Here is a 72,089-nt window from a genome sequence, read left to right on the forward strand (position 1 = left end):
AACCTGAAGTGATTAGTATATACATGAAATTTTGACAAGCAACATTTAGAAAAGTTCTTCTCAGCTTTGCCTTCCCGGTGGGATACCCTGTGTAGTTCTTTGCACTACCATCTCCAGTGTCCCAACCCCAAAGATTTTGGCACTTAGTTCTTGATGGGGCCTAGCATCAATTAGGTATTAATGAAGTGGCCCAACGTATTCCATTGTGAGGCCAATGTGAACACTGAGGCTCCCAGGTACTTTTTTTTTTTTAATGTTTATTTAAGAGAGATAGAGCAAGCAAGTGAGCCAGGGAGGGGCAGAGAGAGAGAGGGAGACAGAATCTGAGGCAGGCTGCAGGCTCTGAGCTGTCAGCAGAGAATCCAAAGCAAGGCTCGAACCCACAAACCATGAGGTCATGACCTGAGCCAAAGATGGACGCTTAACTGACTGAGCCACCCAAGCACCATGCTCCCAGGTAGATTTCTGAGGATGGGGGACAGGGTCTGGTCAATAAGGAAACCTCTATGGGGAAAGCTGCTCTGTATACTATTTGACATGGGAGATTCAAACTACCCACACATTCCTGATGTACCAGTATTTGTGCATGTCTGCAACAGACAAGGGTACCCAAAAGTGGGAGAGGAATAAATCACATTGGGGCCTCCACTTAGAAACTGCCTGTGTGTAGAGATTTTCACTTGGCACCCAAAAGCAACGGAATAGCCTTCAGATCACACAGACCCTCACTGGCCATGGAGAGGCATTTGGGTTTCACTGTGAATGCCATGGAAGACATTGGCACAGAAGGGAATTCTTTAGAGGATGTAGGAACATGAGAAGAGGGAGACAGGATAGTCCCTCTGTGACCACCTCTGTTCACCAGAGAAATAAACACACCACGGAAATAAACCTAGGTTTCCAGAATCAGTCCACTGAAGCAGAGCTTTCAAAACCACAGTTTAAGGTCAAGTTTTCTCCTTTGATCTTTGGCCCTTACCTCTGTCATCTGGTGCATTCATTCCCACTTACCTGTGTGTGTGGGTACTGTCTCCTTTCTCTTCACATGCCAGGGCTTTTTCCTTTTCCAAAAATCTTGACCAGATCCAGAGAGAGCAAGACCTATTTACCAAAAACAAAAGAAAACAAAGCAAAAAACATGAGTCTTGCTGGAGAATCTAGGATTTCAACTCAAGCATTATGTTTACCAGAGAAGACAGCATATTACAAAAGATATACAAAATTATTTCTCAAATTCCTGATCGGAACCTGAGGGGAAGTCGGTGGTAACTGTTACATCCTTAAGAGGAACCTTACACCTGAGGGGGTTTGCTGTGGTCAGACACTCCCAGCATTGTTCTAAAAAGTGTTTTCCCCACCCAGGGATCTCAGGTCCTAATCCTTCCCTTTCTGCTTACTGAATCCTATCTTTCCCTATCAAAATTCTAAGTTAGGCCTGAGTAAGCAGGAAGGTTTCCCATTAATTTATGAGAGCTGAGTGCAGGCTTTTCCTCAAAGGGAGGTAACAGGGTCTCCTGTACAAGAGTTGGGGAGGGTCAGGTCCATGTAGCACACTCTTCCTATGCTGTAGCAGAATTTGTGGGTTCCTGTGGGAGGGGAGACACCCTGAAAACAGGGGAGGGAAACTCAGAGATTGCTGCCCAAGTGGGAGATGACAGTTTCTGAATAGCTCTTGACACAAAGGACTGGGAACTTGGGCCTTTTTTGCATTTCAAAGCCCTGCCTGCAGGAGATCAGGTTACAGGTGGAGAGGCTGTGTTGGTGTCTTTACAGACATTTTCTCCTACTTCAGCTGGAATTTCTCCACAAATTCTTCTGAGAAAGAAATCTTGAAGAGGAGGTGAAAGAAGAAATGGCCAGTTTTCAGGTAAGCCTTGCATCCCAGGCCGGAGGACCTGTCATCTTTTTCTCCTGAATTCCGTGCATATAGAAATTGCAGGGCACCTAGGTGTTTCAGCCATTTGAGCATCAGATTCTTGATTTGGGCTCAGGTCGTGATCTCAGCCTTGCATCAGGCTTCCTTCTGAGTTTGGAGCCTACTTAAGATTTCCTCTCTGTCCCTGTTTCCCTGTCCTCCATTTATATGCATCCTCTCTCTCTAAGAGAAATTAAAAAAAAAAAAAAAAAGGCAATGATTTTTTTTTTTTTTTTTTTAGTTCTGATGGTTCTGCTTTATGTTTTCACCTAAGTTTTAACCTTCTCAGAAATGATATTCTAGGTTATGTCTTTAGAACACTTCTCCCCTATATCCCAGACACTTTGCTCCATTCTCTCCAACCTGGCTTCCAGTAGGGCATCAACAGTTTTCACTTTGAATTAAATTCCTGCAAGTATTGAAAATATTCCCTTTGTGACAGATCCAGAGGCGAAAGTGTTGAATCCAGGTGTCCTTTTGCTTGTTCTGGGATAGCACTCAAGGAAAACAGTTCCCATTTAGGTCTGATCTGGATGGTTTCTCTGCTCTGGGTAGAGAAGGTTTATGAAAATGCACAGATACACCAGAGGGATATGAGGCACAGAATAACCTGGAATATTCCTGCTCATTAGGATGTGGAAAATATACTTTAAAATAGTCTAGACATTACAGGACATGGAAACTATATGTGACTGAAGGCTGTATAAATGCACTGTATCCTCAAAGTTGTTTATATTCTGATTTACTGTTTGGGGGTCACAAGAACACACTGGTGACCGTGTGTCCTGAGGTGTGCCTTAGGCACTGACATGAATGGTGTACTTGCAGCTGATGTTACCTTGTATTCCTTGGCCTTGGCTCTCTGCCAGATTTCCCCCCAGTAAAGTTCATATTTTCCTTCTTATCAGTTGTAATGATTTTAGGTAGAGTTCCCGAGCGATTTCCAGACACCGTCGCATTTAAACTGGTACCTTCTTTCTCCTGGTTTCTCTTTCTCTGTAGTTTATTTCTTTTTTTAAGTTTATGTATTTTGAGAGACACAGAGCAGGAGCAGTGGAGTTGCAGAGAAAGCATGAATCCCAAGCAGGCTCCACAGGGTCTGTGCAGAGCATGACTCAGGGCTCAAACTCACAAAACTATGAGTCCTTGACCTGAGCTGAAGAGTCAAATGTTTAACTGACTTAGGACCCAGGCACCCCTCCCTTGCAGTTTCTGTGAGGAAAACAAAGGGAAAAGAAATGTAGGTAAAATTAAATTGTCTTACAACTTACAACCCACTGAGAAATACTTAAGACTGGAAGAGGAAGATATTCCTCAAGGAATTTACAACTGCTTTAATGTTAATGCTTTTCTAGAGGGGAAAAGCAAGCTTCCCTTGACAATAGCCAGACTTCCAGGATCCTGTGAGTCCTCTTTAACCTATGAAATCCCTTCAGAATCTTTATTCCAACCCTCCCAACTTAAAGTATATAATGAATGTCTCCTCACAATCACACTGCAGCTCATTCTTCCCACATGTCCCGTCCCTGTGCTTTAATAAGATCAGCCTCGTTCACCAAAAAGGTCTCAAGAATAGTTTCTTGAGCATTTATTTACTCCTGGCCCACCTCACATCAGTTTCCACTGGGCAATGAAGGCCCTCACCTTGTGTAGTAGATGTAATTAATGACTTATGGGAGTAGAGGTTCTAAATCAGTCAGACCTTCATCCCGTAGGTTTTTATTTCACTGCATAGTCATGACACAGACATACTCTTCTATTTACTTGTTTGTGTTTTCAGAAAGAAAAGTGACATAATTAATATGTTTGAGTGTCTTAAAATCCTGAAATACCATAGAGCACAAGTGATGATTGAAACAAAAGCTTTCAATGAGGGGTGTCTGGGTGGCTCAGTCAATGAAATCTCCACTCTTGATTTTGGTGCAGATCATGATCTCAGTGTTCGTGAGGTAGAGCCCCATGTTAGGCTACGTGCTGACAGTGGGAGCCCTCCTGGGATTCTCTGTCTCTGTCCCTCCCTTGAATTCACTCTTTCTTTATCAAAATGAATAAACATTAAATTAAAAAATGGCTTTCGAGGTGCCTGGTGGCTCAGTTGGTTAAGTATCTGACTCAACTCAGGTCACCAATCTCACAGTGCATGAGTTCGCGTCCCACAACTAACTAACTCTCTCTCTCTCTCTCTCCCCTTCTCCCTCTCCCTCTCCCTCTCCATCTCCACGCCTCCTTGGATTCTCTGTCTCTCTCCCTCTCTCTTTCGACCCTTCCTTACTTATGCCTTCTGTCTCTCTTTCAGTAAAAAATAAATAAATTAAAAATCTAAAAAAAAAAAAGGTTTCCATGAAATACTATGTTACGGGATCACTGAGCACTATGGTCAAGATACTGTTGTTGAGGTACTGTATGGTACAAGACAGGGAATTTCCCAAAATAGTACAGGCACAGGACCCGTGGGCAGAAAGAAATGTACTTTGGCTGCATGAAGCTTATATGTTCATGGGGGAGGGTAGTTGCACAGAGTGTTCAATCGCAAATATTTCTTTAAATTGATACTTGCAAGACTACTGCAAGATTTCTCTGGTGGCTATCATTTGGTTCAATAATAACTATTGGTGAGACATACGAACATTCAGGAGACCGTTTTAAAAATGCGGCATCCAGAGGCACCTGTGTGGCTAAGTCACAGCCTGGAGTCTGCTTTGATTCTCTTCCTCTATCTGCCCCTCCCCCCTTTACACCATGCTCTCTCTCACTATATAAATAAACATGGAAAAAGAAAAATTGAATGTGTGACCCAGTCTTTATTTGATGCTTATCCAAACTATGCAGTTCCTAGGTCAGACTTCTGTGGTGAAGGTGAACGTGTTTCTGTTTGTATCCTTCATCATAGTAGAGTCAGAAAAAAAAAAAAAAAAACCTGTTATATTCATATCATTCTGTTCGTGTTCATAGTGTGAGTAAAAGACCTAAGCATTATCACCTACAACTAGATTGAGGAGTTTCATGCCATCAAAATGTTTTTTGGTTGGTTGTTTTTTTTTTTTTAATTTATTTTGGGAGAGACAAGGGGGGGCAGAGAAAGAGGGGAGAGAGACAATCCCAAGCAGGCTCCACACTGTCAGCATAGAGCGTGAGGTGGGGCATGAACTCACGAACCTTGAGATCATGACCGAGCTGAAATCAAGAGTTGGACACTTAACTGACTAAGCCACCCGGTCACTGCTCATTGAAATTGGTTTTTAGTCATCCTGATAATTTTCTATTCTATCACGTTTAATGTTATATAACTCCTTTTAAAACATATGTATGTGTGCATGGAATGTATAAACGTGGATCAATTTTGTGTGCATACCTTCTTCTTTCCATCAGTGTTCTCAGGTTTTAACACCTGCTGTGAACATTGATTTAGGGTCCTTTGTGTATATTGATCTGTGTGTCCTTTTAGATCAACTCTAGGTCAGTTAACCTGGGTTAAAATCTGATCCATACCAAGTACTGGATGCTTGACAGAATATTCACTAAAAAGGATAATGTGTTTCCTCTCTTAGATTAGTATTATTTATTTTCCATGAATTTATGAGAAACTGTTAGATGCTCTCTACTAACCAGGAAATGCTTGGAAAGCCTTTTTGCCTTTCTTGCTATTCTAGAAGAACTTGTAATTGGTATAAAACCCGTTCAGCTTCAAGTCCTCAAAGAGTTTTCGAATTTGAGTTCTACTTCTTCATTATTGAAGTATTTGTATCCCTTGTCCCATAGACTAATGTCTTGTTAGAAATGCAAAAACCTACCCCATCTCAGAACTCCTGAACAGAATCTGCATTTTAACAAGATCTCCAAGGCACTGTTGTGAGTTCTATTCAGATTAGGATATACTAAGTATATTTGTAACTCACTGATACTTCCCACTAAGAAATAGACACCACATGTACTGTATGATGGAAATACAGGATTCCAAAATGTGTATGCCTGTGTTGATGCCTTTATTTTACAAATTCTCTTGAATAAACACAATATTTATAACGGTTCATACCTCAAATTCAAGAATATATTAGAGCATAATACTGTGTTACAAATTGTCTTACTGCAGAAAGCAAGAAACTCATCTAAGTAGGAACCAGTTCTCCTAATATAACTGAACAAACAGGAATACAGTCCTTGGTGAATCACAAAAAAACTATACCAAGTGGGGATGTCAGACAAAGGAAAATTGATTTACAGGAAATAAGGAGATCACAGGGAATATGCCAAAAGCAGAGACTCACAGAGGAATGGAGAATCATTTCCTTTAAAAAAAAAAATTAAGTTTATTTATATTGAGAGAGAGAGAGAGCAGGGGAGGGCCAGAGAGAGTTGGAGAGAGAGAATCTCAGGCAGGCTTTGCACTGTCTGCTCTGTCAATGCAGAGCCTAATGTAGGACTCAAACTCACAAACCATGAGATCATGACCTGAGCTGAAACCAAGAGTCAGATGCTTAACCAACCAAGCCACCTAGGCGACCCGGAATGGTTTCCTTTTATTTAGGGTTAGGGTGGATATTTAGAAAATGAGCCTGGGGATAAGGTTGTACATGAGCCTTAAGAAAACAGTTGTATACATTCACTGTGTGTTACATAGTAAATGAGGTTTGTGCTCCTCCATGGGTAGAGATTTTAGCATTATAATGAGGTAAAAGGGAGCTCCTGGGTGTCCCAGTCCCTTGAGCTTCTGACTTTTGATTTAGGCTCAAGTCATGATCTCATAGTCTTAAGATCAAGCCCCAAGTCAAGCTCCATGCTGAGCATGGAGCCTGGTGGGATTTCTTCTCTCTGCCCCACCCATACTTGTGCTCTCTCTCTCAGGAAATAAACTTAAAATATATATATAATGAGATAAAGGTAACTGTTCTCACTTCATGCTTACTCTAATGTTCATCTGCATAGATGTGAGTCGGGGGTTAAGGTCAAATTGAGACAATGGAAGCTCTTCCTCAGGGCAGTCATTACCTTTGTTGGATACTTTCTGTTTCCACCACAGGACAGTATGCCCATGGGGTGTTTTGCCTGAAGTAAAAGGTAAGGTGGAAAGAAGAGGTTAAGTAAACTGAGGGACTAAGGTCAGTGAGCACCTGCAGGTAAACACTGAAGGTGGGTTCCAGCTGGTGCCATGAACTCCCCCTTGCATCTTAGGGATCCTGATGACCTCCTTCTGTGTCCGCTTGGTAACTGGTATTTATTGCAGGGACTGCTGACCTTCAGGGATGTGGCCGTAGAATTCTCTCAGGAGGAGTGGGGATGCCTGAACCACAGTCAGCAGGAACTATACTGGGATGTGATGTTAGAGACCTATGGACACCTCCTCTTCTTGGGTGAGGATAACTCCCTCTAGATTTCCCAAACCACACTCAGGTTTTGTTCCTTCCTTTGAAGACTGTCTCTTCGAAGCTTCCCCTTTGTATGACTGGGATTCAGATCCCTACATAAGGGAAAGAAGTAGGAGTTTTTAGATGTAAAAAAATACTTTCATGATGTTTTCTTTCAAGTTAGTTTTCCCTTCCTTAGACTAACCTCATCATTTCTTAGATTAATGGCAATTCTAAACATTGAGTGCCATAAAATGGTATTTCCATCTTCAATACCAATTTCTACTCGTTACGGTAGTGGTAATACTTGGAAGTGGAGATCAAGATGTAAACCTTGGAAACCATCCTGGGTGTTCTGAAGGGGCTATTGGGCAACAGCATTTGGGAAATCATTTTCCAGAATTGTACAATGTCCTCTCTTCTCCACTGAGTCCAGTTGAAAAGTAAAATCTCCAACAATACTCCTATTCCTTTTTTCTAACAAACAGGTCTTGTGTCAAAGCCAGATCTGGTCATCTTTTTGGAACAAAAGAGGGAGCTCTGGGATATCAAGAGAGAGGAGACAGTAGCTACACACCCAGGTAGGTGGGAATGAATCCGATGACAGAGGTGAGGTGCCATTGTCCAGGAGGAACATAGACATGAAAATGTGGTTTGAGCAGCCCTCCTTGAATGGAAATTAGTTTGAAAAAACCTAGTTTTATGTATCTTCGTCTCACAGTGGACTTCTGCTTTCCAACACATCATGCTCTTACATTCTCTAAGGATTCTCCTTCACTTCCACTGTAGGTCCTTCACGTCCACAGTGAGGTCCTCCATAATCTGACTCGTTCTCCATTGTTTTGAGTGTTTGGGGAAATCTCTGCATTTCTCAGGAAGTCTATGTTAATTCATTTCTGAGTATTTGCCTTGTGTGAGATGTGTGTCAGGGTGGTGGTGGGCATATTGGTGGTTGGCACAGAAATCCCAGGAACACTGGGGCAGATACCACATGTTATCTGGTTTATGCTTTCCAAATTTATGGAGGCATTAATCTTAATCGTACAAAATTGAGACGCACTAGTTTCATCAGATAATAAAACACCTCCCTAAAATGAGAACACGTAACCCTTTATTTCATTTCAAAAGTTCAGTTTTGAGGGCGCATGGTTGGATCAATTGGTTAAGCATATGATTTCAGCTGAAGTCATGATCTCACAGTTAGTGAGTTTGAGGCCCGCACAGGCCTCTGTGATGACAGCACAGAGCAAGCTTGGAATTCCATCTCCCTCTCTCTGCCTCTCCTCTACTTGGTGTTTATCTCTCTCAAAATAAATAAAAATAAACGTAAAAAAAGTAAGAGTAGTTCATTTTTTTTTTGTATTAACTAAACTAAGAGATTTCCGCTCTATATGTTTTGTTCCTCAATGGTGAAATAATTTAAAGCACCTATTATTTTCCTAGAATTCCTACACAAATTAATGCCATAGGGCAGATACAACATTTAGAATTTAAAACTCACAGCCTATAATAAAGTCTCAATTGTTAGATTATTTCTTAATAGTTTAGTCATTGTATAATTTTGCCTTGTATAATATGAAGTTCCTGTGACTTTGTCATATGTTTTCACTTTCTTACTAGTTAATATATGAGATTACTTTATGATTTATTAGATCAAAATTAAAAAAAATAAGTTTATATTTGAGAAAGAGAGAAAGTGATCATGAGCGGGAGAGGGCAGAAAGAGGGAGAATCTGAAGCATCCTCCAGGCTCTGAGCTGTCAGCACAGTGCCTGAAACGGGGCTTAAACCCACAGTTCACATCATGACCTGAGCTGAAGTCTTATGCCCAACAGACTGAGCCACTCAGGTATCCCTAGATCAAAAGTTCTGATATGACATGGGTATGTACTTTATAAGAAATGAGGTAGATTATCAGTAAAATTCCTATATTTAGAGAAAAATGTTTTAATTATAAATGTAATTTTACATCAGGAAAAATGAATCATTAGTGTTTCTACTTCCCTCAGAATGTATCTGAATTTGATCTCAAAGATTTTTTTTTTTTTTTGGTAAAGTGCTTGTTGGCCTGTTTACAACATTGATGGTGTTTGTTTATTTAGAAATGAAAGGTTTTGAGGCACCTAGGTGGCTCAGGGGGTTGAGAATTTGACCCTTCATTTCGCTTCAGGTCATGATCTCATGCTTTGTGAGTTCTATCCCTGTATCAAGCTCTGTCCTGACAGCATGGAGCCTGCTTGGGATCCTCTCCCTCTCTCTCTGCCCCTCCTACTTTCTCTCTTTGTCTCTGTCTCTGTCTCTGTCTCTCTCTCCCTTTCTCTCTTTCTCTCTTTCAATACACTTGAAAAAACTTAAAAGAAAGGAAAGATTTTTGTATGCTTGATTCTAAAGAATGTATTATACCCCTAAATTCTGTGTCATTGGAGGGATATAGTAACATAATACACTATTTAATGTCTTTAGCTGCTTAATTTGTACAAGTTTTCCTTAGAGGTTTCATGGTTGATTTTAATGAATATAGTTTACAATTTTACCATCCATGAAGACATGCCAATAATTGATAATGTTCCTTTTTTCATGGGTACACAGTCACAGTTTAATATTAGGGGTACATAGGATGTCAGGGTGCTCAGTTGGTCAAGAGTATGGCTATTGATTTCGTCTCTTGATTTCATGGTCTCACAGTTTGTGAGTTCAACCCCTCTGTTAAGTTCTGTGCTGAATATAATGTTTTGTTACACCTTTAAGATGTTTTAAGTAATCTCTAAAGAAACTGCAATGAAAATATGTACACAATACATCCACCAATAAATAGATAATGAAATTAATTCTATTATTATGACAACTCACGTAGACGTGAGACAACATTCACTGACGACTAACCCAGGAAAGAAAAACACAGGACGATTCACAAAGTATCATGGGTAATATTTCTACACATGAATACTTAGATCATTTTATTGGCAAAGGGCATACAGCTGATTCATTTTTGAGTTATACTGACATTGTCTGAAAATGTAATGAGTCGAAAATTGTCACCCTATAACAAAATACACAGGTAAAAACAAAACCACACTTCAAGCTGAAGTTGAAAAAGAATGCTGTGTAAAGTCCTATACAAAAGGAAACACATTGGGGCGCCTGGGTGGCACAGTCGGTTAAGCGTCCGACTTCAGCCAGGTCACGATCTCGCGGTCCGTGAGTTCGAGCCCCGCGTCGGGCTCTGGGCTGATGGCTCAGAGCCTGGAGCCTGTTTCCAATTCTGTGTCTCCCTCTCTCTCTGCCCCTCCCCCATTCATGCTCTGTCTCTCTCTGTCTCAAAAATAAATAAACGTTGAAAAAAAAATTAAAAAAAAAAACAAAAGGAAACACATTACTATGGAATTGCAAAAACAGAATAAGACAAAATATAACCCAAAAAATTCTACATAAGGTGAATTATTTAAAGGAAACCTAGTATAATTTTATTTTTTTGTTTTGAGAGAGGGAGCACAAGGAGGGGAGGAACAGAGAGAGACGGAGAGAGAGAGAGAGAGAGAGAGAGAGAGAGAGAGAGAGAATCCTAAGCATGCTGTGTGCTGTCACCGCAGAGCCCCATGCAGGACTCAAACTCCTGAAATGTGAGATCATGACCTGAGCCGAAATCAACTGTCAGACTCTTAACCAACTAAGCCACCACCCATGAGCCCTTTTGTGGCTATAATTATAAATTGTTTGCTTTTCATAAATTTTTAATCTTTTTTTAATTTAGTTTTGAGAGGGAGAGACAGAGTGTGAGTATGGGAGGGGCAGAGAGAGAGGGAGACACAGAATCTGAAGCAGGCTCCAGGCTCTGAGCTGTCAGCACAGAGCCCGACGCGGGGCTCCAACTCACGGATGATGAATTCATGGCCTGAGTTGAAGTCAGACGCTGAACCTACTGAGCCACGTAGATGCCTCTGTAGATATAATACTAAACTGTGACCGTGTACCCATGAAAAAAGGAACATTTTGAATTACTGGCATGTCTTCATGGACAGTAAAATTGTAAAGTATATTCATTAATATCAACCATGGAATGCTCTAAATGAAAACCGTTATGAATATAGCACTCAGAAGACATTATTACACACAATTTTTAAAAAATCAAACAAGCAGAGACTTTCATTTTATTTATGGTTTTTATTCTTCCGTGTATTTTGAGTGACAGGGAAAGAATGGAGGAGGGGCAACGAGAGATGAGAGAATTCCAAGCAGTCTCCACACTGTCAATGCAGAGCGGGATGTGGGGCTGGAAGTCCCAAAGGATGAAATGATGGCCTCAGCTGAAACCAAGAGTCAGATGCCCAACCCTCTGAGCCACCCAAGCACCCGAAAACCTTTCATTTCTAAATAAACAAACATCATCAAAGTTGTAAAATATGCCAACAATAAGTTTATAAAAAAAAAAATATTTGGATTTAAATTCAGATACAATTCGAGTGAAGTAGAAAAACTAAATGATTCTTTTTTCCTGAAGTGGAGTTCTCTGATTTCAGTTTTGTGTATAAGAAATATTAATTGTATTCATCTGACGGCAGAAAGTGGAATGATTTTACTTTTATTCATTACCTTTCAGCTGTATCTTCAAATGATACCCAGAGCCCCCTTCCAAAGATGTGCAGAGAAACTTCTTTCCAAAGAGTGTCAGTGGGTAGAGAAAAACATAGTGCCCTTGAGAATGGACGCTTAATGATAGACTGGAACAGTTTTGGAGAGAGACAATGGCATCAAAGATCTCATGGAGCACATATGCAAACAGAGACAACTGCCCACTATATGAATCTCACTGCCCCAAACAGTGAAGGATATAAAACATTTTGGAAACCCCCCCCCCCTTTCTAAGTCCACTACTTCTGCAAGGCAGTGTGTTTCTATAATCAAAGGCTCAATTCAAATGGTCAGACATATTTGCAGAACAAAAATTTGGAAAATCTGGAAAGTGACCTAGTCCATGCTGAAAATTCTTATTTGTACTGTTTTGACAATAGGATTGCATTAACCTTTCAGTCAAATATTTCCGAAACCAGAGATTGAAAAAGGAAGACAAAAATGGTAAGTGGTATCCATTTGAGGGGTCCTTCCCTGAGCAGTCGACCTTAGAACAAAACCACAGCATTTTCAATGAAAACAGAATTGCTCATTGTAGTGAATCTGGGAAAATATTTAACCAGGATTCAAACGTTAATAAATTTCTAAGGACTCATTTGCCAGAGAACCTTTGTGACTGTACTACATGTAGGGAAGTCTTTTATCAAAGCTCAAACCTTATTAGAAGAAAATACATTTGGGAGAGAATCCTTCTGAATATACTGAGTGTGGGAAAATTCTTAACCAGTCCTCCAATGTTGGTGATCATCCGAGGAGCCATGTGGGAAAAAACCCATACACATGCAATGAACATGGAAACATGTTTAGTCAGTCATCAACACTAAATATAAACACAACAATCCTTGATGGACAGAAAGGTTACATTTGTAAGGAATGTGGCAAAGCCTTCAACTGGCACTCAACACTAATTCAACATCAGCAAACGCATACTGGAGAGAAACCTTACAAATGTGAAGAATGTGGTGAAACTTTTAAGTATGGCTCATCACTCAGTGGACATGGGAAAATCCATACAGGAGAGAATCCTTACATACATAAAATATGTGGGATGGCCCTTACCCAACACTCACCTCTTACTGAACATCACAGAATCCATACTGGAGAGAAACCTTACCAATGTAAGGAATGTGGCAAGGCCTTTAGCCAACAATCACACCTGATTAAACATCACAGAATTCATACCGGATTGAAATGTTACAAATGTAAAGAAGGTGACCGGGTCTTTAATGGACCCTTGACACCTTACCTGACATCACAAAATTTCTACTTTACAGAAACCTTAACAATGTAAAGAATGTAGTAAGGTCTTTAATCACTCTGCAACCTTTACTCATTATCACAGAATTCATACTGAAGGGGTGCAGTTTGTCAGCCAAAAATATGTCTTGTTATTTAAATTTTTTTAAAAAAATATTTATTTATGAGAGAGAGACAGCACCAGTGGGTGAGGAGCAGAGAAAGAGAGAGGGAGACATGGAATATGAAGCAGTCTCCATGTTCTGGGCTATCAGCACAGAGCCTGATGTGGGGCTTGAACCCATAAACCCTGAGATCATGACTTAAGCCAAAGGCGGCAGATGCTTAACCGACTGAGCCACCCAGGTGCCCCCAACATTGCTATTTTGAGGAAAAACAGACCCAAAAAAAAGCTAGAAACCCAGTATAAGTTTCTTATGTAAGACACATTTTCAAGCATGAGGAAAAACTCCATTTAAGGGTGTTTCTTTCTGTGTAAAGGAAAGAGGGAGAATGTGCAAATCTCCAGAAACTGATCAGTGGAGAAGGCATGGATGTAAATCTGGACAACAACCATAGCCACGGTTACTGTGCTTTGCTTGGTCACTTCCCCAAGTGCTTCCCCAAAGGATCTATCACATGTGGAGTTCTAAGAAGGATCATTGCTGCTGCCATCCCCCTCAGATTCCCTCAACTTGTTGGGTGGAAACAACAGTGTTGTTTTAATTAAGTGCTCCGGGTGATTCTAAGTGAGGCCAGCCAGGGTTAAGCAGGAAGACTTCCCATTAATTTGTGAGAGTTGAGTGCAGGCGTTGGCTCAAGGAGTGGTAACAGGCAGCGTCTCCTCTACTTGAGTCTGGGAGCTTCAGGTCCATGCAGCACACTATTCCTATACTTTAGTTGAATTTGTGAACTTCTGTGGAAGGGAGCCCCCTGAAAGTAGAGAAGGAACACTCAGGCATTGTTCTCCAAGTAGGGACTTACAGTTTCTGAAAAGCTCAGGACACAAAGAACTGGGAAGTTGGGTGTTTTCTGCATTTCAATGTCCTGTCTGCAGGTGAGCACTTTACACGTGAGGAGAGTCAGCTGGTGGCTTTGAAGGCATTTTCTCCTGATGCAGCTGTGATTTCTCCACAAATACCTTCTGAGAAAGGAATCTAGGAGTTAAGGTGAAAGAAGAAATGGCCAGTTCTCAGGTAATGAAACAGGGTGCTGTCGAAAAAAACCCCAGACGCTGAATAGAAGTGAGGCAAGATTTTATTCACGGCCAGCCAAACCTGATCTCCTGATCTTAAGGAGAAAAATGCAGAGAATGGCCCCAAACAAAGGTAGCAGTGAGCTTATATGGATTTTAGCAAGTCAGAATACATTATTTGGTTAACCAATTACAATTTACAACATTTCATGGTAGCCAATTATATTGTGACACACAGACATTAGTTTTGGTGGGAACCTATCATTTTAAAGGTCTTTGTCCTAGGAGGGTTTAAAATGACCAATCATAGTTAGACACCTGAGATACCATGGGGCAGTGAGTAGGTGACTTTTTATATGTTGGTCTTGCCTAGGCCAGATCTTGGTGGAAGGTTTGGGGGAGCGTTTTGCATCCTAAGTTATCTATTTAGTAAGCAGGCGAGATCACAGAAGCGAGATAGGGTGGTTGGTAATTTCTGATAATCCTAATAGGGAACTACATAAGCCTCAATTATTCGTGAAAGGTGAGTTTAAGCCGAACTTGTATACAATAAGCTTTCTGATATCTTATAAGTTGACCTATTACAGTAAGGCTGGTGTCCCAGGTAAAAGTCCCTGTCATTTTTTTCTCCTGAAATTCCATGCATTTAGAAATTGCAAATGTTGATTCCTTCTGATGTTTCTGTCTCATATTTTCACCTAATTTTTAAAAGTCTTCTTATAAATGATACGCGATACTCAATGATACTTAAAGCACTTCTCTAAAGGCCCAGAGTTTTCTCTCTCTTGTCTCCCACCTGTTTGCCAATAGGCCATCAACATTTGTCACTTTGACTTAAAGTCTTGCACTTATTGGAAACATTGCCTTTGTCACAGATCCACATGGGAAGTTGTGGGATCAAGGATTCCTATTGCTGATGGGGTCTGTTCCTGGAATTTCAGTCAAGGAAATAAGTTTTTTTTTTTTTTTTTAATTTTAGCTTGTTTTATTTTTTACTTTTTTAAATTCACATCCAAATTAGTTAGCATACTAATGATTAGTAGTGCAATAATGATTTCAGGAGTAGATTCCTTAGTGTCCCTTTCCCATTTAGCCCATCCCCCCTCCCACACCCCCTCCAGGAATCCTCTGTTTGTTCTTCATATTTATGAGTCTTTTATGTTTTGTCTCCCTCCCTGTTTTTATACTATTTTTGCCTCCCTTCCCTTGGGTTCATCTGTGTCTTAAAGTCGTCATATGAGTGAAGTCTTTGATATTTGTCTTTCTCTGACTGACTAATCTCACTTTGCACAGTACCCTCCAGTTCCATCCACGTAGTTGCAAATGGCAAGATTTCATTCTTTTTGATTGCCTAGTAATACCCCATTGTGTATATATACCCCATCTTCTTTATCTGTTCATCCATCGAGGGACGTTTGGGCTCTTTCTATACTTGGCTATTGTTGATAGTGCTGCTATAAACATGGGGGTGCATGTGTCCCTTCGAAACACCACACCTGTATCGCTTGGATAAATGCCTAATAGTGCAATTGCTGGGTCATAGGGTAGTTCTATTTTCAATTTTTTGAGGAATTGCCATACTGTTTTCCAGAGTGGCTGCACCGTTTGCATTCCCACCAGCGATGCAAAAGAGATCTTCTTTCTCTGTATCCTTGTCAACATCTGTTGTTGTTAATGTTAGCCATTCTGACAGGTATAAGGTATTAAGTCATGGTCGTTTTGATTTGTATTTCCCTAATGATGAGTGATTTTGAGCATTTTTTTCATGTGTCAGTTGGCCATCTAGATGTCTTCTTTGGAGAAGTGTCTATTCATGTCTTTTGCCCATTTCATCACTGGATTATTTGTTTTTTGGGTGTTGAGTTTGTAAGTTCTTTATAGATTTTGGATACTAACCCTTCATCTGATATGTCGTTTGTAAATATCTTCTCCACTTTTTGTTTTGATGAGGTCCCAGTAGTTCATTTTTGCATTTGTTTCCCTTGTCTCTGGAGACGTGTTAAGAAGTTGCTGTGGCCAAGATCAAAGAGGTTTTTGCCTGCTTTCTCTTCAAGGATTTTGATGGCTACGGAAATAAGTTCTTAATTAGGTACGGTCTGTATGCTTTATTAGCTCTGTGTTGACAAGATTAAGAAAATACACAAATACAATGGGTATGAGAGCCAGATTAACTCAGAAAGTTGTCCAAAAAAAAGGTGGGAGTGGGGGATGCAGTATGCTGCTCTTTCAAATTTTAAAACGATTGTCTGTTTAAAATATATTCTCAATGGGCACTTGGGTGGCTCAGTTGGTTAAGCTTCCAACTGCAGCTCAGGTCATGGTCTCATGGTTTGTGAGTTCGAGCCTTGCATTGGGCTGTGTGCTGACAGCTCAGATCTTGGAGCCTGCTTCAGATTCTATGTCTCCCTCCTTCTCTGCCCCTCCCTCGTTTGTGCTCTGTCTCTGTCTCTGTCTCTCTCTCTCAAAAATAAACATTAAAGTAAAAAACTAAAATATATTAGATATTACAGGACATGGAAACTATATGTGTTTGAAGGGTGTATAAATCCACTGTATTCTCATAATTTGATGTATCTTCTGATTTGATGTTTGGCGGCCATAAGAACACACCAGTGATAATGTGTCCTTCATGGTGTCTTAGGCACTGATATCAATTCATTTTCTTGCAGCTCTTGTTACCTTCTTTTAAATTTTTTTTTTCAACATTTATTTATTTTTGGGACAGAGAGAGACAGAGCATGAACGGGCGAGGGGCAGAGAGAGAGGGAGACACAGAATCGGAAACAGGCTCCAGGCTCTGAGCCATCAGCCCAGAGCCCGACGCGGGGCTCGAACTCACGGACCGCGAGATCGTGACCTGGCCGAAGTCGGACGCTCAACCGACTGCGCCACCCAGGCGCCCCGTCTTGTTACCTTCTTTTACTTGGCTTGATGCTGTCTGCTAGATGCCTCCACTATAAAATTCATATTATCCCTCTTGTCATTCCTAAGGATCTTAGGTGGATTACTAATGTGACAAACTATCATGTTTACACAGAATTTCTTCTCAGTTTCTTTTGCTTGTAGTTTCCGTTGAGAACAAGGGCCAAAGATATTTAGAGAAAAGTAAATTTTCTTCAATTGCATCCCAGTGATAAATATTTGAGACAGCCAGAGTATGACATTCCTCAAGGAATTCACAACTGCCCTAATGTTAATATTTGCTACAAGTAAAAAGCAACTTTAGCTTGATAACAGCCAGACCTTCAGGATCCTGTATCTTGTTTAACATATGAAAATCCGTTCATTAACTTTATCTCTGCCAGCCCCCCTCCCCAATGTTAAAGTATATAATGGAAGGCTTCTCATGTGGACAATTCTGGTCTTCTGTTCACAAGTCCTGTCCCCATGCTTTGATAAATACATCTTTTTTGCACCATAAATGTCTCAAGAATGCTTTCTTGACACTTTGCTCCCAGCCTACATCACATCAGTTTCTATTGGACAATGAAGCCTCTCACCTTGGAGTAGTAGAGATATTGACTTCTGGGAGTGGAGGTTCTAAATTAGATCTCCATTCTGTAGGTTTGTATTTTCCTCCACACTCAGGTCAGAGAAAAACCTTTCTGTTTACTTTTTTGTATTTTCAGGAAAAGAAACATGTTTGAATGTCTTAAAACCCTGAAATATAATAGAGTCATAGATAGAAACTATACCACCTGGGGTCATCACAGAAAGGAAACTTGATTTTTAATCATTAAGGAGATCAGAGGGGATAACTTCCAAGCCAGAGTTGCACAGAGAAAGGGGGGGGGATGGTTTCCTTTTCTTGGGGTTAGGGTGGATATTTAGAAAGAGGTGTCCTGTCATTTATGAAGAGTTGGGTACAAGGTTGCAAAAGCACCTTAAGACAACAGTTACTTAAATACTTTGCATCTTATGTAAATGAGGTTTGTTCTCCTCCTTGGGTGGAGAGTTTAGTATTATAATGTGGTGTGTGTAACTGTCTGTCATTCCCTGGGTTATACCTTGGTCTATTCCCATAGGTTTGAGTCAAGGGTTAAGCTGAAATCAATGGGCCCAAGCTTTTCTTCAGGGCAGTCACTACATTTTTTAATGTAGTTTCCATTTCTACCACAGGAGGCTATGCCCATGGGGTCTTTTGCCTGAAGTAAAAGATAAGATGGGAAGAAGAGGATAACTAAAATGTGGGACAAATGTCATTGGGCATAATAGAGTAGTATGAAGATCACATCTTGAGGTCTAGCTGGTGACATTACCTCCCTCTTTCATCTTAGGTACCAATATGAACTCTACTGATGGCCACTTGGTAACTGGTTTTTATTGCAGGGACTGCTGACATTCAGGGATGTGGCCACAGAATTCTCTCAGGAGGAGTGGAGATTCCTAAACCACAGTCAGCGGGAACTGTACAGGGATGTGATGTTAGAGAACTAAGGACACCTCCTCTTCTTGGGTGAGTGTAACTCCTTCCAGACGTCCCAAACCACACTCAGGGTTTTGTTCTTTCCTTTGAAGACTGTCTCTTGGAAGCTTTCCTCATTGCATGACTGGGATTCAGATCCATGCAATGTGGGAAATAAGTAGGGGTTTGTTAGATGTAGACAAATACCTTCATGATGTTTCCTTTTCTGCTTTAGCTTTGCCTTCCTTAAGGTAACATCTTATTTCTGTAGATTAATGGCCATTCTAAAGATTGAATGGCATAAAATGTTATTCCCCCTGTCTTAAATTCCAATTTCTACTCATTATTGTGATGATACTTTGGAAGTAGAGATCAAGATCTAAACATCAGAAATCCCTCCTGCGTGTTCTAAAGGGTCTATTGGGCATCATCATTTGGGAAATAATTTTATAGAATTCTACAGTGTCATCTTTTCCCTACTAAGCACAATAGTATATCAGAAGTTGGAGTTTCCAACCACACTCATGTTCCTTTTTTCTTTTTAAAAAAATTTTTTTTTCAACGTTTTTTATTTATTTTTGGGACAGAGAGAGACAGAGCATGAACGGGGGAGGGGCAGAGAGAGAGGGAGACACAGAATCGGAAACAGGCCCCAGGCTCCGAGCCATCAGCCCAGAGCCCGACGCGGGGCTCGAACTCACAGACCGCGAGATCGTGACCTGGCTGAAGTCGGACGCTTAACCGACTGCGCCACCCAGGCGCCCCGAATGTTCCTTTTTTCTAATAAACAAGTCTTATTGTGTCAAAGCCAGCCCTGGTCATCTTTTTGCAGTAAAAGAAGGAGCCTCGGGATGTAAAGGGAAAGGAGACAGAGGCCACAGACCCAGGTAGGTGGGCATGAATGAAGTAGATGACAGAGGTGAGGTCCAACTATGAAGGGGGAAGATAGACCTTAAAATGTGGTTCAAGTAGTCTCTTTGAAATGGAAGTTAGTTTGAGAAGCCTCATTTTCTTTTTCTCCTTCTCACAGAGGGACATCTGTCCTTCAGCTTCTCCTTCAGCTCCAATGATGGTCCATCACATCTACAGTTAGGGCCAGGTGACTCCCCTTGGAGTGGGTCAGCCTCCATAATCTGAGAGCTTTTCCATGTTTTGAGGGCCTCAGAAGGAATCTCCATATTTCTGAGGAACTCTATGTTAAGCCCTTTCTAAGTTCTGTTTTGTGTCCTCGGAAACTATGTCAAAGTAGTGGTGGGCATATTGAGGTTTTGTGCAGAAATGCCAGGAACACTGGAGACAGATATCGTGTTTTCTGGTTTATGCTTTCCAATGTTATGGAGGCTTTAATCTTAATCGCACAAAATTACGACTCAGTAATTTCATCAGATAACAAAGCACCTCCCTGAAATGAGAAAATCTAACCTATTACCTCACTTCAAAAGTTCATTTATCTTGTATTAACTAAAAGTAGAAATTCCTCCTCTATGTATTCCATTCCTCCATGTTGAAATAATTTAATGTGTCTGTTTGTATCATAGAATTCCTATATAAATTAATGCCATGGGGAGGTAGAACATTTAAAACTTAGAACTTGCTGCCTATAATAAAGTTTACATTTTTTTCTTTATTATTTCCTTTAGTTTTTGTAAAGTTTTTTTTACCTTTACTTATTTTGAGAAGGAGAGAAAGAGAGAGGCAGACAGAACTAGAGAGAGAGAATCATAAGCAGACTCTGCAGTTTCAGTGAGGAGCCCATTGTGGGGCTCATACTCAAAAACCTGGAGATCCTAACTTGAGCCAAAGTCGGATGCTTAATAGACCTAGCCACTTAGGCACACTCCCTTAATTTTTAATTAAATTCTAATTTGTTAACATACACTGCAATGTTGTTTTCAGGCGTAGAATTCAGTGATTCAGCACTTAACTTACAACTCCACTGCTTATTACAACAATTGCCCTCCTTAATACCTATCACCCATCTAGCCCATGTCCCAACCACCTCCTTCAATCATCCCTCAGTTTTTTCTCTATCATTAAGAGTCTCTTACAGTTTGTTTCCCTCTTTCTTTTTCCCACATCTCATATGTTCATCTGTTATGTTTCTTAAATTCCATATATGACTGGAATCATATGGTATTTGTCTTTCTCTGACTGACTTATTTCACTTAGCATAGTAGACTCCAGCTCCATGCATGTCATTGCAAATGGCAATATTTCATCTTTTTGATGGCTAAGTAATACACACACACACACACACACACACACACATACACACACACCATACCACATCTTCTTTATCCATTCAGCAGCCAGTGGACATTTGGTTCTTTCCATAGTTTGGCTATTGTTGATAATGTACCATAATCACTGGGGGTGCATGTATCCATTCAAAACTGTACTTTTGTATCCTTTGGGTAAATACCTAGTAGTGCAATTGTTGGATCATTGGGTAATTACTTCTATCTTTAATTTTTTGAGGAACATCTATACTCTTTTCCAGAGTGGCTGCACCAGTTTACATTCTTACCAACAGTGTATGACAGCCCCCCTTTCTCCACATCATCACCAACACATGTTGTTTCTCTAATGTTTTTTATTTTGACAGGTGTAACATGATATCTCAACATAATTTTCATTTGCATTGCCTGATGATGAGTGATGTTGAGCATCTTTTTTCTTGTTGTTACTTCCTGTTACTATGGAGTTGGGCCTTAATTTTTAGTTAATCTCTTTTTCAAAGTATCTAGTTAGTTACTGTGCCCATTTTTTCTGCTGTGATACCCTTTCCGTCAGGCTTTGTAGTTCTATATATATGCTGAGAATGAGACCTTTGTCTCCTCTCACTCTACCTCTATCTCTTCAGCTTTTAATGTAGAGACCTACTTTATTTTAATGTAATCCAATTAGTCATTTTCCCCATTGTGGCTAGTGTGTCTTACATTTTGATTATGAATTATTATATATTTTTAAGATTATTTATTTGAAGAGAGAGAGAGAGCATAGTGGGGGGTGGGCACACAGAGAGAGAGAGAATCCCTTACAGGCTCCATGCTGTCAGAACAGATCCCCACACCGGCCTCATTCTCATGAACTGTGACATCATGACCTGAGCCAAAATCAAGAGTCAGTCGCTCAACCATTGGAGCCACCTAGATGACCCTCTTTTATCATTTTGAGAGATCTTCTCTTATACTTAGACAACAGTGTTTTTCTAAAAATATCATTAATTATCCTTATAATTTCGATCTGAAATCTATTAAAAATCAATGTGTTGTGTGGTTTGTATAGTGACTGAGATTTTCTATTCTTTTTCTTTTTTTTCCCCCAATAAGTTTACTAGAAAGTGAAACATATTCTGAAAATACTGTATTGTGATTTCTTTTCAGTTGCTTGCACAAGTCATTTCTTCACATGAATTAACAACATCATAATCATGGAGCAGTCTTCTGTGATTTCTCTCCATCTTTTCTTGCTTCTAGTGATGTTTTTTTTTTTTTTTTTAATTTTTTTTTTTCAACGTTTATTTATTTTTGGGATAGAGAGAGACAGAGCATGAACGGGGGAGGGGCAGAGAGAGAGGGAGACACAGAATCGGAAACAGGCTCCAGGCTCTGAGCCATCAGCCCAGAGCCCGACGCGGGGCTCGAACTCACGGACCGCGAGATCGTGACCTGGCTGAAGTCGGACGCTTAACCGACTGCGCCACCCAGGCGCCCCATCTTGCTTCTAGTGATGTTTAACACTCTCCCAGAACCACATACTCAGTGTCTGTTTTGATGTCAAAGAACTTCGATGGCCTTATTTGTTCAGATGAATGATGATTCCTTTATTCCCATAGCAGAATGGCCTCCAGGGGCTTGGCAATAGCAATAATCTTCATGTTACAGAATGTAGCCTGGAGTCTTGGCAAACTGATAGCTGTTTACCATTATCTTACTTCACTGGGTGTAGTTTCAATTCTACAGATTTCATTGCCAGACACATGAGTACAGTCAAGTCATAGGTCATGGGTCTCTAAAGGAGTCTTGCCAACAGTGACAGCTTTTGGTGAAAAGATTTTTGCCATGAGTTTTGATGTATACTTCTTTGGTATGTTTACAGAGTGGTAGGGTGTGTCTGTTGTGTTGCAGTGTATGTCTTGGGTATCTTCCAGTCCACTCACATTAGTCCTAATGGACAGTGGTTGGAAGAATTTTAAAATAAAACCTTCCGAGTACATTGAGATTTTAATTTTCTTCTGTATGTCCCTGCCCAATGAGAAGCCAAAACATCATGAAAAGAAAGGTATTTTGGGTACTGTTGTGGATATCACAGCAAAATCATACATTTGTTATATATGGCATTGGTGTTATCACTTGAAATCATGTCATGAGCTCATGATCAAGTTCCTTCAGTTCTCATCCAGTACAGGCACAAGCAGTAGACCAAGTTAATTCATAGGAGCAGTGTTTCCTTCATATTTTCCCCTTAGTTCAGAGCCACCCAAAATATTTTTCTCCTTGTTACCACCTCTGTTTCACTTGACATAATCACCTCCATCTTTTATGCCTATGTTGCTCTTTTTAATATTCCCCTTGATGGCTTGTGACCACCTCTTCCCTAATTCTCTGCCCAACTGTCATTTGTTTCCAAATTTTCAGCCTTTTTGTTGTAATGAGCCACAATTCCATCATATGGAGGACCTGCATTGTCTGGGAAAAGTGTACAAAATCCTCTCATCAGACACATGTAAATTGTCTGCCTTTGCAGAAATGTTTCTGTACCCATCTACCTTAGAAACCTCACTATAGAAATTTAAAGTATACCCTCATGGATATTGGGATTTCTTTACCTGGTTGAATGTAAGACCCATGGAGAAATTGCAGCAGTGGATATTACAGGTCACCTGATGCTACTCTACTATACCCTGATGATCATAGCCTTATAAAATGTTTCATGACCTAAATTGAACAGATTTTATCCCACATCCTGTGTCAGAATAATGACTATTTGAAGAGGTGGTTTACACATGGAAAAATTAGGCAGGCGTCAAGCTGGGGCCAAACTGAGTGATGGATATTGTTGTGAGAAGACTCTCTGTGTTTCAGTTTCTTCATGTGTTATGGATAGAGACATAGAAAGTTTTTATTCTAATCGTGTTTCCATTAATATTTGTGTATAAAAACCTTTGGAATATTGTGATAGTATCTTGCTCCTGGTTAAAGAACAGATGTGTTTATTGGATAAGAAAACAGAGATGTCTCCACCAATGGCAAAGGTTTGGGAAGATATCCTGCATGTTCCTTTAAGATACCAGGTTTCCTATGCTCGGAGTCTCATAGATGTGATGTAAACCCACTGTATGTGCAGCATCTCTCTGTATGAATTATGGGTATGGAACTGGCAAGTGAAATTAGTGTGATCAAGATGTTTATGGTGTTTTCTGTGTCATGAGCCATAAGATCCTTGGACTTTGATCAGGGAGTCTCCTGTCTTCTGTCAGGATTGGAAAATTGTTACAGGTTAACTTGTTACATTATAAAACGTGTAATCTTGGAATTTTTATAGTTCTTGAGATTGTATTCAAAACAAAATAGGTATTTCTAGGTGTGTTTCTGCTTTTGCTCATTCATTTGTTTTGTTGTTCAGATTTTACATGTAAATGAATTCATATGGTATTTGTCTTTCTTTGACTGATTTCACACAGCGTGATTTCCTTCTGCATCTATCCACGTTGCCCCAAATGGCAAGAAATAACATAAAAAACAAACAGACCCATAAATTCAGTGAACAACCTGCTGTTTACCAGAAATAAATGAGGTGGGAGGATAGGCAAAATAGGTAAAGGGGAATGGGAAGTATAGGCATCCAGAAATGGAATTAATAAGTCCGGGGATAAAAGATACAGCATAGGCAATACACTCAATGATATGATAGCACTGTATGGTGGCAGATAGTAGCCACACTTGTGGTGAGCATGGTAGAACCTACAGAGTTGTTGATCACTATATTGTACACCCGAACTAATATAGCATTGTATGTCAAGTATACTTTAATAGAAAAGAGAGACTACAAAATAGATACAATATGCATATACACGTATAGGTTCAACTACTGTCTTAAGAAGTTGCCTGTAAAGAAAGCTAACCTACTCTCCAAATCAAGGTCATCCTAGGTATTTATAGTAGGATATAGATTGAGGAAAATAAATTTCTCTGTAACACAGTGGAATAAACTTGCTGGAGAAAGGAGAGAGTATGGGAGGGAGGAGAGTGTGCCCAGCAGGGTAGAGAAGTGAATAGGAGAACAGAGTCTGGAGCCCTCACAGGTTGAGCAGCCCAGAGGATACATGGAACAGCAGTAATTTCTGTGAGAACTTCTTAAATTGTTTTTCCTGCAGTGTGCTCCCATCACCATTAAAGTGTATGTAATAATGGCCACATGTCTCATGAAAGCTTTCTGTTGATGTGGATTCTTCTGGGAAAACCTGGAGATCAGAGTTCCCCAGTTCTTGTACATGAGTTAACCTCCCATGGCAGGGACTCTGTACCAAGTCTTTGTGATTGGGCTGATGAAAATGCAAACAGGAGCCCATGAAGCTTCTGATCACATGCAAAAGACAAAGACGGAATGCACTAATACAGCTTACAGGGCAGGACACTTTATTTGAATAACACAGATATTTTCATGTTTACATGTAGATTATGATTTACTTACTCTGCTCTGGACATGTATTTCACAGCAGTTATTATGTGTCCTTTGGAGAACATTAGGCATCTGATCTCAATGTGCTTTATCTCCTCTGCTTTCTGTCACACCCTTCCACTAAATGGTAATATATTTTCTCATTCATCAAAAAGTACCTTGGGAGGATTTATTGAAAGATGTGCATCAATTACCTTATTTAATGTACTAAGTCCCTTCTTGGTTCATGTTGTTTGTAGTCTGCTTTGGAAAATAAAGGCTCTGTCCTGTGTTCGCTGGAGATACTGGTGTTTGAAGTGGAGATTGTAAGTCATTCAGGCCTTGGTCCTACAAGTTTCCATTTTATTCTGCACTCCTGTCACAGACATGCTCTTTCTTACTGTGTTTCTATATTGTAAAGTATAACTCAGTACAAAAGGTGAACGAATGGGTGCCTGGGTGGCTCAGTCAGTTAAGCAGCCAACGTCAGCTCAGGTAGTGATCTCACGGTTCGTGAGTTTGAGTCCCGTGTTGGGCCCTGTGCTGAAAGCTCAGAGCCTGGAACCTGCTTCAGATTCTGTGTCTCCCTCTCTCTCTGCCCCTCCCCAGCTGGCACTCTGTCTCTCTTTCTCTCAAAAATAAATAAACTTTAAAAAAAAAAGGTGAATGATAAAGAAACTTTCAGTGATAGAGGAGACTCCCAAACAAGAGCTATTTATTTATATCATTGTGTGTGTTTATGTGGTGTGCTGATAAGACAAAAACCTTCATCCACAAGTAGATACAGAAATTTTATGCCACTGAAAACATTTATTTTCAATGATAACAAAAAGATTACTTTATCATATTTATACTTTTAAACTTAATTTCTAATATTTGTGTTTTGTGTTTTATCCTCAATTACATCTTTTAGTTGATCAGCTCTGTGGTTTAATCATGTTCTAGTATGATTATCACTTTGAAACCTCCTCTGAAGCTTCTTTTAGGGTTGCCTGTGGATAGTCGTCTGTGTGTTCCTCTTAGACGAATTCAAAGTCAGACACTCTAGGGGGAAAATCACACTACACTATTACTGAAGTTTTTCCAACATATTGTTTGACTTTTTTTTAATATTTTTTAAAATTTAGTTTTGAGAGAGACAGAGCATGAAAGGGAGAAGGGCAGAGAGAGAGGGAGACACAGAATCTGAAACAGGCTCCAGGCTCTGAGTTGTCAGCACAGAGCCCGACACGGGCTCAAACTCACGGACCATGAGATCATTACCTGAGCCAAAGTCGGACGCTCAACCGACTGAGCCACCCAGGCGCCCCTGTATATTCACGCTTTTAAAGAATGACCTCAGGCCTCAAAATTATGGAAATCACCATTCCCACATCATTATATCAATAAATACTTTTTGACCTTTTTTTCTGTATTTTGAACAATGATAATAGAGTGGATTTCAAATGGATAACTTAGTCTACGTGTGAACTTAATACGTTTTAATTTAAAAAAATGTTTTTAAAAGTGTTAACACAGATGTATACAGAAGGATGTGTTATCCCACCACCAATGTGACCTATCTCATTTTATTAAAGGTTGTAGGAAAAGGATGGTACCCATCACCTGTTTTCTAAAGGAGTAGAACAATATACTTAGTGTATACCTTAAAGTTCAAATAATCTGTGATTATTTTTCCCCCAGTTTATTTATTGTATTATCCTTGGGAATAGTGGGATATTACAATGGATATATTACAGATTATATAGGGGTATTACTGACCCTTTAGCTCAAGGACTCCATGATGGTGATACGTGGCATCTATTTTTTGTAGCCAGTAGTTTTGAAAGGACCTTGAACTGACACCAGCCCTTCTCACTAGTGCATTCCCTAGACAGCACCATGCAGAGTCACAAGTTAATATAAATTATTATTTTTTAAATATCTTTTAATGTTTATTTTTGAGAGAGCAAGAGTGCATGAGCAAGGGAGCGGCAGAGAGAGAGAGAGGGAGACACAGAATTTGAAGCTGGCTCCAGGCTCTCAGCTGTCAGCACAGAGCCCTGTGTGGGTGGGGCTCAAACTTCCTGTGGGACCATCACCTGAGCTGAAATTGTATGCTTAAACGACTGAGCCACCCAGTGCCCCAGTTAATATAACTTCTGAAATGACATACCCAATCCACCCTTGTAATCAACCTTCTCCCCTGGTTCCCATGACTTTCCCCTCATGCGTCCCTTACAGAAGACTCCCACAGAACTTACCTAAACCTATTTTAGTTTGAATGGCCCAATCTGGACTTAGCCCAGGGACTCTAAAGCACTCCACCATGGCCCCTAATAAAGGTATGTGCCCCCAGTAATCACTGGGGGTGTCCTTTAGATCTTTTCTATGGAGTGACCATGCACATGTGACAGTGCTGGTAGTGGAATAGATACCCCACCAATAGGAGAAACATTCCAATAGGAGTGATATTGTAGCCCCTGGGAAGACCTAGAAAACAGGATGAAGAATTGGCATGAATTCTGCATGTGGAGCAAGACACACTTGTCCCAGGTTATAGAACTGACTCCCTAGAGCTAGAAAAATAACTTCTACTTGTTTTAATTCCTAGTTCTCTCCAGATCTCCAGTTCTACTTTTCCTCATTTTTTATTCCAGCTACATAGGCATCACAGACCTCTTTGCCTGTGTTGTGGGATGGAAATATAAGTAAAACATGCTGATGACAATGTCCTCAGAAAGACGAAAGATGAGACCTATTAAAGAAAATGTGAAGAGGTCTTCTGGCCCTGACTGAAGGAAGGAAGGGCCCTCACAGCAGTGCCTCATTCCCTGAAATGCCACTCATCTCCAATGGATCCAGCCTATGGTGGGGTTATGTTCCTGGGATACCAATGCTTAATGGAACCACAGCACATGCCTTGGTGATTCTGCCTATTACTGTCTCCAGAAGGCTTCTTCATCTCCAATATCTACCGTAACATATGACATTTTGAAGCTGTGCCCACAATGATTGCATCATCCAATATGCCCTCCTCCATAACTGCCACTGATCAAGGCCTGGGCAATCACTGTAATCATCCAGTGACATCTTGTCCTCAGTAACACACAGGAATTCAATTAAATCATGAAGAAGAAATGGGATTTCCCTAATCCTTAGAAACCCCAAACGTTTGCCAGTTCCTTATCTCCATGACATTTATTCATTATCTGATGCCACCAAGAGCTGCCTGTGATGGAGCTAGGAAAGGGAGCCACCTTGGTTCCCCTCCCTACATTCCAAAGAGTTCTTCACATTTTCTTCCTTTCCATCCCTTTCCTACAACCCAAAATAAAATGAGGTAGGTTATCACTGGTGGTGGGATAACACTTCATTCTGTACACATCCATGTTAACACATTAAGAACCATTATGGTTTATTAATTAAAATGTATTACGTTCACACATAGATTAAGTTATGCATTTCAAGTCACTCTATTATTGTTCAAAATACAGAATACAAGCCTTCCAAAATGATTTATTTGTCTGTTGATAGCATGATATGAGAATACGGATTTCCATAACTTTCAGGCCTGACATCATTCTTTAACAATGTGTACAGGGGCGACTGGGTGGCTCAGTCAGTTGAGTGTCTGACTTCAGCTCAGGTCATGATCTCCTGGTTCATGAGTTTGAGCCTCTCATTGGGCTCTTTGCTGACAGCTCTGAGCCTGAAGCCTGCTTCTGATTCTGTGGCTCCCTCTCTCTCTGCCCCTTCTCCACTTGCACTTTGTCTTTCTCTCTCTATCAAAAATAAATAAACATTAAAAAAAATTTTTTAACATGTATATACAATTTTACCCCATTTGGGGGAAGAGTTGGCTATCCTCTTTCTGATATCTGTGAGGATTTCTTCATTTCAACCACATCAACTGGCATTTTCTCCTTCTAACTATTGCTATCATGAATACACACCAGTATGTTTTACTGCACTGCGACCTTTTTCCCTAAAGACCAGTTGACAAATTATTTTATTAATAATATTCAAGAAGATTTTTAGTTTTAATACAGGGAGAAGAATGATGTTTGGAACACCTATTTCATGATAACTCACATCAATGTTATAACCACAAACAGCATCTGCATTTAGATTTTCTTTATATATTGTGCGTAGTGTTTTCCTTCATCTTCCATGGAAAATTACGCATGAGTCCCACCTAGAGAAGAAAGACATGTCATATCTTTAATGCAGCAACAATCAGCCACATGATTTTCCAAACCCACTAGAAATGAATGAATTTTGAAAGTAAACTGAGAGTAGAAATGCATCAATATTTGCTAGCCACAAGTGTCAGAAAGTGTTGATGAGAGAAAAAGAAAAACACATATTGAAATTATATCCACGCAAAAATTGTTTCACTTAATCTTCTGAAGCATGATCACATATACATTTTGTAAGTATTTAGCTTGGTATTATTCCTTATAATGAGTATTTGATGTAATGTCTGAATAGAGTGAATGACATACTGCTTTCTACTGTGAAATCTGTGACATTTATTGACATCTGATGTTCAATTAAATACTTTTATAAATATTTATAGCTTTCAAGCTACTTTTTTTTTTTTTTTTTTTTTTTTTTTTTTGTATGCCCTCTCTGGTGTTTGCTAAAGTGTTCATTTAACATAAAGGACTTTCCTCATTCATTATGTTTGTAGGGTTTATATCTCTTGTGCACTTTGGGATACTTATTAAGGATCCAATTCCACTTAAAAGCATGACAACTTCTCTCCTGTGACACAGCTATGATATTGAGCAAGTTGTGAGTTCCCGCTACAGGCTTGCTACATTCTTTACGTTTGTAATGTTTCTCATCAGTATAACTCTGTACTGTGCTGAGTGAGTAAGGTTGATTACTTCTAAAAGTTTTACCATATTCTTTCTTTTGTAAGTTTTTTGTCCAGTATGAATTTTGTGATAGGGTGAATGAAGAGAAGAGTGACAGAGTAGAATGAAGCTTGACGTCTGAATAAACGGCTTGCCAAATTCTTTATATTTGCAGAATCCTCCTGATTAAACCATCTCTGATCAGGATGGGTTTAGCATTGCTTAAAGGCCTTGCCACACTCTAGAATTCAATGATCATTCTCCAGTATAAATTTTCAGATGTGAAGTAAGGGGTTAGCAGTCCAAAAAGGTTTCTTACATTCCTTAAATATGTAATGTTTGCTCCAGTATGGATTCTATGATACTGAGTAAAAATTGAACAGTGATTAAACACCTTATCACATTCTTTCCATTGGTAAGGTTTCTCTCCAGTATGAATTCTGTGATGTTGAGTAAGAGTTGAGTGCTGGGTAAATGCCATCCCACATTTTTTTACATTTGTATTTTTTCTCTCCAGGATGAATTCACCTGTGTCCATATCATGATGAGCCATACTTAAAGATTTACCCCTTTCTTCACATTTGTAAGGTTTTCCTCTGGTATGCATTCACTGATGTTGAATTAGTCTCGAGTGACACTTAAAGGATTTGACACTTTTCTGACAAATGTACCTTTTCTCTCCAGTACCAGTGTTGTATTTATATTTAGTCTTGATGTCTGACTAAACATGTTCTCAGGTTCATTACATGTGAATGGGTTTTTTCCCACATGAATCCTCTGATAATCACCAACATTGGAGGATGGGTTAAGAATTGTCCCACATCCATTTATATTTATTAGGATTCTCTCCCATATGTATACTCTTCTGTATAGCAAGGTTGGAGCTTTGATAAAAGACTTCCCTATATTTATTACATTCAAAATGGTTCTCTGGAAAATGAGTCCTCAGATGTTTATTAACATTTGAACCCTGGTTATTTTTTTTTTTTTTTTTTCAGATTCACTGCATTGAGCAATTGTGTTTTCATTGAAAATGCTGTGGTTATTTTGGAAGGTCAACTGCTCAGTGAAGGACCCCTCAAATGGATAGGGACCCCACTTACCACTATTTTCTTCATTTTTAAATCTCTGATTTTCAGAAATATTTCAAAGGTCAACGCAATCCTATCGTCCAAATGTTACAAGTAATTATTTTCAGCATGGACTAGGTCACTTTCCAGATTTTCCAAATTTTTGTTCTGCAAATGTGTATGTTGACCATTTGATTTGAGCCTTTCCTAATAAAAATACACTGTTTTGCAGAAGTTATGGACTTAAAAGGGGGGGGGGTTCCAAAATGTTTTATATCCTTCACCATTATGGGCCGTGAGATTCTTATTATGGGTGGTTGTCTCTGTTTGGATATGTGATTTATGATATCTTTGATGCCCTCATTCTATCCCAACATTGTTCCAGTCTATCATGAAGTGTAAGTTCTCGGGGGCACTATGTTTATATCTGCCCACTGACATTCTTTGGAAAGAAGTTTCTATGCACATCTTTGGAAGGAGGCTCTAGATGCCATTTGAAGATAGAACTGAAAGATAACAAGAGAAAAGCAAACTCATTCCACTTTTTTACTGTCAGATAAATATAATTAAAGTTTCTTATACACAAAACTGAAATCAGAAAACTTCAGCAATATGGCTGAGAAATAATCAAGAGGACATCATTCCTCCATGGACACATAAACTTGCACACAATGTACTGACCTCATGGCCCAATAGACAGTTTTGTAATGTTGTCATGCTCTAGCACACATGACTTTCCTGTACCTCACAAAACCAGGAAAAGTACCATGTGAGCCCAAAATTAGCAGAAGGAAAGAATAGTAACATAAAATAGAAACCAACAAAGTAGGATACAGCAGAAACAGGAGAATATCAACAATAGGAAGAGTTGGTTTTCAGAAAAGATCAACAAAACTTATGTTTAAATCAAGTAAGAATGAAAGAAGAGCAACTGAAAACAGAAGTGAAGAAGTGAACGCAGACACAGTATAACTAATACCCTAGAAATAAAAATAATTCTAAGAGGTGACAATGGATAATTTTATGCCTACAAATAGTTATCAAAGGGAGTATATAAGTTTCCAAAAAGGTATAACCTACCTGACTCAATCATGGAGAAATTAGAGAAAAAAATTTCAAATGATCTACAACTACTAAGTAATTGTAGTAATAAAATTGTAGTAATTGTAGTGAAAAAGTAATAAATGAACTCCCAACACAGAAAGTCCTGTGCTAGATGAATTCACTGAATAATTCAAAAAACATTTAATGAGAAAGTATTTCACATCTCCTCAGACATTTCCAAGGAGTGAAGAGAAGAGAAATTATCAAACATTCTCCGGGACATCAGCATTACCCGGTTGGCAAAGCCAAAGGAAGACATTAAAAGCAAAGGTGAGTACAGACTACTACCTGTGACGAATAGTATACAAAGTTCACAGCAATATAAAGCAAACAATTAAAAGTACATTTTCTTATTTTACAACATAATCAAGTGGGAATTTTTCCTGGAATTCAAGGGTGTTTCAACATATAGAAATCTATAAATTTAAGATGGCACATGAACAGAATGAAAAACGAACATGACATTATTGTATTAATAAGTGCAGAACAAGAATTGAGCATATTGGACACCGTTTCGTGATTAAAAACACTCAATAGGGGCACCTGGGTGCCTCAGTTTCTTAAGCTTCTGACTCTATGTCAGCTCAGGTCACGATCTTGTGGTTTGTGAATTTGAGCCCTGCATCACAGCCTGCTCGGGGTTCTCTCTCTCTCCCTCTCTCTGCCCCTTGTATTTCTTCTCCCTCTCTATAAATAAATAAACTGAAAACAATTATATATATATATATATATATATATATATATATATATATATATATATATATATATACACACATTGAATAATAAATAAATAAACTGAAAACAACTATATATATATACACACACACATTGAATAGGAAGAAAAGGAAACTACCTCAACCTAGTAAAGGCCATATATGTAGGAAAAGCTGAAATTAAACAAATTCAATAGCAAAAGACTGAAAGCTTCTCCTGTATGATCAGAAATAAAGTAATGAAAGGACTTCATCACTTCCATTCAAAATAGTACTGGATATTCTACTCAGAACAGTTATGCAAGAAAAAAATACATAAAAGGAATCCAATAGAAAATGTAAAACTGTCTCTGTTCACAGATGATGTAGTTTATAGAAAACCATAAAGAATCATTATTTTTATTTTTATGCTGTTTTAATTTTTGGTCATCACTTGTATTGTTTATTTTTGCTATTTTTTCCCTACTGGACTTTCCATTTTCCAGTTTTTTTATGCTCTAAAACCTTGAGTTAAGAAAAAGAAAGTTAAAATTATACCACAAGTCACTAGGAAATGAAGAATCATAGCAGAAATTTAGTAGAGGAGGAAAATAAAAAAGAAAAATCAGAAATAAATAATATAGAGATCAGAATAAACAATAACATAACATTGAAAGCAATACATCTCTATCAAATTCCCAATGCTGTGCTCGGTAGAAAGATCAAAACCCATTCTAACATTCATATGGATGTCACAGGATAACACATAACTAGAGTAATCTTGGAAATGAAGAGTATATTGGTGGTACCACACGTCCTGATTTAAAGCATACTACGAAGCCATATAACAAGATAATGTACTACAGAAATAAAGACAGGCATAGGATTATGGAAAAGAGATGTTGAGCTGGATGTGTACTTCTCCAGTTATGACAAAGAACTGAAGATTTTGTTAAAATTCATATTCTAATTTTAATAAGCAGAACGGTCTGAGTTTCTACATTTCTCCAAAGCTTGTACTAGATACCATTCTTTGGTTTAAGAGCCACACTTTTTTTTTTCAATATATGAAATTTATTGTCAAATTGGTTTCCATACAACACCCAGTGCTCATCCCAAAAGGTGCCCTCCTCAATACCCATCACCCACCCCCCCCCTCCCTCCCACCCCCCATCAACCCTCGGTTTGTTCTCAGTTTTTTTTTTAATTTTTTTTTTCAACGTTTTTTTATTTATTTTTGGGACAGAGAGAAACAGAGCATGAACGGGGGAGGGGCAGAGAGAGAGGGAGACACAGCATCGGAAACAGGCTCCAGGCTCCGAGCCATCAGCCCAGAGCCTGACGCGGGGCTCGAACTCACGGACCGCGAGATCGTGACCTGGCTGAAGTCGGAGGCTTAACCGACTGCGCCACCCAGGCGCCCCTGTTCTCAGTTTTTAACAGTCTCTTATGCTTTGGCTCTCTCCCACTCTAACCTCTTTTTTTTTTTTCCTTCCCCTCCCCCATGGGTTTCTGTTAAGTTTCTCAGGATCCACATAAGAGTGAAACCATATGGTATCTGTCTTTCTCTGTATGGCTTATTTCACTTAGCATCACACTCTCCAGTTCCACCCACGTTTCTACAAAGGGCCATATTTTGTTCTTTCTCATTGCCACGTAGTAATCCATTGTGTATATAAACCACAATTTCTTTATCCATTCATCAGTTGATGGACATTTAGGCTCTTTCCATAATTTGGCTATTGTTGAGAGTGCTGCTATAAACATTGGGGCACAAGTGCCCCTATGCATCAGTACTCCTGTATCCCTTGGGTAAATTCCTAGCAGTGCTATTGCTGGGTCATAGGGTAGGTCTATTTTTAATTTTCTGAGGAACCTCCACACTGTTTTCCAGAGTGGCTGCACCAATTTGCATTCCCACCAACAGTGCAAGAGGGTTCCCGTTTCTCCACATCCTCGCCACATCTATAGTCTCCAGATTTGTTCATTTTGGCCACTCTGGAGTGAGGTGATATCTGAGTGTGGTTTTGATTTGTATTTCCCTGATAAGGAGCGACGCTGAACATCTTTTCATGTGCCTGTTGGCCATCTGGATGTCTTCTTTAGAGAAGTGTCTATTCATGTTTTCTGCCCATTTCTTCACTGGGTTATTTGTTTTTCGGGTGTGGAGTTTGGTGAGCTCTTTATAGATTTTGGATACTAGCCCTTTGTCGATATGTCATTTGCAAATATCTTTTCCCATTCCGTTGGTTGCCTTTTAGTTTTGTTGGTTGTTTCCTTTGCTGTGCAGAAGCTTTTTATCTTCATAAGGTCCCAGTAGTTCATTTTTGCTTTTAATTCCCTTGCCTTTGGGGATGTGTCGAGTAAGAGATTGCTACGGCTGAGGTCAGAGAGGTCTTTTCCTGCTTTCTCCTCTAGGGTTTTGATGGTTTCCTGTCTCACATTCAGGTCCTTTATCCATTTTGAGTTTATTTTTGTGAATGGTGTGAGAAAGTGGTCTAGTTTCAACCTTCTGCATGTTGCTGTCCATTTCTCCCAGCACCATTTGTTAAAGAGACTGTCTTTTTTCCATTGGATGTTCTTTCCTGCTTTGTCAAAGATTAGTTGGCCATTTGTGGGTCTAGTTCTGGGGTTTCTATTCTATTCCATTGGTCTATGTGTCTGTTTTTGTGCCAATACCATGCTGTCTTGATGACGACAGCTTTGTAGTAGAGGCTAAAGTCTGGGATTGTGATGCCTCCTGCTTTGGTCTTCTTCAAAATTACTTTGGCTATTTGGGGCCTTTTGTGGTTCCATATGAATTTTACGATTGCTTGTTCTAGTTTCGAGAAGAATGCTGGTGCAATTTTGATTGGGATTGCATTGAATGTGTAGATAGCTTTAGGTAGTATTGACATTTTGACAATATTTATTCTTCCAACCCCTGAGCAGGGAATGTCTTTCTATTTCTTTATATCTTCTTCAATTACCTTCATAAGCTTTCTATAGTTTTCAGCATATAGATCTTTTACATCTTTGGTTAGATTTATTCCTAGGTATTTTATGCTTCTTGGTGCAATTGTGAATGGGATCAGTTTCTTTATTTGTCTTTCTGTTGCTTCATTGTTAGTGTATAAGAATGCAACTGATTTCTGTACATTGATTTTGTATCCTGCATCTTTGCTGAATTCATGTATCAGTTCTAGCAGACTTTTGGTGGAGTCTATCGGATTTTCCATGTATAATGTCATGTCATCTGCAAAAAGCGAAAGCTTGACTTCATCTTTGCCAATTTTGATGCCTTTGATTTCCTTTTGTTGTCTGATTGCTGACGCTAGAACTTCCAACATTATGTTAAACAACAGCAGTGAGAGTGGGCATCCCTGTCGTGTTCCTGATCTCAGGGATAAAGGTCTCAGTTTTTCCCCATTGAGGATGATGTTAGCTGTGGGCTTTTCATTAATGGCTTTTATGATCTTTAAGTATGTTCCTTCTATCCCGACTTTCTCAAGGGTTTTTATTAAGAAAGGGTGCTGAATTTTGTCAAAGGCCTTTTCTGCATCGATTGACAGGATCATATGGTTCTTATCTTTTCTTTTATTAATGTGATGTATCACGTTGATTGATTTGTGAATGTTGAACCAGCCCTGCATCCCAGGAATGAGTCCCACTTGATCATGGTGAATAATTCTTTTTATATGCTGTTGAATTCGATTTGCTAGTATCTTATTGAGAATTTTTGCATCCATATTCATCAGGGATATTGGCCGGTAGTTTTCTTTTTTTACTGGGTCTCTGTCTGGTTTAGGAATCAAAGTAATACTGGCTTTATAGAAGGAGTCTGGAAGTTTTCCTTCCCTTTCTATTTCTTGGAATAGCTTGAGAAGGATAGGTATTATCTCTGCTTTAAACGTCTGGTAGAACTCCCCTGGGAAGGCATCTGGTCCTGGACTCTTATTTGTTGGGAGATTTTGATAACCGATTCAATTTCTTCGCTGGTTATGGGTCTGTTCAAGCTTTCTATTTCCTCCTGATTGAGTTCTGGAAGAGTATGGGTGTTTAGGAATTTGTCCATTTCTTCCAGGTTGTCCAATTTATTGGCATATAATTTTTCATAATATTCCCTGATAATTGTTTGTATCTCTGAGGGGTTGGTTGTAATAATTCCATTTTCATTCATGATTTTATCTATTTGGGTCATCTCCCTTTTCTTTTTGAGAAACCTGGCTAGAGGTTTGTCAATTATTTTATTTTTTCAAAAAACCAACTCTTGGTTTCGTTGATCTGCTCTACAGTTTTTTTAGATTCTATATTGTTTATTTCTGCTCTGATCTTTATTATTTCTCTTCTTCTGCTGGGTTTAGGCTGCCTTTGCTGTTCTGCTTCTATTTCCTTTAGGTGTGCTGTTAGATTTTGTATTTGGGATTTTTCTTGTTTCTTGAGATAGGCCTGGATTGCAATGTATTTTCCTCTCAGGACTGCCTTTGCTGCGTCCCAAAGCGTTTGGATTGTTGTATTTTCATTTTCGTTTGTTTCCATATATTTTTTAATTTCTTCTCTAATTGCCTGGTTGACCCACTCATTCTTTAGTAGGGTGTTCTTTAAAAAGCCGCACTTTTAAATTCCAAAAATAAAAAAAAAAAATGAAGTGGCAGAAATCATGGATGACTATGAATTTAAAGAATATTGTGGAAATTATAACCTCTAACACCAAGAAAAGAAATAATTCTTCTTGAACATTTACTAACTACTATATACCATTCTAACTATTTTCAAATTCATCCATAAATGCCCAGTAACCTATGAGAACCATAGAACTGTTCTCTCTTTCAAAAATATCTTGGCAAAACTTCAGTAAGAGTATAGTGTGATTTTTTTTCCAGATTTTCAGACTTTGAATTCATCTAAGAGGAACACACAGAGTATAATCCTAAAAGAAGGCCCAGAGTAGGTTTTAAAGTGACAATGTTAATAGAACATGATTAAACCACAGAACTGATCAACTGAAAGATGTAAGTGAAGGTAAACACAAAACACAAAAGTTACACATTAAATTAGAAAAGAATAAAAATGAGACAGTAACTTTTTTTTATCATTGAAAATAAGAAATGTGTTCAGTGGCATAAAATTTCTATATCTGCTTGCAGATAAAGGTTTTTTGTGTCTTGTAGCATACCACAGACACAAACGCACTCAGTGATGTAATCAAAATAGCTATTATTTGTGGTCTCTTCTACCACTCAATTTTTTTTTTGTCTCACTTAACTTTTGAGCTGAGTTATATTTTACAATTTTAAGGGAGTGGAACATATATATGCACGTTTTCTCTCTCTGCAGCAACAGAGAGGTGATAAGGAAGAGTATGCAGATTAAAATGGCAACTTCCAGGACTGAGCCCTGACTTACAATCTCCACTTCAAATACCAGTATCTCTGGCAAACACAGGACAGAGCCTTTATTTTCCAAAGCAGACTATGAACAACATGGACCAGAGGAGGGACTTACCACATTCAATTAGATGATTGATGCACATCTTTCAGTAAATCCTCCTAAGGTACTTAATGATAAATGAGAAAGTATGTTAACGTTATAGTGGAAGGATGTGGAAGAGAGTACAGAGGAGATGAAGGACGTGGACCTATAATGGTGCACATTGGGGTCAGGTGCCTAACGTTCTTCAAAGGACTCATAACAACTGCTGTGGAATTAATGTCCAGAACAGAGGAAGTAAATCAATATCTACGTGTAAACAGGAACACATCCATGTTATTCAAATACCAAGCCAAATAAAGCACCATACTCTGTAATCAGAGTTTTACAGTAGGAACCACAAGTGGAAACAAGGTGAAATAATGACCCTTCAACATATTTTCTATGCTTTGTCTCTCGTGGCACTTTAGCTGAGGGTAGCGGTACTGATCATTTATTCCTATTGGATCAGCTACCATCCTCTTAATGAGGAAATGTTCACCTGTTATTGGCACAATCCACAACGCACCTACCATCCAGATTCAAACAGATCCCCCCAAATCTGTGTCTAGACTTAATCACTATCCTAAGAAAAAAAAGGTTTCTAAACAAAGAAACTCTTCAGCGCACTTGCTTATCAGTAGAGGATTACAAGGCTAAGTGCCTCCTTATGCTCTAACGCTTTCCCTGTAATGCCTGTATTTTAGCTGTGAGAAAACCTGATGTCTGAGGAGGGTGGTTTGTCCAGAAAGTCTGAGCAATAGATAACAGAGAGTTCCCAACCCTCATTCTCTAGCGAAATCCATTCCCACTGAAACCAAAGGTTTTGGTGAAATTAACCTATGCAATGCATTTCTAAGTATTCCGGTTGAGGAGGAAAGCCAGCATCATTTTGGTTTTACCTGGAAGGAATGGCAATACACCTGGTCAGTAATCTTCAGGGTTACACAGAGTGTCTGTCCTATTTGTCACAAAACTTAAAGACTGATTTGAATGACATAAAGTTTTCTGTAGGTTCTCCTTTGTTACAATGTGTAGATGATATTCTTCTCTGCTCCCTTCTCAAGCTTCTTCAGATGAAGACATCAGCTATCTGTTAAAACTTTTGCCATTGGGGCACCTGGCATCTGACTTTGAGCATCCGCCTTTGGCTCGGGTCATGATCTCACAGTTTGTGAGTTTGAGCCCCATATAGGGCTTTGTTCTGTCAGCACAGAGCCTGCTTCATATCCTCTGTCCCCCTTTATCTCTGCCCTTCCTTCACTCAAGCTCCCTCTCTCAAATAAATAAATAAATAAATAAATAAATAAATAAATAAATAAATAAAAAATAATTGCCCTTAAAGAGACAAAGTCTCAAAAAAAATTGCAATTTGTTCATGCTCAGGTTGGATAATTTAGGGTACCTGCTTTCAAAGCAAGGACTAGATTTGGATCCATGTAGACATCAAGCCATCCTTAATGTCTCCAAACCTAAGCCTAGCACCCATGGTGAGGATTTCTTAGACTCTGCTGGTTATTGCCAAAATTGAATTCCAAACTTCTCTTTTAGGTCTCAGCCTGTATATGCTTTACTAAAATAGACAAACCTAACCCTATTATTTGGAAAGGAGAGGATGACATAGCCTTTGAGACTTCAAAGTAAAGTAAAAAAATGCTTCTACCCTTGGACATCCCAATTGTCAACTCCCCTTTATCCTCATTGTATATGATAGGGAAGGGAATGTCCTTGGAGTGCTCAACCAAAAACATGGGGCCGACATTGCCCCATAGGGTATTATAGCCATCAACTGGACCCTGTGGCTTCTTTGGACCCCCTGGTCCAGAGCCATTCCTGCCACTGCCCTCTGGTTAAAACTATTGAAGAAATAATCATGGGGTCTTGTTGAATAACCTTGTGCTCCCAAACTCCAGGGAATAGACTTGACGTGACACTTCTAAAGAAAACACCAAAGCCTAACTGGGCCTGCACACCATCTGGTGATCTGAAGGGGTGGATTTCCTGGAATTGTAACAGACAACATCTGGGAAGACAGCTTTCCCAAGATGTATGGACAGGGCCTGTATATCTTTTCTCCCAGTTGCCTCTTCTGTCCCTTGTGTGGAAAGAAAATGGCTTTTACCTGCACTTCCCAATCTCTTGCAAAAGTGGGAACCCTATTTGGATTATGACCTTTTAAGAAAAAGCCTCATGATGATTTAGTATGCATTATTGAATGATTAGATGTCATAGAAATCAAACTGTTTTCTTTTACTGAAACTATTAACTAACTATAGATTTTTATCCCAATGCATGGTTTGTAAATGTAAAACTTTTCAGAGTATTATGGACAACACATGTGATTCAACACAGTTATTTTGAGATAACAATTCCATGTTAAAATATCTTTGAACGTTTACCAATCCTGCAAAATTTTTTCTCTGTCAATACCAATGTTATTATTATAATAATTCTTATTCAATAATTTTTTTTGTGCCAGGTACTATATAAATAATATCTATAAGTTAACAGCAATTCAGCACAATTTTTTTTCTTGATGCAGACTCTGAGACTAAAATGTTAAGTATCAAAGCAAAGCTATACCTCAAGCTGAGTTCCAATTGGCATAATGCCCAACATTTCTATTTTACCCAATAACCAACAAACTTTCTTTCTTTCTTTCTTTCTTTCTTTCTTTCTTTCCTTCTTTCTTTCTTTCTTTCTTTTTCTTTCTTTCTTCCTTCCTTTTTCTTTCTTTCTTCCTTCCTTTTTCTTTCTTTCTTTCTTTCTTCCTTTCTCTTTCTTTCTTTCTTTCTTTCTTTCTTTCTTTCTTTCTTTCCTTCTTTCTTTTTTTAATTTTCTTTTTTTAATTTACATCCAAATTAGTTAGCATATAGTGCAACAATGATTTCAGGAGTAGATTTCTTAATGCCCCTTAACCATTTAGCCCATCCCTCCTCCCACAACCCCTCCAGTCACCCTTTGTTCTCCTATTTATGAGGTACTTCTGTTTTGTCCCCCTCCCTGTTTTTATATTATTTTTGCTTCCCTTCCCTTATGTTCATCTGTTTTGTCTCTTAAAGTCCTCATATGAGTGAAGTCATATTTGTCTTTCTCTGACTAATTTCGCTTAGCACAATATCCTTTAGTTCCATCCATGTAGTTGCAAATGGCAAGATTTCATTATTTTTGATTGCTGAGTAATACTCTGTTGTATACGTATACCACATCTTCTTTATCCATTCATCCATCAATGGACATTTGGGCTCTTTCCATACTTTGGCTACTGTTGGTAGTGCTGCTATAAACATTAGGGTGCATGTATCCCTTCAAAACAGCACACCTGTATCTCTTGGATAAATATCTAGTAGTGCAATTTCTGGGTCTTAGGGTAGTCCTATTTTAGTTTTTTGAGGAACCTACATACTGTTTTCCAGAGTGGCTGCACCAGCTTGCATTCCCACCAACAATGCAAAAGAGATCCTGTCTCTCCACATCCTTGCCAACATCTCTTGTTGCCCGAGTTGTTCATGTTAGCCATTCTCACAGGTGTGAGCTGGTATCTCATTGTGGTTTTGATTTGTATTTCTCTGATGATGAGTGATGTTGAGCATCTTTTCTTGATGTTGGTTGGCCATCTGGATGTCTTCTATGGAGAAGTGTCTATTCATGTCTTTTGCCCATTTCTTCACTGGATTATTTGTTTTTTGGGTGTAGAGTTTGATAAGTTCTTTATAGATTTTGGATACTAACCCTTTATTTGATATGTCGTTTGCAAAAATCTTCTCCGCTTTTTGTTTTGATGAGGTCCCAGTAGTTCATTTTTGCTTTTGTTTCCCTTGCCTCCAAAGGCGTGTTGAGTAAGAAGTTGCTGCAGTCAAGATCAAAGCTTTTTTTGCCTGTTTTCTCCTCAAGGATTTTGATGGCTTCCTGTCTTACATTTAGGTTTTTCATCCATTTTGAGTTTATTTTTGTGTATGGTGTGAGAAAGTGGTCCAGATTCATTCTTCTGCATGTCACTGTCCAGTTTTGCCAGCACCACTTGCTGAAGAGACTGTCTTTATTCCATTGGATGTTCTTTCCTGCTTTGTCAAAGATTAGTTGATCATACGTTTGTGGGTCCATTTCTGGGTTCTTTATTCTAAATTTTTTTTTTCAACGTTTTTATTTATTTATGGGACAGACAGAGACAGAGCATGAACGGGGGAGGGGCAGAGAGAGAGGGAGACACAGCATCGGAAACAGGCTCCAGGCTCCGAGCCATCAGCCCAGAGCCCGACGCGGGGCTCGAACTCACGGACCGCGAGATCGTGACCTGGCTGAAGTCGGACGCTTAACCGACTGCGCCACCCAGGCGCCCCTGGGTTCTTTATTCTGTTCCATTGATCTGAATGTCTGTTCTTGTGCCAGTACCATACTGTCTTGATTACAGCTTTGTAGTATAGCTTGAAGTCTGGGATTGTGATGCCTCCTGCTTTGGTTTTCTTTTTCTAGATTGCTTTGGCTATTCAGTATCTTTTCTGGTTCCATACAAATTTTAGGATTATTTGTTCTAGCTCTGAGAAGAATTCTGGTGTTATTTTGATAGGGATTACATTGAATATGTAGATTGCTTTGGGTAGTATCGACATTTTAACAATATTTGTTCTTCCAATCCAGGTGCATGGACTATTTTCCCATTTTTTTGTGTGTTGTCTTCAATTTTTTCCATAAGCTTTCTATAGATTTAAGTGTATAGATTTTTTTTTACCTCTTTGGTTAGATTTATTCCTAGGTATTTTATGGGTCTTGGTGCAATTGTAAATGGGATCAATTCCTTGATTTCTGTTTCTATTGCTTCACCGTTGGTGTATAGGAATGCAACCAATTTCTGTGCATTGATTTTATATCCTGCAACTTTGCTGAATTCATGAATCAGTTTTGGCACGGTTTTTTTTTTGTGGAATCTTTAGGGTTTTCCATATAGAGTATCATGTCATTTGCGAAGAGTGAAAGTTTGACCTCCTCCTGGCCAATTTGGATGCCTTTTATTTTTTTGGGTTGTCTGATTGCAGAGGCTAAGACTTCCAATACTATGTTGAGTAACAGTGGTGAGAGTGGACATCCCTGTGTTGTTCTTGATCTTAAGGAGAAAGCTCTCAGTTTTTCCCCATTGAGGATGATATTAGCATTGGGTCTTTCATATGGCTTTTATGATCTTGAGGTATGATCTTTCTATCCCTACTTTCTTGAGGGGTTTTTATCAAGAAATGATGCTGTATTTTGTCAAATGCTTTTTCTGCAGTTATTGGGAGGATCATATTGTTCTTGTCCTTTCTTTTATTGATGTGATGAATCACATTGATTGTTTTGTGGATATTGAACCAGCCCTGCCTCCCAGGTATAAATCTCACTTGGTCGTGGTGAAGTTTTTTTAATGTATTGTTGGATCTAAGTGGCTAATATCTTGTTGAGGATTTCTGCATCCATGTTCATCAGGGAAATTGGTCTGTAGTTCTCATTTTTAGTGGGGTCTCTGGTTTTGGAATCAAGGTAATGCTGGCTTCAGAGAAAGAGTCTGGAAGTTTTCCTTCCATTTCTATTTTTTTGGAACAGCTTCAAGAGAATGGGTGTTAACTCTTCTTAAATGTTTGGTAGAATTCCCCCTGGAAAGCCATCGGACCCTGGACTCTTGTTTTTTGGCAGATTTTTTATTACTAATTCGATTTCTTTACTGGCTATGGGTCTGTTCAAATTTTCTATTTCTTCCTGTTTCAGTTTTGGTAGTGTATGTTTCTGGGAATTTGTCCATTTCTTCCATATTGCCCATTTCATTGGCAAATAATTGCTCATAATATTTTCTTATTATTGTTTTTATTTTTGTTGTGTTGGTTGTTATCTCTCCTCTTTCATTCTTGATTTTATTTATCTGGGTCCTTTCCTTTTCTTTGTGGTCAAACTGGCTAGTGGCTTATCAGTTTTGTTAATTCCTTCAAAGAACCAGCTTCTGGTTTCATTGATCTGTTCTGTTTTTTTTTGGTTTCAATAGCATTAATTTCTGCTCTAATCTTTATTATTTCCTGTCTTCTGCTGGTTTGGGGTTTTATTTGATGTTCTTTTCCCATCTCTTTAAAGCTTAAGGTTAGGTTGTGTATCTGAGATCTTTCTTCCTTCTTTAGGAAAGCCTGGATTGCTATATACTTTCCTCTTATGACCACCTTTGCTGCATCCCAGAGGTTTTGGGTTGTGGTGTTATCATTTTCATTGGCTTCCATGAAATTTTTTAATTTCCTTTTAACCTCTTGGTTAGCCCATTCATTCTTTAGTAGGATGTTCTTCAGTCTCCAAGTGTTTGTTACCTTTCCAAATTTTTTCTTGTGGTTGATTTCGAGTTTCATAGTATTGAGGTCTGAAAATATGCATGGTGTGATCTCAATCTTTTTGTACTTGTTGAGGACTGAGTCCCAGTATGTGGTCTACTCTGGAGAATGTTCCATGTGCAATCCTGCAAATTTTCATTAACTGGTGCTTCATGTTTATACATGTATTATATGTTCCCAAATATGCTAAATTGTTCAATTCAGTGCTTCACATAATATTACACTATTTTGCCTCATAGGAAGTTTAAAAGGTTATTTTCAGGAGGCATACTATTCTTGCCTTCATAGAAAGAAAGGCTTCTTCCCTAAGTCCAGATAAGTGCTAATAAATATTTTCAGATGGCTACTTTCAGACCCAAGGTCCTGGTTTATATCCAACATACAGTTGCAAATTGTCATTTGTTTTTGATCTGTAATTGCTGTTAATCAATCTTTTACAAGAAAGATGTGTTGCATTAGTTGATGCTGGTTAAATACTCAGTCTTGAGAAGATACAAACTTCAGATGGGAGCACTGGAGAGTTTTTCCCTTCTAACCCTCCCTATCACTCATGGGTGGCTTCAGTGGTTTCCAGCTGCTGAGTACTTTCCCTGTGACCTGAGACATGACAACGAGGAAAGGTCCTTCCTGGCCCTGAGGAACAAAACCATGAAACATAAAGAACCTGACTGTTGATAAGTGATCCTTTCAAGGAAAGATCTTGATCAAAAAGGGGAATGTGAAACTTAGTAATGGGAAACCTCACCAAAATCTATTTGGGTGGTTTTGGCAAGGGGAGGTCTTAAGGCCTCCCACTCGTGGTTAATTGTATACCCAGAAATAAAAAATGGACTTGACCTGAAATGGACAAAACCTTGTGCCCAGATGCTACTCTGCTTCTCCAGTCAGAAAGAGACTCTCTCCTCATCATCATGGGCAATAGAACCAACAATGAAGCCACCACACGTCAAACTACCAGGTTACTCCAAAGGACTTTTAGTTCATTACAACCTTCACAACATACTCTGTTTATCCTTTCTTTTTCTTTTCTTTTCTTTTCTTTTCTTTTCTTTTCTTTTTTTAAAATTTTGTCTCTTCTTTGTTCCCCAGGCATAAGTAGGGTTTGCTGTAGCTTTTTTGTACAGGATCACAATTCTGATTTATTCCTGAATAACCCCATATTTCGCTGATAAAATGACTGTCAGTGTCTATTTTTAATTTTTTTTTTTTCAACGTTTATTTATTTTTGGGACAGAGAGAGACAGAGCATGAACAGGGGAGGGGCAGAGAGAGAGGGAGACACAGAATCGGAAACAGGCTCCAGGCTCTGAGCCATCAGCCCAGAGCCCGACGCGGGGCTCGAACTCACGGACCGCGAGATCGTGACCTGGCTGAAGTCGGACGCTTAACCGACTGCGCCACCCAGGCGCCCCTTTTTTTTTTTTTTTTTTTAATTTTTTTTTTTTTTTTTTTTGTCAGTGTCTATTTTTAAGGTTAACATCACCAACACTTGTCTCTCGAGTACTGTCTTTTTAGCATGGAGCAACTGAACTCAGGTTTGAGTGACATTATTGCCTTCTTTACCATTTGGTAACTTTCAATCGACCAGCAAGGAATGTGATGTTTCAGGACTGGGAACCAAGAGTGCTTGTGTGGAGACAAGATGGTGAGTGCCTGGGCTCAGGTGTGCTGGGTCTTTTTTCTGTCACTTAGTGCTACTGATTCTGGGTCTATGTGGTGCGACACTAGGACTAGCATGGAACTTCTAGGATGCTACTTCTTGGCTCCCACCCCAAACTTGCAACATTATAATTTCCTAGTGGATTTCTGGAATACATAATTTTTATGCACACTAAGGCTCAAGGAGCCTTAGTTACTTGATTCTCAGCTCAGTCTTTCCATTAGAATAACATGGTGTTTTAAATATAATCATCACTGGTAACTTTGCCCACAGATTCTGCCAATAGGTCTCCATAGGAGCCTCAGGGTTCTTTTAATTAACTGCTCCAGGTGAGTCTAAGTGAGGTTATGGTAAAGCATGAGGGCCCCTCAGAAACTTATTAGAGTTGAGTGCTGGCTTTGCTCCTTAACACAGAGACAGGGACATAACACTGTCTCCTCTATATGAGTTTGGAGGGGTCAGGTCCACACAGCACAGATTTCCTATGCTGTAGTAGATTGTGTGGATGTCGGTTGGAGAGGAGGCTGTATGAAGACAGGAAAGAGAAACTGGGAGAATTGATCTTGTTGTAGGAGCTCATAGTTTTTGAATAGCTCCTGACACAGAAAAGAGTAGGAAGCTGGGCCTTTTTAGTATTTCAATGTCCTGACTGTAGATGAGTAGTTAACAGGTGAAGAGACTTTACCTTAAAGGCAAATGCTCACGTTCAGGCCGTGACTTCCCCACAAGTATCTCCTGAGAAAGAAAGCTAGGGTACAGGAGGAAGAGGATGAAATGGCTGGTTCTCCGGTAAGCCTTGCCTCCCAGGTTAGAGGCTATGTGTCGTTTTTTCCTCCTGAAGTTCTATGCATTCAAAAATTGCAAAAATTTGTTTCTCTAGTTCTGATATTACTGTCTTATGAGTCTTTTCACCTACTTTTAAAACATGATATTGAAAGTTATCTCTTTTGAGCATTTCTTTGCTTTATTCTACAGCCTTCTCGCCATTCTTTCCAAACTGGCTTCCAATAGGACATGAAAACTGTCATTTTGAATTACTGTCCTGCAACTTTTAAAAATGTTCCTTTTGGGAGAGGTCTGTGGGGGAGGGAATTGAATCTGAGACTCCTACAGTAGATGGGCTTGTGTTTTGGTGTATCAGTCAAGGAGAACAGAACATATTTAAGTCACATTAGGATGCTTTATCAGCTCTTTGTGGACTAGGATTAGGCAAATGCACAAATAAACAAGATGGACATGTGGCCCAAAATAACCTCGAAAGTTCTGGAAATGAAGCAGCTTTGCTCTCCAGGATGCAAGGGGAAAAAGAAAAAAAAGATGCTGTATTTACAACACGCTCAACATTAAGGGGGAATTGGCGCTATTTGTGGCTTGCGAGTTTTGTAAACCCACTGTTTTTTCTCAGATTCCTATTCTGATTTACTTTTGGGTGGCCACAAGAACACGGGTGTGATAATGCATCCTTCCATCTGCCTCAGGCACTGATAACAATTGGCTTCATTAAAGCGAATGTTAACTTCTTTTACTTGGCTTGGTGCTCTCTGCCACATTCCTCTTATATAACGTGAATATATCTCTTAGTCATTCCTATGGATTGTATGGATTTACTAAGACATGTGCAGAAGCCATCACATTCAAACTGGAGACTCCTTTCTTCTGAGTTTCTCTTTGCTTGTAGTTTCCACTGGAAAGTGAAGGCTTCCTCTCTCTCTCTCTCTCTTGTGTACTGGAGATACTGACTTCTGGGAGAGGTGGTTCTGTGTCAGGGAGGTTCCAAATTATAAGTTTTCATTGTATTTCTTACTCATGTGACAGACATTCTTTTCTTTACTTCTTTGTATTTTCAGGAAAAAAAAAAACAAGGATCACATAGTTAACAGGGTAGAGTGTCAAAATCTTAAGATACAATATAGCACAAATGCTGATTGAAATGAAAAATTACAGAGAAATACAAGACTCAGGAATATTAGCTATTTTCTCTATATCACTCTGTGTGTGTCCATAGTGTGATTAAATGACAGAAACATAATCATCCACAAATAGAATTATAAGTTTTATGCCATTGAGGTATTGTTTTGGGAGAATGTTTCTTAACTTAAGTCACCAAGACAACATTTTGCTCTCTCACTTTCAATGTGTATATTGCCCGTTTGAAAAGTTTAGATATGTGCAGGGGTGCCTGGCTGGCTCAGTAGAGCATGAAACTTTTGATCTCAGGGTTGTAAGCTCAAGCCATACATGGGTGTATATTTTTCTTCAAAATTTTTGAAGATAAAATGAAAGTTTACATATGTGCATAAAATGTAAAAGGTAGATCAGTTTTGTGTGGATACCTTCTTGTTTTTATCACCATTCTCAGTTTTGAAACCTGCTATGAATGTAATTTTACATTGGTGTCTATTGATTAATGTTTTTTGTTAGATAAATTCTAGGTCAGAGAACCCAGGTTAAAATTCAGTTTCATGGGATACGTGGGTGGTTCAGTAGGTTGAGTGTCTGACTCTTGATTTTGGCTCAGGTCATCCCAGGGATGTAGGATGGAATTCCGCGTGGGGTTCTGTACTGAGTGTGGAGCCCGCTTAAGATTCTCAGCTTTTCTGTATGCCCTTCTCCTCACTTCCACTTTCTCTGACTCAAATAAATAAATAAATAAATAAATAAATAAATAAATAAAATGGTTAATTTAAGAATATCTAGTTTTTTACATTTACTGGAAGTATGAAAAAATATTCTGTAAAGGGAAAAAATAATGTTTCATCCCCTAGATTATTCGTGTGTGTGTGTGTGTGTGTGTGTGTTGATCTATGAAAACTTTTAGAATCTAGTAATTATTAATGCTTAGAATGTATTGGTGTTGCCTTTCTTGCTTTAACCTGTAGAATCTATAATTGCTATAGAACCCATTCATTTCATGTACTCTGATAATTCTTTCCTGGTTCTTCTCCTTTGTTATTCAAAAGTGAATACCTTCCCACGTAGGCTATTTAATACCTTGTTAGAGATGCAGACTCAGTTGCCATCCCAACTCCTGAATCAGAGCCTGCATTTTAATACCATCTCCAAATCACTGTTGTGAAATTCAGTAGAATTCGATAACATTTCTGACCCACTAAAACTTTCCATCTAAGAAATGTATACAACTTATACTATATGATGTAAATGCAAGTCCTCAAATATGCATGTGCCTCTGTTGACGCCTTCAGTTTACAGTTGATCTTGGAGAAATAGAGTGTTTATAGTGGTTCTGTGAATATTATGCCATCTTCTTATCTCAAAGGTAGAGAATATATGAAAGTATATAGCTGTGTTAAAAATTATCTTACTGGGTAAGGCAAGAAACTCACTTAAGACAGGACCATTTGTCCCAGCTCTTTCCTTTCATCTTAGGTATCATAATGAACACTGCCAATAGCCAGTTGGCAACTGTAGCATTTATTGCAGGGGTTGCTGATATTCAGGGATGTGGCCATAGAATTTCCTCAGGGGGAGTGGGAATGTCTGAGCTTCCCTCAGTGGGAATTTTACAGGGATGTGAGCTTACAAAAATATGGAAACCTCCTCTTCTTGGGTGGGGCTGACTTCCTGTATCTGAACTAACGCGAATTTCCTCCATGGTGAGTTACACGTTGAGACTACACGAGGTGGAATTGTCACTCAAAGGAAACTTTATTTTCAACAAATAAGGAGATGAGGGGAATAACTTTCAAAGTTGTATATTGAAGAGCAGGGGTGAGTGGCTTCTTTTTATTTAGGGTTAGGATTAATATCTTAAAGGGGAGTTTTGTCATCCTATGTAAAGGTAGGAATAAGGCAGGCTCAAGCCCATGTGTACTTAGGAAACAAGCCTAAACGTGTGTCCTATGTTATATTAATGAAGGCTGTGCCCCTCTATGGGTGGAGATTTTAACATTATACTGAGGTACAGGGAAGTGTCTGACACTTCATAGTCCATCTCCTACATGAAACTATACTGGAGCTCAAACTGGTCTATGCTGGCCAAAACCTGGGGTTTTGTTCCTTCCTTGGAGGAACGTCTGTTTGGAAGATTATTTGTTGCATGACTGGAATTCAGATCCCTGCTGCAGGGGAAAGAAGTGGGAATTTGTAGATGTTGAGATAAAAGTCCTCCCGATGTTTCATCTTGAGCTTTAGTGTCCCCGTTCTTAAGGTACCATCATCCTTTACTGATGATGAGTGACAACTCTAAATAGTGACATTAAATGGTATTGACTACTTCTTAAATTCTCATCTCCACTCCTTGTTATTGTATCAATAATATTTGGAAGTGGAGGGGTTTTTTTGTTTTTGTTTTGTTGTAGTGGGATCCTTTTTATCAATAAATATCTATGATATTCAGGATTTTGATGGTTAAAATTTCTCTTATTCTTGTCTGACAATTCTGTAACCATGCTTCCTTCTGTATGATAGGTTCCACAATAATTTAATTTTGTTTTTGTTTCTTATCTATGTTTTATGTTTGTGGATAACAATTTTCAACTGAATACATTTGAAGACAGTTTAGGGTTTAATTCAAATAGGAATCTGCCATATGTCAATTGCCAATAAAATTACTTCTGTATTTGTCTGTATAAATAGTACCCATACATTCTTTGGTCATGACTTACCTTGTTTCTTTTCTTGGTTAGTGGTCAGTGTTTTTTTCCTATCTTGGTGAGTTGTTAAAACAAAATTAAGGTCATAATCTATTTATGGATGAATGTGTATGCCCTTTGTGAGAGAAATACCTCTTGAAGGTAATATTTTAATTTTGTTTTAATGTTGATTTATTCTTGAGAGAGACACAGAGACAAGAGTATGAGTGGGGGAGGGTCGGAGAGTGAGAGGGAGACACAGAATCTGAAGAAGGTTCTAGGCTCTGAGCTGTCAGCACAGAGCGTGATGAGTGGCTTGAACTCACAAACTGAGAGATCATGACCTGAGCTAAAGTCGGACACTTAATTGAGCCAACCAGGCGCCCCACTGAAGGTAATTTTTTTAAACTCCTAACTTTGTATCAACTTTAAGTTTTATAGTTTACTCTTAATTGTGGTTGAAACATATGCCATGAAATTTACCATTTTGGCCATTTTAAACTGTAGTGTTAAGTATATTTATGTTGTTGCAAAACCAGTCTCTGGAATTTTCTCATCTTGCAAAACTGAAACTCAGTACCTGTTGAACAGCCACTTCCACATTTGTATGTATTCTAAGCCCCAAGTACATTTTCTTCCTTTCTCCTTCTTTCCTTTCCTTCCTTTCTTCATGAGATTCACTACATTACATTAAGTAAGTGAAATCAGTGTATCTGTCTCTTTGACTCCTTTATTTCACTTAGTGTAATGTCATCACATTTTAGCCGTGTTGTATAATGTGATGAGATGTGTTCTTTCTTTCAAAGCTGAATATTATTTCATTGTGTGTATATGCTACATTTTCTTTATTCATGCACTCATGGACATTTCTGTTGCTTTCTCCTGTTACTGGCTTTTCTGAATAAGACCTCTCTTGGAGACCCAACTTTGAATTCTTCTGGTTATATTCCCACAAGTGGGATGCTGGATTTTATGATAATACTATTGAAATTTTTTTTCTCAAACTCTCATCTTGTTTTCCATTGTGGTTGCATCATTTGCATTTCCTCTAGCAGTGCATAAAGGTTCCAATTTCTCCACATCTTTTCCAACATGTGTTGTTTTTATTTGCTTAATAGTGGGATGTGAAGTGGTGTAATGTGATAACCCACTGTGGTCAGATTTGTATTTCTCTAAGGAATAATGGTTTTGAGTCTCTTTCATATGGTTGATATCATCACTGGATGGTGCTCATTCTATCCTCCCTCCAAATTTAAATCGTGTCATTTGCTTTTTGGTTGTTGGTGCACAAGTTCTTTCTATATTCTGGATATTAACTCCTTATGCTGTAAATGCTCTGTAAAAACTTTCCTTCCATTTCACAGGTTGCCTATTCATTCCACTATTTCCTTAGAATTACTTTCTTTCAATTCCATATGTTTGAGTATATTGTGTGTCATTTCACTTGGCTCAAGGCATTTTCTGGTCCTTCAATATCTTTTGACTCATTGATTGTTTAAGAGCATATTGTTCAGTTTCTAAATGTTTGTAGAATTTCCAATTTTCCATCTGTTCTTAAAACTTAGTTTCATTCCATGGTGGCCAAAAAACATGCTTGTATGATTTTAATCTTTCCAAATTTCTTAACGCTGGTTTTGTATACTATCATCTATACAGGATGATCAATGTTCAATGGAGATTATTGTGTAATATATTCTTCCTTGGTGGAGCGATCTGTTTATGTTTGTTATATGAAATTGGTCTGTAATGTTGCTTCAGGGTGCTTCTTACTGAAGTTGAATGTGGTCCTTCTAGCCAGTTAAACTGGAGTGTTGACTTCTGCTACTCTTATGATGCTGTTTATTTCTTGCTTCAATTCTGTCATTTGTACTTCACCTGTATGGGATCTTGATGTTAGGTGCCCACATAATTATAATTGTTATAGAGTCTTGTAATTTTAAGTCTTTATATTATGTCCTTTTTCTGTCATGACATTAAAAAAAAATTTTTTTAATACTTTTTAAAATATTTTTTTATTTATTTTGAGAGAAAAGGAGAGAGGAAGAGAGCGGGAGAGGGGCAGAGAGCGGAAGAGAGACAGAATCCTGAGCAGGTTCTACACTGTCAGTGTGGAACCCTAGGCAGGGCTCAAACCCACGAACCATGAGATCATGACCTGAACAGAAACCAAGAGATGGACACTTACCCAACTGTGCCACACAGGAGCCTCTGTCATGAAAATTTTTAACCTTTAATGTGTATTTGTTTGGCATTAGTCATTTGCTATTGGTATAGACACACCAATGCTGTCTTTTGGCTCCCATTTGCACGCAATGTCTTTTTACATACTTTTACTTGAATCCTGTGTGTGATCTTAGATCTATGGTGAATCTCTTATAGACAAGAGATTGTAGGAGTTTGTTGTTACTCAGTCAGCCAATCTATATCTTTTCATTGGGAGACTTTCATGTATTTACAATCAAAGTATTACTGAAAGGGAACCACTACTATTGCCATTTTTAAAATAGTTTTCTGTACTTGTGGCTATTTTATGACACTTTTCTTCTCTTCCTGTATCCCATTTTGTTTCTTTGATGTATGTAATAATATGCTTTCATGACATTCTCATCTGCTTTCTGTATTCTATAGGAACTTTCTTTGTGGTTACCATGAGAAGGACTTGAAATCTCTCAGACATATCATGTTCACCACTGCACCTACTTTGTCTTACCAATATCCTAAATTCTGCTTTTTATGTTGTATACTCTATGACATGGGTTTGTGATTTTTAAGCTTTTATTATTTGTTTAAAATACTCTGTCACAGAAATAAAACTGATTTTTGGTTCCTCATTACGAACTCCAGGTTTCTATATTTGTTTAAATATATTGAGCAGAGTTTTATATGTTCATTACAGTTCAGTTACTTTTAGAATCGTATTTTAACAAAACTCTCCCTTTAATGTTTCTTATAGAGCCAGTTTACTGCTAAACTTCTAGTGGTTTTTCCTGAGAAAGTCTTCCTTTCTCCATTTCTTTCTTTTTTTTTTTTTAACGTTTATTTATTTTTGAGAGAGAGATAGAGACAGAGCATGAGTGGGGGAGGGGCAGACAGAGAGGGGGACACAGAATCTGAAGCAGGCTCCAGGCTCTGAGCTGTCAGCACAGAGTCTGACAATGGAGCTCGAACTTGGGAACCTTGATATAATGGCCTGAGCTGTAGCTGGACACTTACCTGACTGAGCCACCAAGGCACCCCTTGGTTGATATTTTTTTTTTTAATATTTTTTTTTTCTTCAACGTTTATTTATTTTTGGGACAGAGAGAGACAGAGCATGAACAGGGGAGGGGCAGAGAGAGAGGGAGACACAGAATCGGAAACAGGCTCCAGGCTCTGAGCCATCAGCCCAGAGCCCGACGCGGGGCTCGAACTCCCGGACCGCGAGATCGTGACCTGGCTGAAGTCGGACGCTTAACCGACTGCGCCACCCAGGCGCCCCGGTTGATATTTTTTGATATTTCAGTACTTGAATATATTATCCTATGCACTGCTTCCTACAAGGTATGTGGGGAAACTGCTAGTATCTTACACTGGATCTGTTGGACAAGATGAGTTGCTTTCCTCATAGTGTTTCAAAGTTTTCTGTTCACCTCTGATTTATGATAAGTTAATTATAGTGTGTCACTATAATTTAAGATATAAATTTAAGACTTGGCATTTATCCTGCATAAAAATTCACTGAGCTTCTGGGTTGTTTCTTTCCACAAATATTGGAATTATGAGCCATTAGTTTTTCATGTAAGCTCTCTGTTCCCTTTCACTCTCCTCTCATATGGGGTCCTCTTAATATGTATATTGGTTCACTTGTTAGTGTTCCAGAAGTTCATTGGACTCTGTCCTTTGTTAATTTTTGTGTGTTTGTTTTTGCTTTCGTCCTTCAGTGGACAATTTAAAACAAGTGACCTTTAAGTTTTCTGATTTTTTTTTTCTGATTAAGACTTTTGTTAACCCTTTACTATTTAAAAAAATAATGTTTATTTATTTTTGAGACAGAGAGACACAGAGCATGAACGGGGGAGGGGCAGAGAGAGAGGGAGACACACAATCTGAAACAGGCTCCAGGCTCTGAGCTGTCAGCAGAGGGCTCCATGTGGGACTCAAACTCACGGACCATGAGGTCATGACCTGAGTAGAGGTCAGCCGCTTAACTGACTGAGCCACCCAGGTGCCCCTACTATTTTTTTTAATACATAATTTTTTAAAGTAATCTCTATACCCAACATGGGGCTCAAACCCAGAACCCTGAGATCAAACGTTGCATGCTGTACCAACTGAACCAGTCATGCACCCCCTTTTCACTGGTCTTTAAAATGTATTTACTGGACTCTTTAGCTCCTAATTTTTGTTTCATTGTTTTGCATACTTTCTGTTAGTTTGAATTTTATTTTGGCCATACATAGTTTTTCTGATATCATTTAGTTCCCCATTTGTTCTCTCTTCATTCTCCATATGCATGGTTATGATGATTAATTTGAGTTCTTTGTCAGGTAATGCATAGTTATGTATAAATTTATGGTAAATTTTGGAGCTTTACTTCATTCCTTCAATTGGAACACATTTTTCTGTTGCTTGCTATGCCTTATGATCTTTCACTGAGATTTGGGAATTTAAAACCCAGCCTCTGGTCCCAGGCTTTATGAACTTGCCTTGTAAAGGAGAACACAAATAAAAGCTTTGCTAGTAAATCCTGGGTCCTATGAAACATATTCTGAGGATGTATAAAGTCTGAGCTTTTGTAATTTCCCAGTTAAGAAAGTGTGTGTTGGGTCTTATTTAGAGCACATGATTCACCTCTCTCTCCTGTTGTCTGGTGTTTGAAGAAATACTCAGCTTTTTTTCTGAGCAGCCAGCATAATGCTTTCATAATATGCTTCCATTCCTTGAGCCCTCAGTGTCCTGTATGACAGGATCCAGTCCCCTCAGGTAGCTACAAAAGAGCCAGATCTTTACACAGGTCACTCATGTCTTACTTCTTGCACAGAGTTGAGCATTTTCTCATAATCTTGCCATCGAGTACTAGGTAGAGTGAAGAGCTATTGGGGGAAAGTGTCACTAACTTTTCTTCCCTCTTTGATGTGAGTCTTCTTCAGTTTGTCCTTGCCTGGGAGTGCTTTCTTCTCCCAACCGGATTCTGGGGCACTTGAAAGGGCAGTTGGGTCAGTCTGTTTCTGCTTCGAGGAGCAAAGTCTCTGTGCCTCCTATTTCTCAAGTCTGCTGATGTCTGGTGATGGGTATTAAGTTTTTGCATTAGCACCTTACCATATATTGATGCAAGTGCAGTTGTGGGATCATTTATTTGGTATCTTTCAGTTATGCCTTGGGCTTGTTGACAAAGACAGGCAAAGGAGATTCTTTCCATGAGGTGCTATTGGGAAGATATGTGACTTTTGAGAATTCACAGTTAGTGAAAGATTGGGAAGGTGAAGGGGAGAAGGAAGAGCAGAAGGAGTATTATGATGGATAGAACCAAACTGGGCATTTACCCACAATGAAATCCTTACTGCCTAAAGAGATTGATGAGGGGCACCTGGTGGGATCAGTCAGCTAAGTATCACTCTTGGTTTTGACTCAGGTCATGATCTCATGGTTTATGATTCGAACCCTGTGTTAAGCTGTGCACTGAAAGTGTGGAGCCTCCTTGGGATTCTCTCTCCCTCTCTTTATGCCTTCCCTTCCTAAATACATACATACATACATACATACATACATACATACATACATACATACGTACGTACGTACGTACATACACAAACAAACACACACACATTAAAAAAAATTTGAAGATATAAAAATTTGGGGGAATTCCACTTTAAGACAGCTATCTTTGTGGAACAATGTCTTTATGAATACAAAGACCCAAGTCCATTTTCTAAACATGTATATGCTCTGACAGGAAATTTGAAAAATCTAGAAAGTCACCAAGTGCATGCCAAAAGTACCATTGCAACCATTTCAAATATAGGATTGGATCAATTATTCCAACATTTCTGATTTCTCGAAAATTAAAAGTGAAGATAAAATTTCTAAATATGATCAGTTTGAGGTATTCTTTTTGAGGGTTTTTTATTGTTTCACCAATAAATAATACCTCTTTGTTCCAAAGTCTCTAATTTTGATAATTATGAGAAGGTCTTTATCCAAGCATTGCTGTTCAATAAGATCACATAATACTGAATTTGGAACAACTTTTCACATGTTGTGAATTAGGGAAGATCTTTAGTGAGGACTCTGTCTTCAATAACTACCAAGGTGTTTACCATGGAGACAACTTAATGAAATGAATCTGGGAAAAAGGTTAACTGTGCATCAAATCCTAATAAACAGCAGAGCATTCAGTTTCTAGAGAATGAGTATAAAATAAATAAATCTGGGGAAGTCTTCCATCAAAGCTCAAACTTTATTAAATGTCATTGTTTCCTGACTGGAGAGAACACTTAGAAATGTAGTAAACGTGGCAAAGTTTTTAAGCAGCCTTCACAACTTGCTCAAGAGTTTTCAACCTGAGGGGCACCTGGGTGGCTCAGTCAGTTGAGAGTCTGTCTTCTGCTCAGGTCATGATCTCGCAGTCTGTGAGTTGGAGCCCCACTTCAGGCTCTGTGCTGACAGCTCAGAGCCTGGCGCCTGCTTCAGATTCTGTGTCTCTCTCTGCCCCTCCCCCACTCACACTCTGTCTCTCCTTCAAAAATAAATAAACATTAAAAAAAAAGTTTCCAACCTGAGAAAAAACCTTACATATGTAAAGAATGTGGGAAAGCCCTTCACCAGTACTTACATTTTTTTCACATCATAGAGTTTATACTGGAGAAAAACCTTACAAATGTAAAGAATGTGGCAAAGTCTATACCTGGAGTTGATGCCTTCATGGGTATCAGATAATTCATATTGGGAAGAAACCTTGGAAACGTAAAGAATTTGCTGAAGCCTTTAACTATTGCTCAGACTTTCCTTCACATCAGAGTGTATATCCTTGGGTTGAAACCCAACAAGTGCAGAGACTATGACAAAGCCTTTAAGCCCAGGGTGGGCTCTGTTTCTTGAACTGTGAAATCATGAAGTGAGCTGAAATCGAGAGTCGGGGGCTTAATAGACTGGGCAGTCCAGGGGACCCTATAAAGTTATAATTTTAATGTGAATTTTTTTTATGTAATAAATTAATATTGCAGAAGTGTGGCAGAGAGAACACAGTTCTCATATACTCCTCATCCTGTTCCCTGTTCTTGACATCGGACATTGCTCTGGTACTTTTGACAAAACATACAACCAACAAGGCACCTTAATATTATAGAATTACAGAATTATTATTTCACTAATTTCAATTATTTTTTTTCCTCCACAAGGATGTTATCCAAAATAGCAATTTATAGTCATTATCTCCCTGCAATATCCTTTGTTCTGTATCAGTTTTTCAGTCTTTCCCAAGTTTCTATACAATTCAGGTTTGAGAAACCCTGGTTTGGTGAGGTTTTTTGTTTGTTCGTTTTGTTTTATTTTGTTTTTTGTTTTTTTAATCTGTAATATGGAATTTGATGTTTTTGTCAGGATTAAAATGTGTTTATAGGTACCGTGACAAACTCTGAGGAGGCTTGGAGATGCAAACTGATAGAGAAAGTGATGGTTTATATTTATTATGGTTATTAGAAAAACAGAGATGAAGTGCCATGACCTCTATAATTGAGAGACTTCCAGTCTCACAGAGCAAATGTTTAAATGGTTGAATTTAAGGTTTTGGGGTAACTGCAAGGAAGGGATGATTTATGGGGGATTATGATTTCATTTCTCTGTGGTTTTGTGAGTACAAAGGTGGCCCCTGAAGGCCATCCACAAAGAAACTAGTTGTTAGTAGTAGTAATACTTGTATTTGTTTACCTTGTAAAGAATAAAATGTAGTTGACCCTTAAACGATGTAGTGGTTAGGGGCACCAACACCGCTATGCAGGTGAAAAATCCCTGTATCACTTATGACACTTTGAAAACATAATTCTTAACCGACAACTGTTGACTGGAAACCTTACGGATAACATAGTCAATTACACATTTCGTATTTTATACACACACACACAAACACACACACACACATGGTCTTGCAATAAAAGTAAGGTAGAGATATTAATGAAATCATAAGGAAATACATTTACAGTATTCTGTGTTTATGCAAACAAAAACTGTATGCAGAAAGAGCCATGCACTTCAAACCTGTGTTTCAAGGGCCAACTATAGTATTGTCCCAGAAACCTCTAAGTGTTTGTTAAATCACTTATCATTTTATGTCATAAAATAGGGGATTGACTTAAGTAGAGTAGAATTGTACAAAGTTTTTGTTAGACAAATTTAGAGAGACAAAACTGACAATATCCCACAGGCAGGGAGATTAGTAGCCTAGAGCCCTCTGCCTCCACAGCTCATCCAGAACCCTCTGTTGTTAAGCTTTTCCAGGTCTGGCCCTACCCTGGGCTCTCCCCTCACTGAACAGATTAGAGGAGGTCAGAGGTTTGGCTCACTGCTCCTCCCATGCCTCAATGGAAGGCGCTAATATTTTGCTGAAACCCCAAGTCAGATACATTGAAGGAAATGCTGTATGTTTTGGTGCCTTAATCTCATAATTTCTCATTACATAATATGCTTTGAAAGGGGTTGGGACAGGCCCCACCAGAATGTACCACTTTGGCATATTAGGATTATTTGGAGCTGGAGGCAGTCAAGACCCTCCAGAGAAACTTTGGTACCTTCCTTAACTACATGCAGGATTCCAAATTGTGTGCCCTTTCCAAAACAAGGATTATTACCCAGGATAAATTTTATCTGAGTGATCCATGTGTATGGCAGAGCAAACATCTAATTACCTATGTCACATGGCAAGAATTTATGTCCCCTTCAAGGGTCTAGTTGAAGACAGATTAACAGGAGAAAATCAAGTGTAATGGCATGTGTACAAGGAATCCACCTAGACATGGACATTTTAAGACAGGCAAAATGAGGTATACAGGTATTCTGAACTGAGGAGAAGGGGGTAGGTGCCTGGGATTTCAAGGAAAGGAATGTACTTCACAGGGTGATAGGAAGAGTAGAAGTTTAGTGATGAGACATTTGCCCTACCATAGAGATGAGTCACTCAGAGAAAATGTATTCGTTAATAACCTTTATTCTGGAAAGGACCTTCAATTTAGATTCTTCTGTATGGTGAAGGGAAGAGCAAACCTTTCCCCTGAGGCCATGGGGACTTTCAAGTACTTTCAGCTCAGAATAATCCACATGCCAAAGTGGAACATTCTGGGTGGGGATGGGAGTGACTGTCCTGAACCTCTTCACCAAACACCTGTTCCTCTCCTATTCAGCCTGTCAATGCATTTCTTTATTTTGAAATCCCAGACTCCTACTCCCTTCTCCTTAGTTCAGGATGAGAGCTATACCTCATTTTGCCTGCCTGACTTTGGAATGTCCATGTGTGTGTGGACTCTCCAAATTTATGCCATGGTAGCTTCAAGAGCCAACCCACTGAGCCCCCTGTTTTCCATTTCTGAACATCTAATGGTCACTCAAGTTTTAAAAAATAAATATACATAGACGTTGTGAAATGGAAAGAGGACCCAGCAGTGCCTTCAACTGTCTCCACTTTGGCCTTCATCTATATTTCCTGATTCACTCCTTTCCAGCTCATCTTTTAGCTCCTGTAGAAGCCCCAGCAGGCAAAGCATCCCAGGATGGGAAAGGAAACTCCCCCTCCCCCACCCCCCAGCAATAGGGACTGCCCTGAAAGACTGCCACATCCCTGACAACAACGCAGTGATCAGCCTGACCTTCACCATCTGCATGTACCACCATCCTTTGTCCTACATTTTCTTTATATGAACCTGGAAGAATGTTCAGCAGTTTGGAGACCATGTTTGAGACATTAGTCCACTGCCTTCTCAGTATTGGCCTTGCTGACAAAAATCCTATTCTGGTTTTGCCACCACTCATCTCTCTTCTGCTACCTGGTGTGCAGGAAGGGGTGCAAGAGCGCCTGTCTCTGGGGTCCTAAACAGATCAAGTTCAGCCACTTGACATACATAAAATCCAAAGGCAGAGAGATGAGAAGTGGTGAGATAAGAAAGGAAGTTATTTCAGAGAGGTCAACACTGGGAAGATGGCTGACTAATGTCTCACAGATTGTCTCCAATGTGCTGGAGACACAGGTTTATATAAGGGAAATGGGGGCAAAAGTGAGTGGGTACCTGCAGGTAGACAGTGCAGATTAAATATGTAATTGTCTAGGATTCGATCAGGGGTGGGGTCTTTCTGGTTCAGGGCAGTCCTTGTGGCTTGAGGGGGTAGTTCCTGTTCCCCTCAGGTTTGCTTTCTCCTCAGGGTCTCCCTCCTGAGCCAAGACACAAGCTGGAAGGAACCCAGTGTGAAAACAGAATTTTCTCTAGTATTATTCTGCTGTAGCAAAGGGAGATGTCTTCCATTTCTGAGCCTGCTATACCAAATATAAATTAGATGAGGGACCCCTTTCGAGAAAAGAGCTAATACCAGAGAGGAACTTTTTATAAAGAGCTACTGGCCTGGCCTGGCAGATATTTGTTTGGCAAAATTTACTCTTTACTTTTTCTTGTGAATGTACTTGACCCTTTTTGAAATTCTGAATCCCTACCCCCTTCTCCTTAAGTCACAATGCACATAAACATCAATCCCCTGTCTTTGAGCCTCAAATAATTGATGTTCCTATAATTAAGAATACTTTTTCTCTTGTGCAACTGTCTTGTCAGTTGAATTATTAAACTAGCCAAAGAGTAGAAAACAAATAAAGAAAAAAATATGTTCCTCTCTTACACATTCATTCCGTTGAAAACTGACCTTGGTGCTTCAGAGTCAGAATAAAACATGAAGACAGAGTTTGGGATAAAGAGAAAGAGTAGCTTTCTTGCTTTGGGGGGCTTAGAAGGCTGAGGCAGGTTGGGGCCTTCAGAACTGCAAGCCCACCTCCAGGAAGGGGCCAGTGGGGTGTAGGGAAATAAAGGATCCATCCGGTTTTGACAGGAATTGTGTATGCCTTACCAGCCTTGTTCATCATGTTTTCAGTGTGGTCCTCGATTTCTCATTTAAAAAAAAAAAAGGCTAAGAGGGGCACCTGGGTGGCTCAGTTAAGTATCCCACTTTGGTTTAGGTCATGATCTCACAGTGAGTTCGAGCCCTACATCAGTCTCTCTGCTGTCTGTTTTGGAGCCATGTCTCCCTCTCTGCTCTTTCCCAGCTCACTCTCTCTCTCTTTCTCTCTCTCTCTCTCTCTCTCACACACACAAATAAATAAACATTAAAAAACATTTTTTTTAAAGGCTAAGAAGACATAAGGGGGGGGGGGGTTTCCAAAAGGGAAAACGAAGTTATACGTTTAATATCAAGCCTCGCTGATGGTTTAATGCTGCCATTTTGATTTTTGTTCGACTTTGTACTTACAAAGGAAACTTATAAAAGTATAGTTTCCTTTGTAAGAGACATTTGCATGTATAAGGGAAAGCCGGAAAGTGCCATTTACAAGGGTCTCTCCCTCTGTGAAGCAGAAAGAGGGAGAATGTATAAATCCCCAGAAACTGATCAGTGGAGAGGGAAAGGATTTAAATCTGGATAACAACCACAGACTTGGTGACCGTTTTTTGCGTGGTCACTTCCCCAAATGCTTCCCAATAGGATCACGTGTGGAGTTTCAAGAAGGATCATTGCTGCTGCCCTCCCCCCCCCACCCAAGATTCCCTCAACTAAGTGGGTGGAAACCACAGTGTTGTTCTATTGAAGTGCTCCAGGGGATTCTGTTGCAGGATTTTTTCCCTCACTACCTGGGATTCCTGGTCTTCCCGCTTCAAAGAATGAAGAGGTGGACACAAAATGAGCAACAGGCAAAAATTTATTAGAGTATAAGAAAGTAAGTATAGTAGGAAATCTCTGTTTAGAGAGAGGGGACATTTGATTGGTGTGTTTCCATTGTATGAGGGGTGGTCTATGGCCATAGTGTTTCTTGGGGGTTTTAAGTCTTGGGTCTATTACTTATTTTTAGTTAGGTCTTTTAGTCAAACTCTTGAGGGAAACCTGGGGGTGAGTAGGTAGTGTTTGTTACAGTCTTAAAAGGAACCTTATGCCTGAGGGGGTTTGCTGTGTTTGGACACTCCCAGCCTTGTTCTAAAATGTGTTTTTCCCCACCCAGGGACCTCATGTCCTAATCTTTCCCTTTCTGCTTCCAGAATCCTATCTTTTCCTATCATAATTCTTAGGCCCAGAGTTAAGCAGGAAGTCTTCCCATTAATTTATGAGAGTTGAGTGCAGGCTTTTGCTCAAGGGGAGGTAACAGGGTCTCCTCCATAGGAGTTGGGGAGGGTCAGGTCCATGTAGCACATTGTTCCTATGCTCAAGCAGAATTTGTGGGCATCTGCGGGAGGGGAGGCCCCCTGAAAGAAGGTAAGGGAACCTCAGAAATTTGTCCCCAAGTAGAAGCTCATAGTTTCTGAATAGCTCAGGAAACAAAGGAGTGGAAGTTGGGCCTTTTTTTGCATTTCAAAGTGCTGCCTACAGGTGAGCAGTTTATAGGTGCAGAGGCTGTGTTGGTGGCTTTAAAGACATCTCATTCAGCTGCAATTTCTCCACAAAGATCTTCTGAGAAAGAAATTTAATGGAGGAGGTGAAAGAAGAAATGGCCTGTTCTCAGGTAAGCCTTGCTTCCCAGGCTAGAGGCCCAGTTGTCTTTTTCTCAGGAAATTCCATGCATGTAGAAATTGCAAAGCACCTTTGTGGCTCAGTTCAGAGAGCATCAGACTCTTCATTACAGCTCAGGTCCTGATCCCAGGATCCTGCCATCCATCCCTGCATCAGGGTTAGTGCTGAGCATGGAGCCTGCTTAAGATTCCATTCTCTCTCTCTGTTTCTCTCTGTTTGCATGCACATACCCTCTCTCTCTGAAAGAAAAAAAAAAAAAAAAAAAAGGCCAATGATTTCTTTCTTTCTTTCTTTCTTTCTTTCTTTCTTTCTTTCTTTCTTTCTTTCTTTCTAGTTCTGATGGGTCTGCTTTATGTTTTCACCTAATACTTAACCTTTCAGAAATGATAATCTAGGTTATGTCTTTAGAACACTCCTCCCCCATATCCCATAGACTTCTCTCCCTTCTCTCCGACATGGCTTCCAGTAGGGCAACAACAGTTGTCACTTAGAATTAAATTCCTGCAAGTATTGAAAATATTCCCTTTGTGACAGATCCAGAGGGGAAGGTGTTGAATCCAAGTGTCCTTTTGCTGGTTCTGGGATAGCACTCAAGGAAAACAGTTCCCATTTAGGTCTAATCTGAATGCTTTCTCTGCTCTGGGTAGAGTAGGATTATGAAAACACAAATACACAAGATGGATATGAGGCACAGAATAACTTGGAACATTCTATAAAAAGAAATTCTTGCTTTTTAGTATGTGGAAAACATACTCTATTTAAGATATACTAGATATTACAGGAAATGGAAAGTATATGTGATTGAAGTCTGTATAAATCCACTGTATCCTCAAAGTTGTTTATATTCTGATTTACTGTTTGTGGGTCTCAAGAACATACCAGTGATCCCATGTCCAGAGCTATAGGCACTGATATCAATTTGTTTCCTTACAGTTGATGTTACCTTTTGTTTTTACTTGGCTTTGGCTTTCTGCCAGATTACCCCCACCCCCCACCCGCCCGTAACGTTCCTATTTTCCTTCTTATCTGTTGTAATGATTTTAGGCAGATTCCCTGAGCGATTTCCAGACACCATCACATTTAAATTGGAACCTTCTTTCTCCTAGTTTCTCTTTCCTTGTATTTTTTTTTTTAAGTTTGTTTATTTTGAGAAAGAGCGGGAGCAGGGGAGTTGCAAAGAGAGTGTGCAAATCACAAGCAGACTTTACAGAGTCAGTGCAGACCCAGACTCAAGGCTGGAACTCATGAAACCATGAGACCTTGACCTGAGCTGAAATCGAGTCAGACCCTTAACTGCCTGAGCCACCCAGGAACCACTTCTTTGTAGTTTCTGATGAGGAAAACAAAGGTAAAAGAAATGCAGATAAAAATAACTTTTCTTACAACTTGCAACCCATTGACAAATACTTGAGGCTGACAGAGGAAGATATTCCTCAAGGAATTCACAACTGCTTTAATGTTAATGATTTTATAGAGGCAAAAGCAACCTTAGCTTGACAATAGCCAGACTTCCAGTATCCTGTAAGTCCTTCACATATAAAAATCCTTTAGAAACATCTATTATTTCCACCCCTTCCCCCTCCCACCCCCCAACTGCTGGAGTCCAGCTCCAGCAACCAACCAGGGGTTCCTGAAGGATGAATGGCGTTGGGGAGAAAGTGAAGATAAAACAAAACTAAAATAAAAACAAAAAATAAGGGGCGCCTGGGTGGCGCAGTCGGTTAAGCGTCCGACTTCAGCCAGGTCACGATCTCGCGGTCCGTGAGTTCGAGCCCCGCGTCGGGCTCTGGGCTGATGGCTCAGAGCCTGGAGCCTGTTTCCGATTCTGTGTCTCCCTCTCTCTCTGCCCCTCCCCCGTTCATGCTCTGTCTCTCTCTGTCCCAAAAAATAAATAAATGTTGAAAAAAAAAATTAAAAAAATAATAATAAAAAAAAAAAAACAAAAAATAAAAATGGACACGGACAACAGCAGTGTGTTGAACTGACCGATTTATTGTAGCAAACGTGGCATTATATTTGCTAGTGATTTCCTTGTAGCATACGTCATCTATGTTTTTCTAACATTACCTAATTTTGAAAATGTTCCTATGTGCCATCAACCTTTAAGAAATAACATGGCGATTTTCCCATAATGTTCCCTCATACCCACCCTTTGATTATTGTTTAATTTCTTACATTATTCCATTATGCATCTATGTTTATTCTATAATCTATAAAGCATTTGCTTTGCTGTTTTCATGAAAGGTCATCTATCTCTCAACACCTCAAGTGGAACAGTTACAGGGACATGACCTCCTAGTTGTTTTTCCTGAACCACTCGAAGCCAGAAGAACAATGTGTTTGCCTCCATCCGAGGTGCCGGGAAGGGGCCGAAAAAGCCTTAGAAACCCATGCCTCATAGATTCTCAGAGAGACAGTGAGCCTAGGAAATAATGAACCATCCTGTACCTTAACCAACGAGGTTCAATCATTATCATCATCTGGAATGCCTCCTGGAGGCCAAGTGGGACTAGGGTTAGAGTGACTTGTGCCTGTAGATACAGTCCTTAGTTGCCAGAGTGAGGCTTTCAAATCCATATGTTTCTCCTTTATTGGCCTCCTTTGCTGGCAAATGTATGAGGCTATCCTTCCTGTACGTAGAGGAGTCTCCATAGGGGATGGCAAGGGCTAAATATAGGGCTGCACAATTTCTTGCAGAACCTTATTTTATTTCCTAATGGTTCTTTTCCCAGGGGGCCTGGCGAGGGCAGTTCCCCAACAGACAATACCCCAGGTACTTTTAGTAAGGCCAAATTACCTAAAACCTGGAGTACAAGAAGCTTCACTGTTGGTGCGCCGCCTTGCAGTCACCAATCTGTCCACAGCCTGGGCCTTGCCATCAGACTGGGATAGCTCGGCTTCCCCCACAGCTTCCTCCCCCTTCCCCTTAGAAGTATATAATCAGGGGCGCCTGGGTGGCGCAGTCGGTTAAGCGTCCGACTTCAGCCAGGTCACGATCTCGCGGTCCGTGAGTTCGAGCCCCGCGTCGGGCTCTGGGCTGATGGCTCAGAGCCTGGAGCCTGTTTCCGATTCTGTGTCTCCCTCTCTCTCTCTGCCCCTCCCCTGTTCATGCTCTGTCTCTCTCTGTCCCCAAAATAAATAAACGTTGAAAAAAAAAATTTAAAAAAAAAAAGAAGTATATAATCAGTGGTTCCTCCCAATCACATTGCAATTCTTCCCCTGGATCCTATCCCTGACTTTAATAAAAAGTCTCTTTCAGCAAAAACGCCTCAAGATACTTTGAGCATTTACTCTTGGCCCATGTCACATCAGTTTCCACTGGGCAACGAAGCCCCTCACCTTTATGTAGTAGAGCTATTGACTTCTGGGAGTAGAAGTTCTAAATCAAACAGACCTTCATCCCATAGGTTTTTTTTTTTTTTAATGTTTATTTTTTATTTGAGAGAGAGACAGCATGAGCAGGGGAGAAGCAGAGAAGGAGACACAGAATCTGAATCAGGCTTCAGGCTCTGAGCTGTCAGCACAGAGCCCGATGTGAGGCTTGAGCTCACAAACCATGAGATCATGACCTGAGAGGAAGTCAGACGCTCAACCGACTAAGCCACCCAGGAGCTCCTTCATCCCATAGGTTTTTATTTCACTCCATAGTCATGACACAGACATATTCCTGTCTTTACTTTTTGGATATTCAGAAAAAGACAAATCACATAATAAGCATGTTTGAGTGTCTTAAAATCCTGAAATACAATAGAGCACAAATAATGATTGAAACAAAAGCTTTCAATGAGGGGCCCCTGGGTGGCTTGCTCAGTTAAACCTTAACTCTTGATGTCGGTACAGATCATGATCTCATGGTTCATGAGATAGTGGCCCATGTCAGGCTGTATGCTTTTCGCTTGGAACATGCTTGGGAATTATCTCTCTCTGCTCATTCTTTCTCAAAATAAGTAAATGTCTAAAGGAAAAAAAAAAAGAATTCAGGGCACCTAGGTGGCTCACTCCCTTAAGCATCTGACTTTGGCTAAGGTCAGGATCTCATGGTTTGTTGCTTTGAGTCCCATTTGGTGTGACCTCAAGACCTACTTCAGTTGAGCGCATGCCCCATTTCAGGTGAACATGTGCCCTGCTCCCTCCCTCCCTCCTCCTCTCCCTCCCTCCCCTTCTCTCCCTCCCCACACCTTCAGTCACTTATGCCCTCTGTCTTTCTCTCTCAATAAAAAATAAAGTAAGAATTTTCAAAAATAATTTTAAAAAAGCTTTCCAAGAACTAGTATGTTATGGGATCATTGAGTACTATGGTCAAGATGCTATTCTTTTTTTTTTTTTTTTTTAATTTTTTTTCAACGTTTTCATTTATTTTTGGGACAGAGAGAGATAGAGCATGAACGGGGGAGGGGCAGAGAGAGAGGGAGACACAGAATCGGAAACAGGCTCCAGGCTCCGAGCCATCAGCCCAGAGCCTGACGCGGGGCTCGAACTCCCGGACCGCGAGATCGTGACCTGGCTGAAGTCGGACGCTTAACCGACTGTGCCACCCAGGCGCCCCAAGATGCTATTCTTGAGTTACTGTATGGCACAAGACAGGGAATTTACTGAAATAGCACAGGGACAGGACCCGTGGGCAGAACGAACTGTACTTTGGCTGCTTGGAGCTTACATGTATGTTCAAGGGGAAGGATAGGTGTACTGAGAGTTCAATTGCAAATGTTTCTTTAGCTTTCTACTTGTAAAACTATTTCTGCAAGATTTCTTTGGTGCTTATGATTCAGCTCATTAACTATTAGTGAGATATAAGGGCAGTCAGGAGACCCTTTAAAATGTATCATCCATGGGCCCCTGGGTGGCTCAGACACAGACTGGAGACTGCTTGGGATTCTCTCTCTCTCTGCCCCTCCACCTTTCACACCCTGATAGCCCATGCATCTCTCACAATATAAATAAACACTTGAAAAACAGAATGGAGGAACCAGCCTTTATTTGATGTTTATCAAAACTATCTAGGGGTGCCTGGGTGGTTCAGTCAGTTAGGTATCTGACTTCAGCTCAGGTAATGATCTCATGGTTCATGAGTTCAAGCCTTGCATTGGGCTCTGTGCTGACAGCTCAGAGCCTGGAGCCTGCTCCGGATTCTGTGTCTCCCTCTCTCTTTCGGCCCCTCCCCTGCTCATGTTCTGTCTCTCTCTCTCAAAAATAAATAAACATTTAAAAAAATAAAAAACATGCAGTCTTTGTGCTGAAGGTGAACATTTTTCTTCTTGCATCCCTAATCATACTAGACTCACACATACTGTGTTATTTATATAATTCTATGTGTTTGTGTTGATAGTTGAGTGAAAGACCTAAGCATGATCATCTACAACTAGATTTACGAGTTTCATGGCATTGAAAATGTTCCTTCCTTCCTTCCTTCCTTCCTTCCTTTCTTTCTTTCTTTCTTTCCTTCTTTCTTTCTTTCTTTTTTTTCTTGAGAGAGAGAGGGAGGGGCAGAGTGAGAGGAAAGAGAGAAAATCCCAAGCAGGCTCCACACACTCAGCACAGAGCCTGAGATGGGGCTCAAACTCAGGAAACATGAGATCATGACCTGAGCCAAAATCAAGAGTTGGACACCTAACAGACTGAGTCATCTGGCGAACCCCTCATTAAATATATTTCTTAGTCATCCTGATAATTTTCTATTCTATCACTTTTAATGTGTATATAACTACTTTCAGAATGGATGTGTGCATGGAATGTATAAAGATCAATTTTGTGTGGATACCTTCTTCTCAGGCTTGACACCTGCTATGAATGTTGCTTTAGGGTCCCCTCTGTTTATTGACCTATGTGTCATTTTAGATCAACTTTAGGTCAGTTAACCTGGGTTAAAACCTGATCTGTATCATGTACTGGATATTTCACAAAATATTCCGTAAAAATGGAAGAATAATGTGTTTGTTCTCTTAGATCATTATTATTTATTTTCCATGAGTTTATGAGAACCTGTTAGATGCTATCTACTAACCAGGAAATGATTGGAAAGGCTTGTCACCTTTCTTGCTATCCTAGAAGAACTTGTAATTGCTATAAAACCCATTCAGTTCCAAGTCCTCCAAGAGTTCTTGTCTTTGAGTTCTACTTCTTTGTTACTGAAATATGTATCCCTTGGCCCATAGACTAATGCCTTGTTAGAAATGCAGACACCCACCCAATCCCAGAACTCCTGAACATAATCTGCATTTTAACAGGATCCCCAGTGCACTGTTGTAAACTCTAATTCACATTAGAATATGCTAAGTGCATTTGTAACTCACCAAAACTTTCCATTTAGGAAATAGACACATGTACTGTATGATGTAAATAAAGGATTCAAAAATGTGTATGGCTGTGTTGATGCCTTCATTTTACAAATTCACTTGAATAAACACAATATTTATAAATGTTCTTATCTCAATGTTAGGGAATATATTAGAGGATGATACTGTGTTGCAAATTCTCTTACTGCAGAAAGCAGAAAACTCACCTAAGCCAGAACCAGTGCTCCTAATATAACTGAGCTAACAGGAGTTTAGTCCTTGGTGAACCACAAAACTACTACACCAGGTGGGGATGTCAGACAAAAAATGATTTACAGGAAATAAGGAGGTCACAGGGAATAACTTCTAAAGCAGAGACTCAGAGGCAGGAGAAATCGTTTACTTTTATTTAGGGTTAGGGTGGATATTCAGAAAGGGTATGTCATCATCTTATGTCCAGCTTGTGATAAGGTTACGCATGAACCTTAAGAAAACAGTTCTGTACATACTCTGTATGTTACATAGTAAAATATTTGTGATCCTTCTTGGGTGGAGATTTGGGTATTATGTTGAGTTAAAAGGGAGCTCCTGAGTGGCTCAGTTGAGCATCTGACTCTTGGTTTAGGCTCAGGTCATGATCTCATAGTCCTGAGATCATGCCCCAAGTCAAGCTTCACACTGAGCATATAGCCTGGTTGGAATTTTCTCTCTGTCTCTTTGTCTCTGTCTTTGTCTCTCTCCCTCCCTCCCTGCTGCACCCTCACTTGTGTTCTCTCTCTAAAGGAAATAAAAATTTAATTTTTTTAACATAATGATATAAATGTAACTGACCTCACTCCATGGTTTACTCTATTGTTCATTTTCATAGGTGTGAGTCAGGGGTTAAGCTCAAATTGAGTTAATCCAAGCTCTTCCTCAGAGTATTCACTAGCTTTTATTGGATACTTTGTTTCCACCACAGGACACTATGCCCATGGGGTGTTTTGCCTGAAGTAAAAGATAAGGTAGAAAAAAGGGTTAAGTAAAATGTGGGACTGAGGTCAGTGGGTACAAGCAGGTAAGCAGTGAAGGTCAGGTCTGGGGTTCTAGCTAGTGACATTAACTCCCTCTTGCATCTTAGGTACCATTATGACCTCTGCTTATGGCCATTCAGTAACTATGGTATTTATTGCAGGGGTTGCTGACATTCAGGGATGTGGCCATAGAATTCTCTCAGGAGGAGTGGGGCTGCCTGAGCCACAGTCAGCAGGAACTGTACAGGGATGTGATGTTAGAGAACTATGGACACCTTCTCTTCTTGGGTGAGGATAACTCCTTCCAGACTTCCCAAACCACACTCAGAATTTTGTTCCTTCCTTTGAAGACTGTCTCTTGGAACTTCCTCTTTGCATGAGTGGGATTCAGATGCCTGCAGTCAGGGAAAGAAGTAGGGTTTTCTAGATGTAGAGAAATATCTTCATGATGTTTCCTTTCAGGTTAGTTTTCCCTTCTGTAGAGTAACATCGTCATTTCTATAGATTTATGTCAATTCTAAACATTGAGTGGCATAAAATGGGAATTCCCACGTCTTAAATACCAATTTCAACTCATTATTGTAGTGGTATTATTTGGAAGTAGAGGTCAAGATCTGAACACTGGAAACCCTCTCATGTGTTCTTTTTTTTTTTTTTTTTCAACATTTTTAATTTATTTTTGGGACAGAGAGAGACAGAGCATGAACGGGGGAGGGGCAGAGAGAGAGGGAGACACAGAATCGGAAACAGGCTCCAGGCTCCGAGCCATCAGCCCAGAGCCTGACGCGGGGCTCGAACTCACGGGCCGCGAGATCGTGACCTGGCTGAAGTCGGATGCTTAACCGACTGCGCCACCCAGGAGCCCCTCTCATGTGTTCTAAAGGGGTTGTTGGGGGGCGCCTGGGTGGCGCAGTCGGTTAAGCATCCGACTTCAGCCAGGTCACGATCTCG

General features: G+C 39.5%; 1 protein-coding gene and 1 pseudogene across 1 annotated transcript in view; both read left to right on the forward strand.

The window, feature by feature from the left end:
* Positions 1-734: 734 nt before the first annotated feature.
* On the forward strand, positions 735-18,754 carry LOC112850880 (uncharacterized; annotated as a pseudogene).
* Positions 18,755-71,231: 52,477 nt separating this feature from the next.
* LOC112851227 (uncharacterized) overlaps positions 71,232-72,089 on the forward strand; it is a 6,737-nt gene continuing 5,879 nt past the window's right edge. The window contains exon 1 of the mRNA XM_025914771.2: positions 71,232-71,426. Coding sequence (XP_025770556.2) covers positions 71,393-71,426 — 34 coding nt within the window. The 5' untranslated portion in view covers positions 71,232-71,392. The remainder of the gene's footprint in view (positions 71,427-72,089) is intronic.

This window comes from Puma concolor, chromosome E2, assembly GCF_028749965.1.
Source record: "Puma concolor isolate L17-30 chromosome E2, mPumCon1.1.hap2, whole genome shotgun sequence".
Lineage (NCBI taxonomy): Eukaryota > Metazoa > Chordata > Mammalia > Carnivora > Felidae > Puma > Puma concolor.